A 53,114-nucleotide genomic window follows, 5' to 3' on the forward strand; every position below is an offset into this window, starting at 1 on the left:
ACCGAAAGTCATGCGATTAGAACTTTACCTTGACCGTGTACTACAAACATCACAATCATGAGTACTTTATCCTCGGAATATCTAGGTGTTGATAACATTTTTCTACTGTGTATCTAAAAAAAGAAATATACTTATCTTTAAACAGAAATATTTATATCAAGAGACGGATCCAGTCATTTTAAAAAGGGGGGATCCCAACCCAGAGTAAATGGGGTGTGTGTTCCAGCTAAATGCTCCAATTCAAATGCATTGATCGGCCAAAAAGGGGGGTTCCACACCCCCCCCCCCCCTGGATCCGCCAATGATATCCCTAAAGTACGTGAAGGTTATATGACTATATAAAGAATACAAAAGTTTTTTTAAATCACTTGTCAGATGTCTTCTGCATTTTACTGTAGACATTTTAACGATGTAAAATGTAACATGTAAAGAGCAATGATACTGTTATTGATCAGAAAAAAGTTATTTTAGATATTTTATTAAAAGTTCTTTGAAACTGTATTGAAAGCGGTATATCGACAAGGTCCAAATGTTTATATGAAAAAAATCTCAATTTCTTTTAAAAAGAATCATTTTATAAACCTGTCGAAATTTCTTTCAAAAAGAATCATTTTATAAACCTATCGACTTGATTATATCTTTATACGCGTTATCCCCTGGGTTCTATGTATAGCCCTACCATATAACCACGTAGTTGAATAGGGGAAAATAATAACAATAGACTCAAAGTTATGTCTTGGTCATGTGGACCACGTGCATGAATTCACTATTTCAAGACTATAAACAGTTTTGAATTTTGATCCAGTACAAACTGGTGTTCTTCCGAGTATTACCAGTTATACAAAAACAAATAATTGTTATAAATAGAAAAAAATCAATTTTGGCCATAGTGTAAATGCAAGTAGAGATGGATAAAAATCAAAAACAAAGATAAGGTTAGTATACAGTTCAATAAGATACGTATATAGTAATAAAAACAAATTGTTTGCATAATTCAGGATATTAGTTTTCTTTTTTAAAATGTGTCACATTTAACATGCCGTTGAACTTTTTAAGGTTGTTATACGATACGATGGAAGATCGACCTGTTAGTATTAGGTCTCTTGGTTGAACCAACGGTATACGAAATTATGAAAACACGTTGTGCAATTCCGACCATCCATAACTATACCAAGATAACTCTTGTCTTTTACCATGGTGTAAAATTAAAAAAAGTTCTTATGGTGATCTTTTATGAAACATTTTTAAAATCCTGATCTGCTGTGCTGAAAACCTTATCATCTGAATTATATAATAGTAAGCAAAAGCTGTATTCGTTTCTAGATTGAATTAAGAAATAAAGATATAAAATAAGGTGAACATGTGAAGTCACTTAATTACTTTATATTTATTTTATTTGATCAATGATTCAAATTGGATCAGACACATGTTTTGCCTAATTGGTTAATCCATATATAACGAATAAATACTAACATATTATATGTAAATCCATTTGATAAATAACTACAATAGGCACAGTTATCACAAAGGAGGTGTAAGAGTGAAGGCCGTGAAAGTTAAGAGGTTGGATGCAGGAAGTATTCTAAAGATGCACTATTTAAAGACTGTTGTTTATCTAAAGCTTAGAAAATGCAAAATCATAAGCTCTCATTTCCATATCATAAGATTTAACTTTACTACTAATCCCCATGAGCTTTTTAATCAATAACAAAATTGTAAACAATGCATATTGACCTATAATGGTTTTATTTTTTTAAATTGTTATTTGGATGGAGAGTTGTCTCATTGGCACTGATACCACATCATCCTAAATCTAATAACAACATTTATAGCATCATAACTGGACAGATTGCTGAAACTAGATTTATAACCACTGACAGCTAAAAATTAAATTCTAATGGACAATTTTGGGGATAGTTTGGTTTTGTATGTAAACAAAATGGTTTACGAATATTATTATCGCAAACTACTGTTGCCTTTGTTTGATTGTACATGTATAACCGTTAAAGTATAGACGCAGGCATTGGATAAGAACATAATTATACTCTTACTTTTCCTTAACTATAAGTTCTGTTTTGAAACCAGCATTTGTTATCCGTTTGATGTGTTTCATCTTTTGATTTTGCCATCTGATTAGGGACTCTCCGTTTTGAATTTTTCGCGGGGTTCAGCATTTTTGTGATTTTACATTGTGTTCATTTAAACGCTGAACAGATATCTTTGTCGGCATTTTGTATTTGTTGTATTCACAGTCCGACCGTCTTTCGTAGTAGATATTTTATCTCGACAATAGATTTTTACATGTCATGAGTAATACGATGGTATCCATAGTGAGTGATAACTGTAACATTAGTGCCATGCTAGACAAAAGAAATCTACCAATCTGCTATTATGTGAAGCAGGATCATAAAAGTTTGATCACCGTATTACTATGTGATTCGAGCGAATACATTTATAAGTGTTTATTTCATTTATATAAGGGACATACGTGTCATCTGTGGAACTGAAACTGATACCGACTTATTTTGTTATAAAAAAAATTCCGCGGCTTTTCAGGTTGATAGTTTTTACATTATCTTCTCGTCAAATCAAGCTTGTTATATGTCTATTGTAATATTGAATGGTTGTAATCGAGTTGAATTGGTTCAAGAAAACAAAAACACCGTTAATATATATATATATATATATATATATATATATATATATATATATATATATATATATATATATGGTCTTTTTTATTGCAGTTTTTTTTCCTTCGTTGCATTTTTATAAGAAATAATGTGCAAAACTCGAGGGAAATAGTGTTTTGTTTTAAGATGATATTAGAATATTTCCCAAAAAGACATATGATGCGAAAATGTCAAAATGTGATAGAGTTCTGCGGATGAACTCTGGGGCGCGTTACTGAATAGGGATTAAAAGAAACAAGTATCCGAGCTAAATAACACTGTGTTATTGATCATTTACTAAAAAGTTAAAAACTGATACTTTAATAGAATAACCCCATTATAATATTCATCTCACTGATACACAGAAATCATTAATTTATGTTAATGTTAAACAAAAATCAGTATTAAATGCAAACAAAAAATGTATACGAATATAAGAATTATCATTATACAAAACAGAATAAAGTGCATAATGGATATTACTGTTTTAACAAATAAATAGATTTCCAACATATAATATTTCAAATTTCTTGATTTTAGGAATAGTCAATTATGGTAGGCATGCGATATGATCATGCATTTTGTGATAGGTATAGTGGTATAAGTAAGTAAATTATTAATTATACACGGTGATAGGTATAGTGGTATAAGTAAGTAAATTATTAATTATACACGGTGATAGGTATAGTGGTATAAGTAAGTGAACTATTAATTATACACGGTGATAGGTATAGTGGTATAAGTAAGTGAATTATTAATTATACACGGTGATAGGTATAGTGGTATAAATAAGTAAATTATTAATTATACACGTGTAAATATTTACAGATGGTTTGGATATGATTTATGATAATCTATGATAATACGTATACCAGAAAAACATATAGCAACCAAATGATAATCTATGATACATGTACCATAAAAACATATAACAACCAAATTATCCAATGGAAAATATCATATTATTCTTCTGACTTTTCATTAAGATTTGTCTTCTTCAGACTTGATACTATAATGCATTAAAAAAATCATTAAAAATACAAGGCTTACAATTTTGTGCTGTAGAAGGGAAGGAAGATCCTGCCCCAAACGTGGCACCCTTCTTGTTGCTCATGTTAGTACAAACCAGATAACAAATCTAATTCGGTAAATCACATTTTATGAAAAGGGTAAAGGATTGTAGTTACGATAATAGGAACATATCCGCTATCATTTGTAAAAAGAATATTCCATAACGGTCAACCAAATCGTGATTGCGTCCGTAGAATTTACGAAGGTATGAGTGCAACATCACCATTTGGAACTCTTGGTGTAAAAGACCTAATTTTTAAATATATGATAAGTTTTATTTGACTTTTGACCTAGTTTTGTGGAATGTGTTGATCGTATTAAAGGCTTATATGTATACGTATGTCACATTTTTTTACACAATCAATCATTCACAGCAGTATTACTAGATGAATACCAAAGACATTGAACCGCTATGATAAGGTCATGACCGTTTTAATGCAAAAGTAATACACCATAAAGAAAACAAATAATACAGAAATTATTTAAAAATTGATAAATGTCGTTGAATGATTTCTAGGTTTAAACGTTAAATTACGTCTCTAGAATTGTGCATATGATCATGATGACATCAGCGATCTATGTGTGCGTTTTAATTTCCCATACAAGGTTCTCTGGCTAGATTATACTTATTTCTGCGTAAACAAACTTTATATACATTGATATTTATGACATATGCTGTGCTACATTTTATGACGGTTGGTTGTTGTTCATGTTGCTTGAAGATCTTACAATTATATGATCAATGCAATTAAAAAAAATCAATACAATAATATAAACCTTAAAGGTCTAATAAAATGAATAGTCAACTTCTCGTTCATAATTAATATAAGAATACAAGCTTCGGTTGTCAACACGTCAAAGTTGAAAAACCTAATAAATAGAGGTGAGTTAACGAAAAATATGCCATCTTTTACGAAATGGAAAACAATCTTTCATTTAAATGTATTAACTCGCTGCATGTGTTTGAACCTATCCTAAGTCAGGAACCTGATGTCCTTTGTTGATGTGGTTCATACGTGTTTCTCGTTTCTCGCTTCTCTTTTATACAGATTAGACCGTTGGGTTTCCTGTTTGAACGGTTTCACATTTTGATGCTCTTTATAGCTTGCTGTTTTGTATGAGCCAAGGCTCCATGTGAAAGACCATACTTTGACCTATAATGGTTTTCTATTACAAATTGTTACCTAGATTGAGAGTTGTCTCATTGACACTCATACCACATCTTCTTATATGTATGTACGGTTGATTGCTTGAAAGATTTTTCTATTGTACAATAATTGAAATTCAAAGAAAATCAATATAATAACATAGGCGTTATAGATCTGATAAACGTGTAATTATCAACTTCTCGTTCATAATTTATACAAAAATAAATGCTTCGATTGTAAACACATCAAACTAAAAACAAAACCTACAAAAATAAACTGAGTTGAGTTCAACGAAAAAATAGGTCATCTTTTATGGAATTGAAAAAGAAATCCCAAAAGATTGCCTTGAGTAAATTCGAGTACATTATAAAAAACCTTTCATTTAAATTAATAAAATGCGATAAACATTTACCAGAGAACGTGAATTTAAGCTATGGATCACAATATTGAACAAATACTTTTGTTTACATCTAATTGAAAAAATAACAATTAAAGATTTTGATTAACAATCAAATAAGGGGAGAGGTACACAGGAGGAGTTAAAAGGCCTGTTTGGATTGTATTTTACTTAGACAATAAACGATCACTTATATTTATTAAATACTCAGTGAAACAGATGATATGTCTATATACGATCTTGGAGAATACATTTATTTAAAGCTAATTAGTATTTATTTTTCTCAACTAAATTTACTTTTTTTTACTTTCAACTAGAAATGAGATGACAATGAGGGTTGGTTGATGACAAAAAATTACGACTAAAGGTTTGATGATTTCGGCTTCCAAATTGTAAACTGTCCATTTCTATAAAGCGACATTCCAACAGCGTCCATATAATTATAAAGTATACATCCTCTACTTGACGATATTCTAGAGCTTCCACTGCCTATCATGATTACCTTGATAGTGTTGTGCTGCTCATATGGTGCCAATAAGATCAATAGTTCTAAGTGCTGAACTCTAAATTTACAGACACCATTACGAATTGGTTGACTGTTATGGAATATATGTTGCACAGATAACGACAGATATGTTCTTATTGTCCTTAACATGCTCCTGTCCTCTTTTCCCCGAATGTGATCTACCCAATTATCATCAGGTTTGTACTTATTAACATGCTCCTGTCCTCTTTTCCCCGAATGTGATCTACCGAATTATAATTAGGTTTGGACTTATTTACATGCTCCTGTCCTCTTTCCCCCGAATGTGATCTACCGAATTATCATCAGGTTTGGACTTATTTACATGCTCCTGTCCTCTTTTCCCCGAATGTGATCTACCGAATTATCATCTGGTTTGTACTTATTTACATGCTCCTGTCCTCTTTTCCCCGAATGTGATCTACCGAATTATCATCTGGTTTGTACTTATTAACATGCTCCTGTCCTCTTTTCCCCGAATGTGATCTACCGAATTATCATCTGGTTTGTACTTATTTACATGCTCCTGTCCTCTTTTCCCCGAATGTGATCTACCGAATTATCATCTGGTTTGTACTTATTAACATGCTCCTGTCCTCTTTCCCCCGAATGTGATCTACCGAATTATCATCAGGTTTGTACTTACATGAGCAACACGACGGGTGTCTAATGTGAAGCAGGATCTGCTTATTATAACGTAGCCCATGAGACCGACCCCGGTTTTTGATGTGGTATGTATGTTCAGTTTTTAGTTTTCTATGTTGAATTTTATATTTTGCTGCTTGTCTTTTTGTCATTTCGGTTTTTTAGTTCTATTGCGTTGTAAGTTATTTTCGATTTATGAGTCTGAATTCCCTTTGTTATCTTTCGCATATTTTTTAGAAGTATTTTAGCTTTTAATTTAAGTTAAAAGAAATTCGAAGACCGAGTAGTCTTAATTCTTTTTAATTTTTTTAAATTTGTTATTTGCTTTGAACTACCCTTCAGCATCTGCAAGTACTATAAGAACTGTGTCTTTGTGTTTTTGTAATGATTTTGTGCTTTGAACCGATCTGAGACCTTTTCAATTGTTTTTTATACTTTGTTCTGATGTTCTACTGTTACACTGCAGTCCCAGGTTAGGGGAGGGGGGTTGTCGCAAGAAAACATGCTCAACACCCCACATTCTCTTTTAGCCTGCCCCAAATCAAAGATTGTTGTCTGTAGTTGTAAACGAATTTGTATTTCTTTTATTGGTTTGTAAATGAATCAAGCCATTAATGTCCCTGTTTGAAAAAATTAACGTTTTTCAGTTTGGGGGCTTTTAAAGCTGACTATGCGGTATGGATTTTTCTCATTATTGAAAGCCGTGTGGTCACCTATAGTTGTTAATCTTTGCGTTGTTTGGTCTCATTCATCATTGGCAATCAAACGACATCTTCTTATTTTGATAAGCAAACTAATTATAAGTAAGAAAATCATTGTTGGCCTTGACATAAGTTAAGTGAATGTACATGTGAAGCTATAAATGACAATTGAAGGTTATTTGCAAACTACATTATATAATCAAAGTACTGAAGTAATGAACATACATATATATAGTAGTGATACAAATCAATATACTATGGTTTATATTATATTAATATTTGTATATTACAGGTACATGTATATAAAATTTTCAACCATTTGTATATCATTCTATTCTACTAGTTATTAATATTAAAGTGCAAGTGCATGGTGGCATACTTCTATAATAATTCCATTTTTCTGATAGATTGGATTTGAGTAGGCATTCATATTTTCCCGAAAAACGTGAGAGAAAGAACCAATAACAATGCATGTAACTGTATACAATCTGCACCTCCTTTATATGAGATTGTTATCGTTCTTGAAATATTTTTCCACATGCGTTAACACAATTTTTCTGTACGTCTGCATAGATATTGATAATTGTTACTTACATACATATAGAACATTTCAATATTATTAAATTATGTTCTAAACAAAAATATTTGATGAGTATTCGTTGAAGAAATGAATTTATAGCAACTCGATGATGGCGGCGTATTTATCATGTTTATAGATCCGTTAAAAACCCAAAACTAATTTGCATAATGGAAATTTAGGCGAAAGCAATACACCGGAATGCCCTCAACGGTCATCTGCTGTAAAAATCATACATTAAAATAAATTTGATTCTTTTTTTTAAAGCGAATTGGATAGATAACTGATGAACTTCAAGATAACTTATAATTTGCCACTTTTATTTGATCATTAAATCTTATTGTCATCTCAATAGTGTTAATATACTTTTCAATTTCAAGAGACCATAAAATGATATAACAAGAACTACTTTACATAAGCCCTACATTTGCTGGATATGTATTATTTTGTTGCGTATAGTCTTACGGTAATGTAGAATACGTAATAAAATATACGAGCATGTAGCTCATTGTAAAGTCATACTTGAAGTTGTAATTACATTCTGTTTGTGTAATTCATTTATCTATATAAAAATTTTGGCGGAATTTTGTATATATAAATGTTAAGATATTTAAAATAAAGGTAGATAAGGCTTGATAATTATATGGAATAATCAGTCCTTGTCAAATATCTAGGGTTGATATTGAAAATTATTATCTGTTTCCCTTTCTGCTATATCGTCTTACTTAAAGTAATCGTTCTACATATAGACTTATCTGCTTCCCTTTCTGCTATATCGTCTTACTTAAAGTAATCGTTCTACTTATAGACTTATCTGTTTCCCTTTCTGCTATATCGTCTTAATTAAGTAATCGTTCTGCATATAGACTTGACATATTTGGTAAACTTTAAATGTATACCTTAAAAAAGAATAATGAAATAGCCTTGACATACTTAGTGCGCATGTACTTGTAAAACTATACACGACATTTAGAGGCTATTAACGAATAACAACTATGTGAAACTAAGACATGAAATAGATAAGATTACTTTTGTTACCGTGTTGAAGAACCTCAAGAATTTTGTTCCTTCATAGTAAAATGTTGGTGTGAAAGGAAGATAATGAAGTATTTTTAAAAATCTTTCGAGTACTATAACATTTTGTTATTTACTGACAACAGCAGTGGCCTTGTTCTTAGTGGTCCAATCAGACGTCAAGGAACTCTCTATTAGCAGATCGAGATGAAACTGGTTTACGTAGAATTAAGTGTTTTAATTGTGTATATGTTCAAAATACAACAGTAAACTAATAAACAAATTCCCCCTCTGTCGTATCAATTTACCATAATTTTTGTTTATACAGATATATAACGAAAGGTTAAAAAAAGTGTTTCTGTATTAAATAATTCCTCAAGATATGATGTCATGGAATAGAAATACCCTGAGTGAATTAGATATTCTAGGGTAAAATTGAAATGAATCTTTCGATTTGGTCGCTTCACAATTTATCGAATGATGTATTATTCAAGTTACAAACTGAGAATTCTTTTATATGACTTGCAAAAATAAATTTAATAGTCATAAAACTTTTTAAATATGAATATATATTACAACATTTGGAAAATGGAAAATCGATAATTATATAAAGAATGATCAAAAAAGGCTAAAACACATTTTAAATGCACTTATGAGATTCCGTTTTCTGTCCAACGGTGTGTAGAAATACCATAGCGACATAACCTCATTTTTATATAGATGCGCAAATGCGATTTTTCTCAGTCTTCTGATATTTAATAAGCATAAAATAAAGTATTTGCGGTCTACTTACTGACTGGTTTGTGGGAGCATTGCCGACAGTCCATAACGGAATTTGGGTCAACGTTTGCTAATATGTATGCTAATGTCAAAATGTATACCTCATTAATTTTTAAACTGTAAGTCAATACGACAATGTACTATACGATCGATATATAAATCACTCACCATGTCTTTAACACAAGTCATTTAAATGTAGTCTGCCATATTTGGAAGGTAACAAGCTGCCATATTTGGTATGTATAAAATGTATACCTTATAAGAGATATATAATTTTGATTTGAAAAAGAACGAGACAATCGATGATTATTTTAAATTGTTTTCATTTCCTATCAATAAAATGATAATTGGCTTTAACTTACCTGTAAAATATAACAGTTTCAGCGTATTATATTTCAAATGTGTTATTATGTAAGTTGCACATAAGCAAACTGTCAATTTATAACATGTAAATAGAAAAGATCTCTTTGTGTGAGCACCAGAAAACAAAGCACCGAAATAAGAGTACTCGTAGTTACTGAAAACTAGTTCAAATCCACGATTTAGTATCATAAGTGTTCATAACTGTACATATCAAGCAATATATGTTCAGTTATGTTTTATTTTGTCCAAAAAAAAAAAAAACAACAAAAAACGAATGCTTGTTCCCTTGTCACCATTTTACGGTGTAGTTTTGGCGTTAATATTGATTCACTTATAGGGTCTTTGCATCGGAATTTAACACATTTATTTAAAAAATAGTTGTTGGCATGACACGGGTTATGTTCTTCTCATAGATGTGATGATGGTATGATACTAAACCCCTAACATAAAGGATTGAACCTGATAATCATATGATGAAGACATAATATTTCATCCAGTTTAATTGAAGTCTAGAGCTGACATGTCAGTTAACTGCTAGTAGTCTGTTGATATTTATGTATTATTGTCCTTTTGTTTATTTTCTTTGGTTACATCTTCTGACATCAGACTCGGACTTCGCCTGAACTGAATTTTATTGTGCATATTGTTATGCGTTTACTTTTCTACATTGTCTAGAGGTATAGGGGAGGGTTGAGATCTCATAAACATGTTTAACCCCGCCTCATTTTTGCGCCTGTCAAAAGTCAGGAGCCTCTGGCCTTTGTAAGTCTTGTTTTATTCTTAATTTTAGTTTCTTGTGTATAATTTGGAATTTAGAATGGCGTTCATTATCACTGAACTAGTATATATATTTGTTTGGGGACCAGCTGAAGGACGCCTCCGGGTGCGAAATTTCTCACTGCATTAAAGACCTGTTGGTGACCTTCTGCTGTTGTCTGTTCTATGGTCATGTTGTTGTCTCTTTGACACATTCCCCATTTTCATTCTCCAATTTACACATTCATGTATTTGGTTTTGATGTTATATTGTTATATTTTTTTCTTTAAAAATGTCCTGTACCAAGTCAGGAAAATGGCCATTGTTATATCATAGTTCGTTTCTGTGTGTGTAACATTTTTACGTTGTGTTTCCGTTGTGTCGTTTGTTTTCTCCTATTTTTCAGTGTGAATTCACATTACTATAAGACGTGTCACGGTACTTTTCTATCCCAAATTCATGTATTTGGTTTTGATGTTATATTAGTTATTCTCATCGGATGTTGTCTAATGCTTAGTCCGTTGCTGTGTGTGTTACATTTTAATGTTGTGTCGTTGTTCTCCTCTAATATTTAATGCATTTCCCTCAGTTTTAGTTTGTTACCCCGATTTTGGTTTTTGTCCATAGATTTATGAGTTTTGAACAGCGGTATACTACTGTTGCCTTTATTTTCACATATGTGCAACTACTTGGAAACAACCATAAACCGTCACAGCCAAGTGTAATCAATCAGGAACAACCTTTAACCGTCACACCTAAGTACAAGTACTCTAGAACAAACATAATCCCGCTGCAAATGTTTGCACCTGTCCTAAGTCAGGAATTTGATGTACAGTAGTTGTCGTTTGTTTATGTAATATATACGTGTTTCTCGTTTCTCGTTTTGTTTATATAGATTAGACCGTTGGTTTTCCCGTTTGAATGGTTTTATACTAGTAATTTTGGGGCCCTTTATAGCTTGTTGTTCGGTGTGAGCCAAGGCTCCGTGTTGAAGGTCGTACTTTAACCTATAATGGTTTACTTTTTAAATTGTTATTTGGATGGAGAATTGTCTCATTGGCACTCACACCACATCTTCCTTTATCTATAAACCGACACACATAAGTGCAACTATTTGGGAACAACCATAAACCGGCACACCGACGTGAAAATACTCGGAAATAACCACAAACCGGCACACAAGTACAAATATGCCCCAAAACACAAGAATGTCTTGTAGAAAATAGAATCTAATTCAGAACTGACATGATCGTTCTTATATCAATTTTATTGTATTCTTGTTTACGTAAATTTAGAATAGAATTTTAGCAGTAACATGTGTAACGTATAAGTAAAATTGGACCTTTTTATTTCTTGTTAGTTGTTCAAAACACTGAAATTCAAATTGGATTGAGTGTATTAGATGTTTCGAAACAATTACCCGCCCCCTTTATTCTACACAACCACCCGCACAGCAAAGTGTATTCTTTTTTTACTCTGTTAATTCACGGTAATGTTGATTTTAGTTAATTCATGCGCTGTTAATTCATGCGCTGTTAACAAACACTTGAAACAAGGAATGTGTTTTTTTAATTTGATAGATGCTTTTTGTGATTTTTGTATATGTTTGTTGATCTTGAGATTGTAACACAGTGATGACTGCTGTAACCATATTTTTGACTATTTTAACGATTATGTCTGTTTTGTTCACGCATCGTCGAAAAAAAACGGAATTTAATCCGACTGTCATAAAAGTGAGAGGTCTATCGCTATAAAAACAGGTTCAATCCACCAGTTTCTACATTTCAAATTGCCTGTACCAGTCAGAAAAATAACAGTTGTTGGTCATTCGTTTTTGAAATATTTTGTCATTTGATTTTGCCATGTGATGAAGGACTTTCCGACTGAATTTTCCGCGGAGTTCAGTAATTTTGTGATTTTATTTTTAAGCACGCCTCATTCTTGGGCCGTGTTCTTATCATTTCTGTTGTGGTAATATACCATTGCAATATACAATCTCGTTCATTGCAAATAACCGTTGTGAATTATTTACTAATCCGTATATCTGTTTTCGGTGAAGAATGTTCATTCCTTTAAGTCGTTGACTTTCTTTATAAATAAACATTAACGGTTCGGTAACTACAATAAACAACTGATTCCACCCAATTTGAATTTGCCGAAAAGTACATGTTTCTAGAGAGATTAAAATTCATAACCGAAAAGACCGAAAAGCCAGGTAAATAGGTCGTCACTTTTCATCAAATCTTTAGACTGGTGTCTCGATTTTCATATTTTTATATATAATATATATTCAGAAAATCTTTTGATAAATTATAAAATTATTTTTGTTGATTATAATTGTATGAAGGTCGTATATGGGACTCCAGTTGTGTACCATCGTACTTAACGTTTTCATCACATTGTTTGACTATGTCACTTTGTTTGGTTGTAGAGGAAAACAATACAAAATGAAATGTTTTATAAACATTTAAAGGAACCTAAAATAAATCTTTTATACTTTATTTTTGTATTTTTGGAAGAATGATTAAATTAGCCAAAGTTGAATATTTGATAAATTTTGGAATAAAAAAGGTAAAAGAACAGAGTGAAAGATTAGGTACTTTGAGCTTGCTTTGAGTACTTTCAAACATTCTTTTATCGATATTGTGAAAGCATGTTCTTTATTTGCTCCTTTTCTATGATATTTGTTTTATTGAATCGAGTGGGTTTTTTTTTTGTTTTGTTTCTTTTACTTCTTTGTTGCGCCTTAGAACCATGAAAGAAAGGATATTGAGTATCATTTGATGATAACAACACAATTCACTACTTGTAAGAAACAATATGTAATTGTCGTTCTTCATCTTAAAGTCACTGTATGTGTATATCCTATCTGTTGAACAAGATAAGACATTAAAGTGGTGTGTTCTTATAAGAAACTAACACGAAAAGAAAGCCGATGCGTTCGTGTCAAAAAGACATATATGATACGTACGCAGATACATTATAAAGTAAACAAAAATATTTTCTGAAATATTTATTGTCATATTTGTTAACTAATATCAGCAAAGCGACGGGTGCCACATGTTGAGCAGGATCTGCGTGCCATCCAGGGCACCTGTGATCAGTACATGTGTTTGGTGACACATTAGTTAGTTTTACATGTTGTGTTTTGTGTACTGTTGTTTGTCTGTAGGCTTTTTTGTTCTTTTTAATCCATTACATTGTCAATTTTATGTATGATTTTACATCGTCAGCTAACTTTTGATCCTGATTATCGCAACAATTCCATTTTATAAAACAACTGTTCACTGCGATGATCATAGGCGGCTTTAAGGGTAGCAGGGTGTCCTGGTGGGTTTTTCCCGGAATTAAAACAATGTCTGGGTAGGGCGACTTGTGATCCTGTTGACTTTTACCTTGTAAACTAGCATGTTAAATTGAGGTCAGAGTGTCAGTCGTCATATCGCGTTAACATGTTTCTCGTCCGAAATAGGCACTTGATTAATCATTTGTTTGAAACGCAGATGGCAGTTAGGTCCGCTGCTGTATGCCCTGAGGTAATCGGTGCCCTCAGGTAATCGTGGCAATAGTGCCCATATGCGTAGTAATAACATGATCTAAAAATAGAATAAACTAAAAATACATCATTGTACTTTCTATTTCGACTGACAGTATATGTGCGAAAAATAGGAGAAAACAGGAACACATACAATTTTTTACAATAAGTTACGACAAATAATTCACGAAAAAAATCCAAATATTTGGTTTATTTGTGATCATTGCAACGTGAACAGATATTTATTTAGTGAAACGTAAATGACTTAAAATAATTAAATAGAAAACACTTTTTGAATGGCGATTTAAACTTTTATAATAATAGTTGTCAAAAACTGGTTTCATAGAGATTTATGTAAATAAATGTTTATACAATTATTTAAACTAACTATTAAAGAATAAAAGTTATCCACACATGCCTAAGGCAGCAAACATTTGATTTTCGGGGGGGGGGGGGGCTATGGATTTTTTTCCTTCGGCGAAAGACAATATTTTTTTGAGACAGGTCGAAAACATTTCTTTTCTTTCATTTCAATTTTAGCATTACATATAGTGGCAGAACAATTAGAAACAAACTTTAAAAAAACAACCATAGCCCCCCCCCCCCTGAAAATGAAATGATTGCTGCCTAAGTTTCGTGAATGTCCTGTTGAAACTTTGACTATCATTGTGTTTGGTAATATATGACACTTACATATGGACAGATTACGCATATATTGATTTTGGTTACTTCTTTTAAAGTAACATAAGTGAAAATGATAACATTTAATAGATAGGTTATTAAAATCAGTCCATCTTGTTCGACTGCATGAGGGGCAATGGCGGATCCATTCATTTTTTTTAAAAATGGGGGAGTCCCCAATCCAGGACACAAGGAGGGGGTTCCAACTATATGTTCCCATTCAAATGCATTGATCTCCAAAAAAAGGGTTCCTATCCCCAGAACACCCCTGGACCCACCACTGAGCTGTTACAAAAAATATCGCTATAAACTGTCACGGCATTATTTGAATTTAAGTGTACTGCATGCATCTTGCACTGTAAGATTAGCATTAACACTAATGCAAAATTGTTAAATAATTACCACTTTCGTTGGTTTTTTCTTATCTTTATTTGAAATGTATTTTATTTAAAGCTTCTTTGTGTACCATTCTTTGTTTATTCGAAAGGGGTAGTAGATATATATATATATATACTAGTATACAATTAAAATAGAAGAACCTAGATAACGATATGTATGCGTTCAATAATGATACATATAAAAAAGAAGCTGTGGTATAAATCCCAATGAGACAACATGTCCACAAAAGGACACAGAAATTAACAACTGTAGGTCACCGTACGGCCTTCAACAATGAGCAAAGTCCATATCGCATTGTCATCTATAAAAGGTTCAGAAATAACAATGAAATCCAATTCAAACGAGAAAACTAACGGCCTTAATTATATAAAACAAATGAACAAAAACAAATATGTAGCACATACTAGTAAACAAACGACAACCACTAAATTACAGGCTCCTGACTTGGGGCAGGCACATACGGTTTTTTTTTCTTATAAAAGTTGTACAAACAATCGATATGTGAATAGTATTCCATCAATTATATCAAAGTATAAATAATCATAAATCTTTATCATTTAAGCAAAGCATACATTTATATATCCGTATTTTACTCGATTGGCTTTAAAATAGTTAATAATATATAACACTAACATATGGACAGATTACGCATATATTGATTTTGGTTACTTCTTTTAAAGTAACATAAGTAGAAAATGATAACATTTAATAGATAGGTTATTGAAAATTAGTCCATCTTGTCCGACTGCATGAGGGGCAGTGGCGGATCCATCCATTTCAAAAAGGGGGGTTCCCAATCCAGGACACAAGGAGGGGTTCCAACTATATGTTTCCATTCAAATGCATTGATCTCCAAAAAAAGGGTTCCTATACCCAGAACACCCCTGGACCCGCCACTGTCCATTGTTCAACTACTAAATTGTCTGTTTTACTTACTAGTACACTTGGTACAATAAAAAACCTGATAATAAATTGTTCAAATAAGGCCTTTGAAAATAGTGGAATTAATTACTTTTGGAGTGTCAAAAACTCGTTGGTAGTACTTGATAAATTGCATGCATATATTGGTGATTTTAAATCTGTTCAAAGTTTTGATTTTTCTACCCTATATACCACTTTGCCTCATATTCTTATTAAGAAAGAATTCACATCCCTAATTAACTGGGCATTTAAAAAGTCGGAATGCGAGTACATATGTTCAAACTCTTTGCGATCATTTTTTAGTAGCAATAAACAAAAGAACTATGTCAATTGGACATGCTTTGATACTATTTATGCGCTTGAATTTTTATTTGATAACATTTTTGTTCGCTTTAGAGATTCCGTATATCGTCAAGTTATTGGAATTCCAATGGGGACTAACTGTGAACCAATTATTGCGGACCTGTTTTTGTATTGTTATGAGTTACAATTTATGACTTAAATTAGCTAAGCCCCATCAAAACAATATTTGATACAAAAATTTAACAATCCTTTTAGATATTTGGATGATGTATTGGCTCTCAATAATAACGACTTCCGTATGTATACTAAAGAAATTTATCCTGTAGAACTTACTTTAATTAAAGCTAATGATAACAATGACCACTGCCCTTTCCTCGATCTTGATATCTATATCATAAACGAGAAGATTAATACAAAAATTGTTGATAAGAGAGATGTTTTTTTCATTTCCTATTGTTAATTATCCATTTGTAGATGGTGACGTTCCCTTGTCATCATCTTATGGTGTTTTTATATCTCAACTTGTACGATTCTCTCGTGTATGTAACAACGTATTAGATTTTAGCGAGAGAAATTTATGTACTACTCAAAACTTATTACACCAGGGTTTTCGATATCACAAACTGGTCAAAACATTAACTAAATTTTATCATCGGTATAAGGAAATAATTCGTAAATATAACTCAACATGCAGACATTTATACGTTCAGGTATTTCACATCCAATTTTTTATGGAAGTATTCTATATAAAGAACAAAAATGTCAGTATTCTCCTCAGAAACTAACAAAACCTTTAAATAGACTTATTAAAAAGGGATATAGTTACGAAACTGTTGTCAGGTCATTAAAGATTGCATATTTTGGCTTTAATATTGATTCACTGATAGAATCTTCGAATCGGAACTAAACACATCTATTTCTAAAAAACAGTTGTTGGCATGACACGGGTTATGTTCTTCTCATATATTTTATGATAGTATGATACTAAACCCCTAACGGGAGGGATTGTGCCTGATATTCATATGATGAACACATAATCTTTCAATCAGTTTAATTGAGGTCTGGAGCTGGCATGTAAGTTAACTGCTAGTAGTCTGTTGTTATTTATGTACTTTTGTCATTTTATTTATTTTATTTTGTTACATCTTTTGACATCGGACTCGGACTTCTCTTGAACTGAATTATAATGTGCGTATTGTTATGCTTTTACTTTTCTACACTGGCTAGATGTATAGGGGGAGGGTTGAGATCTCATAAACATGTTTAACACCGCCGCAATTTTGCGCATGTCCCAAGTCAGGAGCCTCTGGCCTTTGTTAGGCTTGTATGATTTTAAATTTTAGTTTCTTGTGTATAATTCGGAGTTTAGTATGACGTCCATTATCACTGAACTATTATGTATATTTTTAGGGGCCAGCTGAAGGACACCCACAACTGCGGGAATTCTCGCTACATTGGAGACCCTTTGGTTGCCTTCGGCTGTTGTCTGCTCTATGGTCGGGTGGTTGTCGCTTTGACATATTCACCATTTCCTTTCTCAATTTTAATAACTATGTTTCTGATCTAATTTTGTATTCTATAAACGGCATCTATATATTTACACTACAAATCTACAACTCTCAGTCTATGGCTACACGTGCTGATCTTATCTATATTCATGCATATTATTCATTAGCTGTGTATGAGTATCAAAATCGTATCATACGCGATGATGACCAGCCAGTACACACTGTAAGGATTTTATTCACCAGTATTTAAAAAGAGAAACATTGCAGTACGAACAGTAATCTATTTTTTTTTTCATTTGACATTACTTTGAAAGTAACGTAGTTACAAGCACGGGTTATATAGTATATAACTGCTTTTTTAAAATGTTAATTGTCTTAATCAATCTTATTTGAGAGATGTTGGATATTTTCAAGGAAAAACCTCACTTCTCCAGTTGACTTTTGTACATGTTCTGATAACCTTAGGTCATCTCTAAATTACTGTGTATTTCCTGTATCTCAGATCATATCTATGATTGCTCACATGGTGAGGTTACCTCAGGTCGCCTCTGTATGATTGAACATTGTGAGTTACCTAATATTACCTCTGTATTGCTGTACATGGTGAGGTTACTCTGTATTACTGCACATACTCGTATTACCACACTTTGTATAAACTTTACAAAACACTATTTTTTTAGTTTTCCTCAGGGCACTTCTGCATTTCTATACATGGCCAAGTGCACATGTTAACTAATGTCATTTCTTAACTACTGTATATAAATATGTAACCTCAGAATACCTCTGTATGTTAGAATATGGTGAGGTTACCTAAGGTCACAACTTCATGGTCATTGTACCAGCTGCATGTTACCACAGATAAACTTTGCAAAACGCTAATTTTCTACAAACCTCAGGTTACCACAATTGTATGTTCATAACTCCCTTCGTCAGCTTGGTCAGTACAGATTACATCTATGTTCTTTTTTTTCACGGACAGGCTACCTCAGGTCATCTGTAAATTACTGTACATGACCAGGTTACCTCAGGTCATCTGTAAATTACTGTACATGACAAGGTTACCTCAGGTCATATGTAAATTACTATACATGACCAGGTTACCTCAGGGAACCATTGTACTACTGTGCATGGTAAGGTTACCTCAGGGAACCATGGTACTACTGTGCATGATCGGGTTACTTCAAGGAACCATTGTTCTACTGTGCATGGTCTGGTTACCTCAGGGATCCATTGTACTACTGTGCATGGTCATGTTACCGAGGGAACCATTGCACTACTGTGCATGGTCAGGTTACCTCAGGGAACCACTGGACTACTGTGTATGGTCAGGTTACCTCAGGGAACCATTGTACTACTGTGCATTGTCATGTTACCTCAGGGAACCTTTGTACTACTGTGCATGGTCAGGTTTCCCCAGGGAACCATTGTACTATTGACATGGTCAGGTTACCTCAGGGAACCATTGTACTTCTATGTATGGCCATGTTACCTTAGGAAATCATTGTACTACTGTGCATGGTCATGTTACTACAAGGAACCACTGTACTACTGTGCATGGTCATGTTACCTCAGGGAACCACTGTACAACTGGGCATGGTCAGATAACCTCAGGAAAGCATTGTACTACTGTGCAGGGAACCTTTGTACTATTGTGCATGGTCAAGTCTCCTCAGGGAATCATTGTTATACTGTGCATGGTCATGGTCCCTCAGGGAATTATTGTACTGCTGTGTATTTTAAGGTTACCTCAGGGAACCATTGAACTACTGTGCATGATCAGGTTACCTCAGGGAACCATTGTACTGCTGTGCATGGTCAGGTTACCTCAGGGAACCATTGCACAACTGTGCATGGTCAGGTTTCTTCAGGGAACCATCGTACTACTGTGCATGGTAGGTAACCTCAGGGAATCATTGTACTACCCTGCATGGTCAGGTTACTTCAGGGAACAATTGTACTACTGTACATGGTAAGTAATTAGGGAATCATTGCACTACTGTGCATGGTCGGGTTACTTCAGAGAACCATTGCACTACTGTGCATGATCAGGTTACTTCAGGGAACCATTGAACTACTGTACATGGTCATGTTACCTCAGGGAACCATTTTACTACTGTGCATGGTCAGTTTATCTCAGGGAACCATTGTACTACTGTGCATGGTCAGGTTACCGATGGAACCATTGTGCTTCTGTGCATGGTCAGGTTACCTCAGGGAACCATTGTGCTTCTGTGCATTGTCAGGTTTCCTCAGGGAACCATTGTACTACTGTACATGGTCATGTTACCTCAGGGAACCACAGTACTTCTGTGCATGGTCAGGTTACCTCAGGGAACCATTGTACAACTGTGCATTGTCATGTTACCTCAGGTGACCATTGTACTACTGTGCATGGTCAGGTTTCCCAAGGGAATCATTGTACTTCTGTACATGGTCAGGTTACTGCAGGGAACCATTGTACTTCTGTGCATTGCCAGGTTACCTCAGGGAACCAATGTACTACTGTGCATGGTAAGTTTATCTCAGGGAACCATTGTACTACTGTGCATGGTCAGGCTACCTCAGGGAACCATTGTACTACTGTGCATTGTCAGGTTTCCTCAGGGAACCATTGCACTACTGTACATGGTCATGTTACCTCAGGGAACCACTGTACTACTGTGCATGGCCAGGTTACCTCAGGGAACCATTGTAATACTGTGCATTGTCATGTTACCTCAGGGAACCATTGTACTACTGTGCATGGTCAGGTTTCCCCAGGGAACCATTGTACTACTGTACATGGTCAGATTACTTCAGGGAACCATTGTACTTCTGTGCATGGTCAAGTTTCCTCAGGGAACCATTGTACTTCTGTGCATGGTCAGCTTACCTCAGGAAACAATTGCACTTCTGTGCCTGGTCAGATTACTTCAGGAACCATTGTACTACTGTGCATGGTAGGTTTCCTCAGGGAACCATTGTACTAATGTGCATGGTCAGGTTACCTTAGGGAACCACTGTACAACTGTGCATGGTCAGGTTACCTCAGGGAAACATTGTACTCGTGTGCATGGTCAGGTTACCTCAGTGAACCACTGTACAACTGTGCATGGTCAGGTTATTCATAAAGATAGACAAGAATGAGATTTACAGATAATTTAGTAGACTGAATTTTTTTCTGAACTCATTTTTTTCTGTTTGTTTATAGGTTTATGGTGAATGGAAACATAAATATAGACTTTTAAAAAAATCTTGCATCTTTTGGGGATATCATTCCAGGAAAGTGGAAGGATATCATGTTTACTTGAAGTGGTGAGGTCTAGTAAAAATAGCAAACAGAAAGTAGAAAAAAATGAGTTGACTTCAGGATTGCGTAACGTTTTATTCTTCGTGGCAAGACCTCCTTTTTTCAATTAAATCACCATTTCGCTTTGGTACATCCATGATATGAACATGATTTTTTTTCTAAGATCAGCTGAATTGCATGTAAGCCTATGGAGCAGTCAATAACAAGACTGCAACATTATGTTAATTTGATTTGAATTGATTATATTTGTTGTTATTTTTTGGGTTACCTGAGGTAATCCTGTTCTGAAAGAATACTTCGTAGATACTTTGCTGGTATATGCATTTATGCTGTAATTACACAATTTCTTAATTTAAAATGTAGGACTTCATAGATTTGTATTGTTTATGCGATTATATGTAAATGTTAAACGAGTTCACCTGAGTTAAATGGGTTGTATTTGGTGTTATAGTTGGGGTTACCTGAGGTAACCCTGTCATGAATGAATACTTCGTAGATACTTTGCTAGTCTTTACATTAATTGTAATAAACCAACTTATTCATTTTGAATGTAGGACGTCATTGAAGTTATATTGTTTATGGGATATATATGTAAAGGTGATCTCAAATAACTTCAGTTAAGTGGGTTATATTTGCAATTATATTTGGGGTTACCTCAGGTACCCCTGTTATGAAAGAATGCTTATTGGTAGTTTGTTAGTGTAAACATTTATGTTGTAATGAAACAATTTCTTTATTTTACATGTAGGACTTCACAGATGTAAATTGTTTACGCAATATTTAGAAAATGCGATCTGTCTTAACTCGATTTAAATGGATTATACTTGTAGCTATTTTATGGGTTACCCTGTCATGACAGAATACTTAGTAGATACTTTATTAGTATATGTATTTATGGTCTAATAAACCAACTTCTTCATTTTCAATGTAGGAATTCATTGAAGTTATATTGTTTATGTGATGTAAATGTAAAGGTGATCTGAATTAACTTGAGTTAAATTGGTTGTAATTGCTGTTATTGCTTGGGTTACCTCAGGTAACCCTGTTATGAAAAAAATATTAGTAGATACTATGTTAGTGTATACATTTGTATTTTAATCACACAATTTCTTAATTTATAAATGTAGGGCTTCATAGATTTGTATTTTTTATTTGATGTTATTGTTATGGTTACCCGAGGTTATCCTGTCATGTAAGAATACTTTGTAGATAGTTTTCCAGAATATACATTTAAGTTGTAATAAACGATTTACTTTTTTATAAATTTGAACTTCATAGATGTGTATTGTTTATATGAAATTTAGGAAAGGCGACTTAAGTTAACTTGATATGAATGGATAATACTTGTTACTATTTTATGGGTTACCTGAGGTAACCCTGTCATGACAGAATACTTAGTAGATACTTTATTAGTATATGTATTTATGGTCTAATAAACCAACTTCTTCATTTTCAATGTAGGAATTCATTAAAGTTATATTCTTTATGTGATGTATATGTAAAAGTGATATGATTTAACTTGAGTTAAATAGGTTGTTTTTGTTGTTATTGTATTGGTTACCTCAGGTAACCCTGCTGTGAAAGAATTCTTAGTAGATACTTTGCTAGTGTATACATTTGTATTGTAATTCCACAATTTTTTAATTTGAAATGTAGGACTTCATAGATTTGTATTGTTTATGTGATGCATATATATTTAAAGGTGACCTCAGTTAACTTAAGTTAGATGGGTTATCTTTGTTGTTATTGTTATGGTTACCTTAGGTAACCCTGTAATGAATGAATCCTTCGTAGACACTTTGCTAGTGTTTACATTAATTGTAATAAACAAACTTCTTTATTTTAAATGTAGGACTTCATGAAAGTTATATTGTTTATGTGATGCACATGTAAAGGTGACCTCAGTTAACTTCAGTTAGGTGGGTTATATTTGTAATTATGTCTGGGGTTACCTCAGGTACCCATGTTATGAAGAATGCTTTTGAGATAGTTTGCTAGTGTAAACATTTATGTTGTAATCGGACAATTTCTTTATTTTAAATGTAGGACTTCATAGATGTGTATTGTTTATGTGATATTTCTGAAAGGCGACTTAAGTTAACTTGATGTGAATGGATAATACTTGTTTCTATTTCATGGGTTATCTAAGGTAACCCTGTCATGACAGAATAATTAGTAGATACTTTGCTAGTATATCGATTTATGGTGTAATAAATCATCTTCTTTATTTTTAATTTAGGAATTCATTAAAGTTATATTGTTTATGTCATGTATATGTAAAGGTGATCTAAATTAACTTGAGTTAAATAGTTTGTTTTTGTTGTTTTTGTATTGGTTACCTCAGGTAACCCTGCTATGAAAGAATTCTTAGTATATACTTTGTAAGTGTATACATTTATATTCTAATTACACAATTTCTTAATTTAAAAATGTAGGACTTCATAGATTTGTATTGTTTATGTGATACATATATTTTTTTAAAGGTGATACCTGAGTTAACTTGAGTTATATGGGTTGTATTTGTTGTTATTATTGGGTTACCTGAGGTAACCCTGTAATGAATGAATTCTCTGTAGATACTTTGCTATTGTTTACATTAATTGTAATAAACAAACTTCTTTACTTCAAATGTTGGACTTCATGAAACTTGTATTGTCATGTGATGCACATGTTAAGGTGACCTCAATTAACCTCAGTTAGGTGGGTTATATTTGTAATTATGTCTGGGGTTACCTCAGGTACCCATGTTATGAAGAATGCTTTTGAGATAGTTTGCTAGTGTAAACATGTATGTTGTAATCGGACAATTTCTTTATTTTAAATGTAGAACTTCATAGATGTGTATTGTTTATGTGATATTTCTGAAAGGCGACTTAAGTTAACTTGATATGAATGAATAATATGTTTCTATTTCATGGGTTACCTGAGGTAACCCTGTCATGACCGAATATTTAGTAGATACTTTGCTACTATATCCATTTATGGTGTAAAAAAACCAACTTCTTCTTTTTAAATGTAGGAATTCATTAAAGTTATATTGTTTATGTGATGTATATGTAAAGGTGATTTGAATTAACTTGAGTTAAATAGGTTGTATTGTTGTTATTGTATTGGTTACCTGAGGTAACCCTGCTATGAAAGAATTCTTAGTATATACTTTGTAAGTGTATACATTTATATTTTAATTACAAAATTTCTTAATTCAAAAATGTAGGACTTCATAGATTTGTATGGTTTATGTGATGCATATATATTTAAAGGTGATACCTGAGTTTACTTGAGTTATATGGGTTGTATTTGTTGTTATTGTTATGGTTACCTGAGGTAACCCTGTAATGAATGAATTCTTCGTAGATACTTTGCTATTGTTTACATTAATTGTAATAAACAAACTTCTTTATTTCAAATGTAGGACTTCATGAAAGTTGTATTGTTTATGTGATGTATATATATAAAGGTGACCTCAGTTAACTTGAGTTAGATGGGTTATCTTTGCTATTATTGTTATGGTTACCTGAGGTAACCCTGTAATGAATGAATCCTTCGTAGACACTTTGCTAGTGTTTACATTAATTGTTATAAACAAACTTTTTTATTTTAAATGTAGGACTTCATGAAAGTTGTATTGTTTATGTGATGCACATGTGAAGGTGACCTCAGTTAACTTCAGTTATGTGGGATATACTTGTAATTATGTCTGGGGTTACCTCAGGTACCCATGTTATAAAGAATGCTTTTTAGATAGTTTGCTAGTGTAAACATTTATGTTGTAATCAAATAATTTTTTTATTTTAAATGAAGGACTTCATAGATGGGTATTGTTTATGTGATATATTGGAAAGGCGACTTAAGTTAACTTGATATGAATGGATAATACTTGTTTCTATTTTATGAGTTACCTGAGGTAACCGTGCATGACAGAATATTTAGTAGATACTTTGCTAGTATATGCATTTATGGTGTAATAAACCAACCTCTTAATTTTTAATGTAGGAATTCTTTGAAGTTATATTGTAAGATGTATATGTAAAGGTGATCTGAATTAACTTGAGTTAAATAGGTTGTATTTGCTGTTATTGTTTTGGTTACCTCAGGTAACCCAGCTATGAAAGAATTCTTAGTTGATACTTTGCTAGTGTATACATTCATATTGTTATTCCACAATTTTTTAATTTGAAATGTAGGACTTCATAGATTTGTATTGTTTATGTGATGTATATATATTTAAAGGTAACCTGAGTGAACTTGAGTTAGATGGGTTATCTTTGTTGTGATTGTTTTGGTTATCTGAGGTAACCCTGTCACGTAAAAATACGTCGTAGATAGTTTTCCAGAGTATACATTTAACTTCTAATAAACCATTTACTTTATCATTTTGGACTTCATAGATAAGTATTGTTTATATGATATTCAGGAAAGGAGACTTTAGTTAACTTAATTTGAGTGGATTATATTTGTTGTTATTTTTGAAATAACATGAGGTATCTCTGTTATGAAAGAATACTTCGTAGATAATTTGTTGGTATATGCATTTATGCTGTAATGACACAATTTCTAAATCTAAAATGTAGGACTTCATAGATTTTTATTGTGTATGCGAGGTCTATATAAATATAACCTGAGTTAACTTGAGTTGAATGGGTTGTATTTATTGTAATTATTGGGGTTACCTCATGTAACCCTGTCGTCAATGAATACTTCGTAATACTTTGGTAGTGTTTACATTTTTGTAATAAACAAACTTCTTTATTTCAAATGTAGGACTTCGTGAAAGTTGTATTGTTTATTTGATTTACATGTAAAGGTGATCTCAGTTTACTTCAGTTAAGTTAAGTGGGTTATAATTGAAATTATATCTGGGGTTACCTCAGGTACCCATGTTATAAAGAATCTTATTAGATGGTTTGCTGGCGAAAACATTTATATTGTAATCAAACAATTTCTTTATTTTACATGCACGCCTCATAGATGTGTATTGTTTATGTGATATATCGGAAAAGCGACTTTAGTTAACTTGATATCAATGGATAATACTTGTTGCTATTTTATGGGTTACCTGAGGTAACCCTGTCATAACAAAATACTTAGTAGATACTTTGCTAGTATATGCATTTATGCTGTAATAAACCACTTTCTTCTTTTGTTATGTAGGAATTCATTGAAATTATATTGTTTATGTGATGTATATGTAAAGGTGATCTGAATTAACTTGAGTTAAATAGGTTGTATTTGCTGTTATTGTTTGGGTTACCGCAGGTTACCCTGTTATGAAAGAATTTTTAGTACATACTTTGCTAGTGTATACATTTATATTTTAATTACACAATTTCTTAATTTTATAATAGAATGTAGGACTTCATAGATTTGTATTGTTTATGTGATGTATATATAAAGTTACCTCAGTTGACTTGAGTTTAATCGTTGTATTTGTTGTTATAATTGGGGTTACCTCAGGTAACCCTGTCATGAATGAATACTTCAGATCATTAATTGAACTTTTATAAAAAGAAAAAAAAAGTTTATAATTTTACCAGCCATCCCCACCCTACACGTACATACGAAATGAATGATCGGTGAAAACAAATAATAAAATCATTTGGGAAGTTTGTTGACATCTTTGGTATTTGGTCACATTAAAATTTGGTATTAAGATCTATCTAAATAAGAACTATATTTTCGTGCGTATTTAATCAATGACGCATTACCACGATTACCTCAGGGCACCGATTACCTCAGGGCATACAGCAGCGGACCTAACTGCCACCTGCGTTTGAAACTAGCATCGTATTAGATAACCCAAGCGTTTATTGCGTCTGAATAATAATTAAATAATTGCAATGTAATCCTCAAAGCAAGAACACCTTTTTTAGAACACACAACTTAGTATTAACCAAGACCAGATTAACTATTAAAGCTAAACAGACTAGGTATGAACGATGGTATTGAAATTCAATGTGTAAAAAACAGGAGTTCAATTTCTTTTATTATCATTGTATGATTATTTTTGAATATTCAAAAAATAAGATTTATTTTATATTTTGTAGTCATCGGTAATGGTTTACCTGTGGTGAAAATGAATTCAGGATTTGACGCACATCATTCTTTTGATGTCAAACTAAACGGACACATTCCAAATGGTAACTCAACCAAAGGACAAAATGGAAGCATACATCGATCTGAAAAATTGTTAAACGGAAATGGATATACTTCGAATGGCAATGGTCTTTTAAATTATAATTACAATGTCAGGGAAAAACATACCCCACTTCCGGAAGATGATGTTCGCATGGAGCGAAGTCTTGGACTAATAAGCGGAACCGCTATTATAGCAGGCACAATGATCGGTTTGTTTACCTGTTTTCTGTTTTGAATGTACATTTTGAATTTGAATTACTAGTAAAAGAAATGAGAAATATTTGTAGATGACATAGAAACCCATTAAAAAACAAAAGATGTATACCAGAGGTGTCCCGTTCTCATCGAAATTCGACTCATTACTTCATTTGATTAAAGAGCAATACCAACGGTTATGCATTTCGATACTATATCTTAACACTTTACCTGATATCACAAACAGTTTTAAAGGAGCTCGTATTTCATAAGTTTAAGTTTTCAGCGGTCTGTTGATTACACATAATAATGTCCTTTGATGGCTGGATACTTAGGGACGTATTGGTTAACGTAGGGAGTTGACGCCAATGAGATAAAACAACAACCCGTAACAAATATTACAACAACAAAAAAGACACACATCAACTAGAGGTCAAGATCTCTAACAATAGATAATATATAAAGCGTTGTATTGTCCCAACTCGAGAAAATATTTGAATAAATTATTATTTCAAATATATACCACAGTACAAAGTCTCCATCTTGCTAAAAATATTGGGCGTAATATTGATAAAACCACTGACGAGTTTTCCTGACTTGGAAAAGACAACAGATACTTGGACCAGTGGTGGTATCCGCAATAAAACAAAATATCGAACATTAAGGTAAATTCAGAGGAGAGAAATTCACGCAACTGTCATTTATTTGACTTGATACTGTCTTTTTCACAGAAAAATTGTGGGTTAAATATGATTTTATAGCTAGCTTCACTAGAAAGAAAAACATTTAGTATTTTTCCCTATTATCTAAAAGACTTTTAAAGTTAATGTTTTGTTCATTGTTGACACTGCAGACAGAGTCACAAAGTAGAACAATTTATTGTGTTTCGCACCGTTTCCTATTCGCGTCCATTTAAGAAAAAGAGAGTAGAAAATATAATTTTTAATAAAATGTAGATTTTGCTAATCATTTGAAAAACAATTTGTACTTGAAGTTTTAAGTTTTGCATTGTGTTTAAAATCTGGTTTTGTTTTTTGAACAATAAAGGGAACATTATTATGATAAATCCATTCAGAGCAAATTATACTTATGTAATTATAGGTTCCGGAATATTTGTTTCCCCTAAAGGTGTATTGGAAGGAGCCGGATCTGTAGGAATGAGTTTAGTCATATGGCTTAGTTGTGGTATAATATCCATGTTAGGTATGTATCTAGAACAAATATCATATACCCCAGTCATTCTCTTATAGTCAATATGTTCTGGTTCTATTCATAAAATGTTTTGCTCTATTCTCAAAATAATTACCAAACAATCCATTTCACTTCATTTTGTAACATTGGACAAGAGAATATTTTAATACAATAGGAATGAAGATTTTGCTGTTTTTTTCATTACTCTCAGTAGTTTAACGGTATTGATTGAAATTAAAATGAATGTGGATTTGAAGGCCGTACTTTAACCTATAATGGTTTACTTTTTAAATTGTTATTTGTATGGAGAGTTGTCTCATTGGCACTCACACCACATCTTCCTATATCTATTGATAATGATTTATTGATTTATTTTCAGGAGCCCTGACATATGCTGAGTTAGGGACAACAATCGCCCGTTCTGGCGGAGAGCATGCATATCTCATGGAAGCATTCAATCCAAACGATAAACACAAATGTTTTGGAAGAATACCAGCGTTTTTATTTGACTGGATCAGCGTATTTATCATTAGACCGTCCATGTTTGCTATTATGTGCTTCACTCTCGGGACTTATGTTACTCAGCCTTTCTATCACGACTGTCTTCCTCCTATATACTTAACAAAAATATTCACAGTTTTAGCAATGGGTAAGATAATTTAATCATTATGTAGGGGAAATATCACAGATTTTGAATTTTACAAATGTAAAAGCATTTCCTTTTTTTAAGAGTCTGCCTGGATATGACCATTGTATGAAGCACGTGGTTCATTTCTAAGCTGCAGTTATAAGTAACTACTGTACACGTCTTTTTTGGTTTCTGGTATACTAAAATATAAAAAGGCTATTAATTGCAATACTTTACAAAATTATTGGTATAAATGAACAGTCACTACGACAAAATTGTAAACAAAAAACTCAACACTTTTATCTAGTTTTTCAATTCAATTTATATTATGATTGCTTCAGCTGTTTGTGTTCAGAAACAGTTTAGAATAGTAAGAAACAATAATATACTGTAATCAAAGATTTTACTTGAAACATACGTATTTTCAGTCTTGCTGTGTGTTATCAACTGTATGAGTATCAAATTTGCTGAAAGAATTCAAGTTGTCATGATGGTTGTTAAACTGTTGGCAGCTGCCATTATAGTAGGGGGTGGATTCTATAGTCTGTCACAGGGAAATACAGAAACAATTGCCAGTGGGTTCGAGGGAACGGGGACAGAAACGTCTATTATAGTTCTGTCATTTTATAACGGATTGTGGGCATATGACGGATGGTAAGTCTCAGTTTTTTTTTATTGATTGTTGTTTAACACCACTTCCAATACGATTGTGCTCTTTCGTGACGGTTAATTTGTTTTGGTGGAGGAAGCCGTAGTGTCCATTAGAACCACCGACCTTTGGTTTGAAAACTGACAATCCTGTTCAATAACAATTGCACCCTAGCTCACCTGCCATGTGAAGAGATCAAACTCACAACCGCAGAGTTCCCAGTGTTGCTAGTAATACAGTAGATCGACTGCTTAGACCACTCGCCTTTTATTTACCAACACTCATAGCTTAAAATCTAAGAAATTTGGTTTTAATTATATAGACTGAGTATCAAATTTTACTAAAATTGCAGGTTGATTTCTATGGAAATGTAGACCCTTTGACAAAATTTGGTAATAGTGCATTTGAACGAACTAATTATGCACTGTTCATGGAGGCTTTTCTTTGCTAGATTGTATTGATTATATTTATCATTATCTAAGTTTTAAATGTTATAAAAGAGGGTCAAAAGATACCAGAGGAACAGTCAAACTCATAAATCGAAAATAAACTGACAACGTCATGGCTAAAAATGAAAAAGACAAACAATAGTACACAAAAAATAACATAGAAAACTAAAGACTGAACAACACGAACCCCATCAAAAACTGAGGGTGATCTCGGTTTCCGTCTAAAATGAAAGTGGCCGCATTCGTGTTTATTCATATAATTGAAATGTAAGTAGTATTTGATGATGAAACAAAACATATATAAAGGTTGAGGATGAACACGGATGCGACCACTTTCATTTTGGAAAAGTGACCTTTTTATTTTGGCCATATTTGATAGATTTTTCATATTTAAGTTGAAATACCGAAATAATAATATCAATACAATCTTCGAAAATCGCGATGATTTTCTTTTTATGTAAAGTTAATCCATATCAATTTACTGTGTAGTAAAATATGTTGACATGGTATCCTTCGTATTTAACGAGTTGTTCAAGATATTTAATTATGAGGCTTGAGCTATAGACGATATCCCATGATCATATCGTGAGCAACAAATTAAAAGTCTTGTGCACCAGTTCGAAAACCGTGCACATTAAATAGAAAAATTATTAGGATTCATGACACAGAAGGCTAAACACAATCATGCCAAACGAACGCCTGACTGACAGACTGAACTACAATGAAACATCGTGCTTATTTCAGATTATCAATTTTTCACGAGTTTATAAACTTTAAAATGTTCGAAAGGAGTTTTTCCTTGATATCACTTTCATTATTTGATATGCTTAATATGCAAGTTTTAACGTGTCCTCTTTCATTTGATGTAGGAATAACTTAAATTTTGTGACTGAGGAACTTCAGAATCCAAGAAAGTAAGTTGTTCTTTAGAATACTTGAAATCTACAAAATTGTTTACGTTCTTAAATCTCAATAGTAATAGCAATTTAAAGAGAGGTTATAATTGAGTGATACATACATGTTACGAAAAAGTAGGATAGCTCATGTTAAAAACAACGTTAAACAATTCCAATAAACTCTACGGAAATGTGATTTATTTATATTCTAGTAAACAAATTAGCATGAGTTAACGAGACAAAATAGCATTTATTGAAGAAAGCCACAATTTGAAAAGCTTACTGAAGATTTAAGCCATTATAAACTTGACATTATATCATTACAGAAATATTCCACGAGCTATATGTATAGCCATACCTCTAGTCACAGTGGTGTATATAGTAGTAAATATTGGCTACTTTGCTGTACTCACCCAGGCAGAAATACTAGAGTCGGGAGCAGTAGCGGTGGTATGTTGTACTAAAATGAATATTTTTTATTAGTTGAAGACATAAATGATTTAAATCGAAAAAAGAAGCTATAACAAGAAAAATTTTACAAAAATGACATCATCAGAACTCAAAGTGTCAAAATCAATCATTTATTCAAAAAATTACATTGCATGCACAGTACATTTTAGTGATTTAAATTTATGTCAAGTTCTAAATAGTTGCTCGTAAAGACTAGAATCGCAATAAGCGAATTGTTAAAGCAAAAATCTAGAACGCAAAATTAATAAGTAATTGAGTATTTTTTTTTTAGTATAAAAAAAGTATGGGAAACATAAAACTTTAATAACAGGAACAGATCCCTTTTTACTGTACCAGATGCGCATTTCCATAATTGATGTCTCTTCAGTGATGCTTGAGGCAATACTATTTAAAATCATAAACCTATTCAATTCTGAAGAGCCGATGAATCCGACATACATTGCCGTGAAAAATCTTAAACATGTGTTTTGAATTCAAAACTTATTTGATCTTACTTACAGGAATGGGGTAAAAGGATGTTGGGTGTTATGCAATGGATTATTCCTGTTTTTGTTGTTTGTTCGTGTTTTGGTTCCGCAAACGGATCATTATTTTCAAGTGGACGGTAAGCTAAAATTTTATTTTACCTTAATAATAGGTGTTTGGTAAATTCAATTTTACTAACGTTAATTTGTCTTGAATCATATTATGCATGTTCCAGGTGTTTTTTAAAGGCCGTACGGTTGGTTTTGATTGAAATGGTGGATACTTGTCTCATTGTCTATAATACCACATCTCCTTACTTTTGATAAAAAGATGTGTTATGTTCATAGATATAAACAAAAAATGTGGTATGAGTACCAATGAGACAACCCTCCATCCAAGTCACAATTTGTTAAAGTTTTTGGTCTTCAACACGGAACCTTGGCTCACACCGAACAGCAAGCTATAAGGGCCCCAAACATGACTAGTGTAAAACCACTTAAACGTGAAAACCAACGGTCTAATTTATATATATATAAAAACCGCGAAACGAGAGACACTTATATTCCACACCAACAAACAGCTGGTTTAAGCTTTTTTTTTTATAGGAACCAACCTTCACCCTTACCTGAAACAAAATAGAAAGGCACACTATAAAATATCAATTGAAATGATTTAACTCAATCAAAATATTTATTATCACAAAACAAGTGAATACACACTGAGCGAATAAATTGATCTATGGTACAATGTAAATACAATATCAATAAAATAAGGGGTGAGATGTTAAACAATTTCAGAAATACCACCATCACCTTGAACAAAATGCCGCCAAATAGAATATTGTACACAGGTAAATGAAAATAATGTTATTGTTAGGTATACATTAATGGAGAACAATATATTTTTAACATATTCATTACAGAACAGAAGTGAAAATTTATAGTCATACCAAACACTTATTAAAGCTTGTATACATTAGAAATAGAGAGACGAGATGCAAGTACACACTAAATTACAAAAAGCATTACAATTTGTATCAACAGGTCAAATCAACACGAAAGAACGATTTGAAAGTAATCTTGTCTACTGACCTGAAATTTGCAGGTCAAAACTAAATATATCGACAAGTTTTTTCACCAAATGGAAAATATATTGGAGACAACAAACCTAAAGTTCTAGAAAATTAGATATGACACAAAAAAAAACCAATTTTTTGATTGCCCTACACCAATGGTACAGAATGTTTTATTATACGAACTGTACTGTGAATCACGCAATATTGACCTCACAACATATATTGTCAAACAGAAATTTATTCGATAGCAATAAACACACAAGAAATGTTTTTGAAGACTTGGTATTCAAACTTCATAACTTTTTGTTTTCAGATTATGTTATGTTGCCGCATATGATGGTCATTTACCGTCTGTGCTATCATTCTTACACTTACAGAGACACACTCCGATCCCGTCCATGATATTTACAGTAAGTTTGATTCTTACACTTACAGAGACACACTCCGATCCCGTCCATGATATTTACAGTAAGTTTGATTCTTACACTTACAGAGACACACTCCGATCCCGTCCATGATATTTACAGTAAGTTTGAATGTACATTGATGCATATCGAATTTAAGTTACAGTAATTGTTATTTTAGGTAAATATGTTAAAAGGGGAGTTTTACTTCGAGATCAACATTATTTAAAGTCTTATAAAACTTCAAATTACACAAAGAAATGTTCAAATTTAAAAGAAATTTCCTTTTTCTGAATTGTTGGCTTCCAGCCAACAGACCAACAATTTTCCGACATGTTTTCCATATTCAATTACATCGGCGTTACCTCGGCGTGAACTTTTTCGTATAAATCCGGCGAACGCAATTAACACACCGGTTGGGCGATTCTGCAATTTTTTTTACTAGATAAGACTTTGAGTTTTTTTTTTTTATTAAAATGTACAAAATAAATATTAATTGTGTATATAATGATTTGATCACAAAGGAGCAATATAATGGCACCTTTACATATATTGATAGTGCCATAATACGTTTGTAAATATTACACTTTCTGTTTAATAAAAGTAACTTGGCAATAAGATAAAAATGACTTGTATGAGCATTTCGTTCTATAGACTTAGTTTTCAAATTTCTAAATTGATTTTGACAATTACATCGCTTTTCATTAGAAACATGATTTTAGTTTTGGAATAAGTAGTCAACTTTTTCACGTTAACTGCTATTTTAGCGGTATTTTTTACATTGTCGAATAAGCGGGAAGATAAGCTAGCCATAAAACAAAGTTCAAACCCGACACATTTTTTTTAGATATCCTGTACCTTTTCAGGTATAAATTGTTGCAGTTGCCGATTTTATGTAAGTTGTCGTTTGTTTTTGTTGCAGTTCAGTGTTTCTGTTCTTCCGTTGATTTCCTCTTATAGTTGATGTGTTTCCCTCTGTTTTGTTTTGTGTTCCGGATTTGTTTTCGATTAATCGATTTATGACTATTGAACAGCAGTATACTACTGTTGCATTTATTTAACATCTTATTTTGGTTTAATTGTTCTTAAAAAAAGGATAATTTTTCTAAAGATTTGTGTAAACTATATGAAATTTCATTGCCACAAATAGATGTAAGTCATCGTGCGCAGTTTAAAAAAATGCGTATAACTTGGCTTGTTTTTCTCCCTTCAGAAAAGGAAAGCGCCTTTTTAAACGGCTCAGCAATCGTCAGCTTTTTTTTCTGACGTTACTTATCAATAAAGCTGATTTAACAGATTATAACATTTTGTATTTTGTATGTTTCAGCTTATAATCTCAGCACTTTTAGTTGTTCCATTTGACCTAAGTTCGTTGATTGGTTTCTTCAGTTTTACTGCTTGGATATTCTATGGTTTAACTGCTTCTACGGTACTTGTACTACGCTACAGATTTAAGCATAAAGCTGAACACGACAACTATCAGGTACTTAACAAATAAAAAACTCCACTCATTTTGGGGTCCACTTCTATCAAAGCCAAAAGTTTCCTATTTATATTTCCCGTATTTTCTGTCCCATTTGATTCATGCCAAAGTCTATTTGTTTCAAATTGCCAAAACTTTGATAATTAAAAAACCTATTATCGTGGTGGTGTGGGAGGAGACAGAGACACCAGTTTTGGTGCAAAATACACATACCAGTTGTTGCAGTGTGTAGATAATAACAAATAATGACATTCTATATGAATATCTAATATTCATTCGATATTCAGCTTTGGTTGCACATTGGGGTTAAGAGAGTCTGACCATTGCATGTTTCACTCCAATTTAAAAGGTAACCATTTTAAATTTTAAACACTTGAAGAAATAGTGATAAATAAAAAAAGGAGCCTAAGCTGAAATATATCAATAATGGAATATCGAGCTACACAACGCTTTTTTTTCTTACATATCCACACAATTTTGGGTTCTTTTCACATGTATGATTTTTATCGGAAATACACAATTAAAGAAAAGTAGAACTTTCATAGCAGTAAAATATATTCCTTGTTGAATTTCAAAGGGTATTTCACACAAATACCAATTAGTTGGAATTATTAAGTGGACGTTTTACAAAAGGCTATCAAAGGTACCAGGCTTATAATTTCATACGCGTTTCGTCTACATAAGACTCATCAGTGACGCTGAGATAAAAAAAAAAAGTTATAAAGCCAAACAAGTACAAAGTTGAGGAGCACTAAAGACCCAAACAAAGTTGTGTCAAATACAGCTAAGATGATATATGCCTGGGAAAACCCATGCTTAATGTATTTGTTAATTTGTTATACAAGTTTGTTCATGTTTGACCTGATGTTTTTTATGTTGATCTTTCAGGTTCCTCTTGCGGTGCCAATTCTTGTTATGATTCTCTCTGTATATTTAGTTCTCGTTCCTTTGATATACTTACCAAAGCCAGAATATATCCATGTTCTGATATTTATGGCTGTTGGACTATTGTTGTACTTTCTGTTGGTTTACAAAGAAATAAAGATTCCATGTGTGGGTAAGTTATGTTAAAATAATTTAATTATGGATGTAACACGTCTTTTGATTTTTTTTTTAACATTTTTTATGTTATTTCTTCATAGACAGAAAACAATATTACAGTCATTCCTTAAATAATAATTTACCATATATAATTTTCAATAAATATATATCAGTTATGCATCCTGTTTACAAAACTTTGAATTTTTCAAAAAACTAAGGATTTTCTTATCACAGGAATAAATTACCGTAGCTGTATTTGGCAAACCTTTATGGTATTTTTGGTCATCAATGCTCTTCAACTTTGTACTTGTTTGGCTTGTTAACTGTTTTGATGCTTAATGCTTAATGTTACAATTGAAGTAAATATTTGAATAAATGATACAACAACTTAAAAAATAATAGGTTGAACAAATTTGCATCACACAATTTTTACAGTAGAGTTAAAAGTATAAACTTATTCAGAATAAACATAGCATTTAGCATAAAGGAAGATGATATAAAGTGTTTAGTCTTACATCAATATATCGGACAACTAATGCAATGAATAATTTTGGAGTGTTTTATTTGCAGGTTCAGCAACTAAATTTATGCAGAAACTTTTTCTAATTGTCCCTCCTTCCGGGAAGACAGAATAGGAATACAGATTACTCAGCAATAAAAACCAATGCAAATCTGTTATGAAATGTGATCTACAGCAAGTCCATATTTTGAATTGTATTGTTTCTTATAAAATGTGTACGTTGCATCTTGCATAAACATAACACATTATCTTTTCATGTATGTACTATCATATACCATAATGAACATTGCGTTTACTTTTTTCTCAACGGCATTATCTATTAACAGTTGTACTTAGGTTATTATGTGATTTAAACCAAATAGTATATAAAATATTGTGTTTTGCTTTGTCACAATAACTTTGCATGGTCCTTAAAACAATTATATAACACCGATTATTCACGTGACAAGTTGTGCAAATCTATTACGTATGAATTCCCCCGAAGAAGCTCCACTTCTAACTACCAAGAAAACTAAATGATACATTTTGAACTGCAACAGTAAGAAATAGCTCCTATAAAATGGTTTCAATTTATATCAACAAATTGCTTTACCATATTAGATTTATTTTGAACTAATACATTAAATATTTACATTAGCTTAGTAACATGGGGTAGACAATATTAAATCAATTAATGACATATAGCAAAAACCTCATTTGATTTAAACGTAAAACCTATAAACATCTTTATCTTATTTGTCTGTGTCTTGGGCATGCTTACCCCTTGACATATGTATACAATTTATCTTCCTTTTTCATATGTGTATGTTCCCACCCATTAGGTAATTAAGTTCTAAATTGGAAGTTGACCTTAACTTTTTACATTGAAAAGAAAGAGTCGGTAACCCTATTTTCCCAGAAAATAAAAAACGATATTATCACAGTCTTTATCTTACAGAAAGAGTCTACCTTTGTTGTACATACGACACATTTTAATCGACACAAAATAGTCACAATCTGACATAAGTGTTTTGACATGATGTTACATTGTTTTACCTTGAATTGTTTGTTTACAGTGGCGGATCCAGAAATTATCAAAAAGGGGGCCCACTGACTGTCTAAGAGGGTGGCTACTCCAGTCATGCCTGATTGACTCCCTAAATAAACAACAAAATATTCCAACAAAAAGGGATGGACAACCCTCTAAATATACTACAATTGTGGCCCATTGAGTCGATGGGTTGAACGTTTTAAATGATCACCTCATCAGCGGGCCATACTTGTATAATATTTTAATAATTGATAGATATATAATTGCTCTCCATCGATATTGTAATTTTCAGAAGAATGCATCGAAGTTATCCGCATTTTGAAGGCTTATTTGCACTATTAAGCATGACATTTTATGTTTTCTTATTGAATCTTATGTTTTTGTTTTTGTTTTTGTTTTTGTTATATCATTATTATTGTTAAAGTGTTCTTGTCATTTAACATAACCATTTGCGAATTATATTTATATTTTTATGATAATAAAGTTATTTGATTTTGTTACACGATGAATGTTTCATTGTTATCATTCGTATGTACGAAAGCCGAGAAAGATCATTCAAAATTCAAAATTCAAAATTCAAAACTAAAAAATCCTACATTAATCTAACATGATTCCCTACGCTTACGAAAGCCAAAAAAAGATCGCACTTTACACTTTAATATACTACTGAAAGCTATTTTAGAAAGTTTGTTAAGAACATGAACCCATTGAAACAAGGCAAAGGGTCCGTTACACCTTCATAGGGATACATCCAACTTTACCATTTGAAACCCTTGGTAACACAGCGTCCTTGCAAGTAGCAACCCTCTATCAAGAAAATAGGAAAGGAAACCCGAGCCCTATACTACTACAGCTGGAAAGTCACTTCACTGAAATGAAACGTTCACAATGGAAAAATTGAAATCATTGCTTTTTCGTAAAGTTAAAATATGCATGAAATATTTACCACTGGATGTTAAGCAAACAACAACAAATCTCTTATAATAACCTAGTTTTCCAAGAATTCGTGTTAAGTTTTTGACGATTTTTCTTTATGTTATTTGGGAGTTACGATCTATGAGTGACGAAAGATGATACTTTTGGCATTTACTTTATATGTAATTCCAATTATCACGAAAGCGTATTAGGGTCATCCTTTTTTATTTATTTTTTTCAAATTGTCGACTTTAATCTTGGAATTATCAACTTTAATCTTGCAATTTCCAACTTTAATCTTAGAATTATCAATTTTAATCTGGGTGGAAGGGTTAACTTCGATTTTTTTGGGTAGGGGTGTGCTATGTTTGTCTAAAACAATGTACCCATTTTTATATAATATTAACTAATATATAGTACATATATTTATATATTAAAATTGTGACCCGCCATGACATTTCCAGGCTTATGGAGGTAGAACGTCATTGTTAGAAAAATTATAAACATGATAAACATCGAGATTCAATGAAATACGTATGGCTTCTTTTTTGATGACGCCGAACTATACAATGGCATGTCAGTTAACTGCTAGTAGTCTGTTGTTATTTGTGTATTATTGTCATTTTGTTTATTTTCTTTGGTTACATCTTTTGACATCAGACTCGGACTTCTCTTGAACTTAATTTTAAATGTGCGTATTTTTATGCGTTTACTTTTCTACATTGGCTAGAGGTATAGGGGGAGGGTTGAGATCTCATAAACAAATATATTTAACCCCGCCGCATTTTTGCGCCTGTCCCAAGACAGAAGCCTCTGGCCTTTGTTAGTCTTGTATTATTTTAATTTAGTTTCTTGTGTACAAATTGGAAATTAGCATGGCGTTTATTATCAATGAAGTCAGTAGTATATATGTGTTTAGGGGCCAGCTGAGGGACGCCTCCAGGTGCGGGAATTTCTCGTTACATTGAAGACCTGTTGGTGACCTTCTGCTGTTGTTTTTTTTTCTATGGTCGGGTTGTTGTCTCTTTGACGAATTCCCCATTTCCATTCTCAATTTTATATTATATATAAGTTTTGAAGAAGTTTTACTTTATCGTTTGAAGTGAAAAATATTTGAATCTACATTTTAAATTGATACACAAACAATATCAAAATTCTCTGCTCTATAGATTTTATTTCATAAATGGAGTCTGAAATATATCCATCACAAATGCACCGTATCAAAACACTTAGTTATAAACTGTTTCGCGTCGCATACTATGTATAGAGACATGCATAATAAATCTCAAATAAGAGAAGGAATTCTTAAAGCTTACTTTGACAAATTTTAAACTAACCTCATTTCAAATAGTTTAAATCACATGTTCTAAAATAGAGCTACAAAAAACAAAAACAAAATGCTCTGCTCTATAGATTTTCTTTTATAAATGGAGTCTGAAATATATCCATAATAAATGCACCGTATCAAATGCATTTATGAGAACACCAAGACTAATAAACTGTTACGCGTCCCATACTTTGTTTAGAGACATGCATGATAAATCTAAATTAAAAGACAAATTGAAAAAAAAAGGAATTTTTAAAGCTTAGTTTGACAAATTTTAACTAACTTCGTTTCAACAAGTTTAAATAACATGTTCTAAAATAGAGATAAGAATTGTTTGTATTGTAGTAAATTTAATTCTTTGAAATTTCATTCAAATACGCTATTGAACATTACTAAGAGCCAATAAATACAATAATTTTGTATTTTATAAATTAGTGCCTTCAATAAATAAAAGTCGTCATAGAACAGTCTCATTTTCATACCGGTATTCGAAATGACTCGTTTCATTGCTATTACAAAAAATATGTCATAATAACAGTGTAAGTATAGGAGCCAGGGGCAAAAAGGGGACAAAATTATGCCCCCTCCCATTTTAAGACAAAAATTGAAACTAAAAAATGAAAATTAAAGACAACAATCACTAAATTTAAGATTATTACACTACATAGAAAAAAGTATTTTTTTTCTTGTCTCTTTCAGAAGTTTGCCTCCCCCCTTTTCTACACACAAACTTTTTCAAACTTTAATATCCATTCTTATAAATGGCATATTTCTATACGAAGGTATACACAGACAGACGTGCCGCCGGAATAATCTCAGCTACAGCGGATGGGGCATTCCTTTTAACGCTTGTCCGTCTGTACGTCCGGACGTATTTTTGGGAAAATTTACAACTTGGAAGTTTCCGCAATTTAACATTATGTTGCCTCAAACAAATACTATGAAACTTAGTCACAATGCTAATTACCACAAAACTGAGATCAAGTTAAATTTTGGCTGGCATCACTTTCACCGTTCAAGCCCATTTATAAATGGAAAAAATGTTAAATTTGTTGTCTACGCGTCTAACTTTATTTGCTTCAACCAAATGTTATGAAAGTTACATACAATGCTTATTACCACTTCAACAATGAGCACACCCCATACCACATAGCAAATCATATAAAACCCCGATGTCATTATATGAAAAAGAGGACTGCTTCAAATGCCATCAGCACCACTGAACCACTGAACCAAAATGTACATATGATCCATATGCGGATAATAAGCATGTTCCAGAGAGGTATACAGCCGATAAAGCTGGTACTCCAGGAATATATTCGCATAGGAGTATTTTCACCTAATTTGACACAAAGCTTCTTCTTTTTATCTTTATTATACACAAAGTTTCTGTAGCCTGTTGTACTCGTCGTTTAATTGCAATTTTAGGAGGGAAATGATAACTTTATTTGGAAATGTTATTTTTTAGTGCAAATATTTTTTATTGTTACTACCAGAAAGTTTTCTGGTGAATTTTTAACTTATAGTGTCTTTGCTAAAACAGAACCAACATGAAAGATCAAGTTTTCAGTGTTTACTTAGAAGGTAATATTTTGACACTAGATTTCCCAATACCAGTAATGAAAAAATCCGAAAGCCCTTGGTAAAATTGATATCAAGGAACATTGCAAAACATTTTCACCAGTTTCAAAGGCGGTGTCGGGTTAAAGAAATAACAGAAATAAATTAATAAATAATCATTTAAAAAAAACAGTTGAAATTTTATATTACAATCAAATATAGTATGTCAAAACTATGTAAGCATCCTCTACAATGAAAGAAAAATTTGTCTTTTCGGACACAATACGAAATGCTTAATTTCTTACAGCATAAAACTCTCAATGTGTTCCCTGTGTGGATAAAAAAAAACAACGCTTCGATCTCCATTCTTCGCCTGCCTATTCTCTAATTTTACACCTGACAATGATTCTCATTCACTACACCGAAAAGTGGACGACGAGTCTTTTGTGTTGTATAAATGAGGATGGTGCACATTCTGTATGTGCCTGTCCGAAGTCAGGAGCCTGTAATTCTGTGGTTGTCTTTTTTGGCTGTGTATCAAATTTGTTTTTTCGTCTGAATTATTTTACATTTGTCATTTCGGGGCCTTTTATAGCTGGCTATGTGATATGGGTTTTACTCATTGATGTAGGCCGTACGTTGACATATAGTTGTTAATGTCTTAGTCATTTTAGTCTCTTGTGGAGAGTAGTGTCATTGGCTTTCGTACGTAAGAATATTTAATCCATCACATCATTAAGGCCTCTCTTGTTATTCGGAATTCTCCCGATTAAAAAAAAAAGAAGTCTAAAGGATTTTCCCCTTGCACAAAATCTCCTCACCATTTCTGAACACCTAAGATAACTCCCGATTGTTGGTGGGGTTCGTGTTGCTCAGTCTTTTGTTTTCTAATTAGTGGTTTGTATACAGTTGTATTTTTGTTAAATTCTGGTTTTTTTTGGAAAGGCGTTGCATCTTATTTTAGACTTGTACAAAGTTTGCATATCGCTTTGGTATATTTTGCCAACATAATTTAAAACATCTTTTTAAATATTCGAAAACCATTGTCTTTTTGTGAGGAACATTTTTATCAAATTGAAAACATGAGTTCCCTTAAAAAGGGATATTCGAGCGAGCAATCAAAATTTTGTGTTTATATATCACCTAGATCTAGTTTGTAATTTTTTCTCCAAAATTTCAATATAATAAATTAAGCCAATGATGGTAACGTTAGAAAAGATGCCTTAAGTGAAGGAAGGGGAATAACTGAAATTGAATATTAAAGTTAAAATTACATTCAACAATTTAATTTGCATATCTTATACAGTTTCCCATTATAAAGCCTACTAGTAAATAAATCTGTCTTTTAGGTTCATTCCATGTCACCATTTAATATTATAGATAGTTTATCAGCTTCTATGATTAGCTTCTCAGTTGCATGTCGTTTCTATATAATTTATTTTTTAAACAACAAAATTCAATCAATTTACCTACAAAAATATATCTACACATATTTTGCTTATATTCTTCATAAGAGGGACAAAAGATACCAGAGGGACAGCCAAACTCATAGATTGACAATAAACTGACAAAGCCACGGCTAAAAATAAAAAGACAAACAGACAAACTGACAAATAATATAATAGAAGACACAACATAGGAAACTAAAGACTAAGCAACATGAACCCCACCAAAATCTGGGGTTGATCTCAGGTGCTCCGGGAGGGTAAGTAGATCCTGCTCCACATGATGCACCCATCGCGTTCTTATGTTAAAACAAATCCGGTAAATATTCTAATTCGGTAGGTCACATTCGTGAAAGGGGAAGGGTATTGTAGTTACGACATAAGGAACAAATCCGATATCATCTGTGAAACGGTTATTCCATAACGGTCAGCCAACTCGTGATGGCGTCCGTAAAATTTACGAAGGGATGATGTCAACTTCACCATTTCGAACTCTTAGTTTGATAGCTTCCTTGTGAGGCAGACTCAACTGTATCTGTAGTATCCTTTATCTCTAGTTCGATGGGAGAGATTCGTTCAACATAGTCACCAAATTTTGTATTATTTAGTGAGAGAATATCATCTAAATAGCGGAACGTGCAGTTAAAGGATTTTGCTAACTTCTTATCTTTCTTCCTAGGAAGTTCCTGTATGAAGTCAGCCTCATAATAATAAAGAAACAAGTCGGCAAGAATATGGGCACAATTGGTTTCCATTTGAATTCCGACAGTCTTTTGAAAACACGTCCTCCAAACGTAACAAATTTGTCAACCAAGAAATTAAGCATCTTGATACTGACAGTTTCAAAGAATTCTTTGTTTGAATCAGAGTGATTTTTTACAAAGTAGGATTTATCCCTCCCCAAGACAAGATACTTGTTTCAACGTTGGTCATTCTTTTTAATGAAACAAAATAATACCAAATCTTTCAATTTGTCTTTAAGTTTGGAATTGGGGATACTTGTGTAACGTGTAGAAAAGTCAAATGGTTTAATACCATTGCAAGATGAGATAGTCTTAGATTGTATGTACTCCATAAAATCTTTGGATTTTTTTTAGTATCCACATCTGATTCACGCCAATTCTAGAATAGGCAGTTTCACAATAACTTTGGAGCCCGGCTTTAATTGCTGATAAAATAGATGTTAATAATTTAGAAAGAGGTTTTGGGGAGCACTTAGAAGACCGTTGTTTGTAATATTTCAGTCGATTTGTGAAACAATTGTTCAGATTGTGGTAAAAGCATTTGCAGAGTGTTAGTTGAGGTCATAACTAACATTTATAACTATGGACCCAATTCAGAAAATTAAAATGGCGGCTCTGGGCGGCCATTTTGAAATCATCTCCAAAACATTAATAAAAATTATTAAAAAAATATGAAAAATATAATACCTTATCAATTTTGATTACCTTTCATATATTTTAATGACAAAGACCGTCAACTAAGGACAATTGAAGTATTAGTGGCCATCTTGAATAGTAGCCATTTTGAAAACGTAATTTTTCAATATAGCATTTTTCGCTATTCTAAATTGTTATTTGAATTTCTACTAAGTTTTTTTTATGCATTTACAACTAGTTTTGCTAATCATTTAATTATGACTGTTGCTACATGTATTCATATAGGATATGTTCACCAAGTGCTTAAATAAGGCATGCATATGTTGGCAAAATAATTGCATGTAAAGAAATACATAAATTCTTTTACTTGCAGTTTGGCATGTTAGGCTAAGTTGCTTTTTACCACACAAAAAAAAAATGCGTTATGACCACTCTATGTCGAAAATGAAAAATAGGTAGGTATTGAAATCACTGGAGCTGAAATATCCTTCAAACAAATAGACTGGAAAGAATTCCGAAACGCCAAGAGAGGACACGTGAGGATTTACAATGCAAAGCAAATACAAAAAGAGCAGATGTAAACATTTGAGATGGTAATCAGTCATTTTGTGTAAGCATACAACTGTTCCAAGTTGATGAAGGCCATGTAATGGTAGAAACACTCCAGAACCACAAGGCAAATGGTACTAATCCTGTTAAAGCAAATATTCAGATGGTCCGAGACCACAATTATTTCGTAGTGCATTTCTTTTAGAACATAAATGAAAATTAAAAAAATCCCACCTGCGCTTTCTCAAAGAAACTTTTACAGTGTGTTGTACTACTTTTGGGACAAATTATATCAAAATTATAGAAAACTTCATCGGCTCTAACTCAAAATATGGACAATTTTATGTTTAGGGCGTCTTGAAATCTTTTGAGAGCTTCCGAAGTGCTAATTTTCAACCTTTTTCACCTGGACCAAATCACTACTTTCCTTTAAAATTCTGGACCCAATTTTTTTTTACAGTGTAATTTCACCCCCCTACTTGCAAGTTGAGGCATTAAACATGGAGAAATAAAGGGGTATAAAAATTAATGACAAGTAACCCACTGTCAACACTAGGGATTATATTCGTGAACAACGAAAATCAAGGGACGACAATTGTGGTCTCGGACCAGATCAAAATATATTTTGTCAGGAAAAACTGAAAAAGTCTAAGATGAGTCCCTGATTGAAAATACCAGTAAAACAACCAGACACAGTTGTGATGAATCAACAAGAACAATTATTGCAGGTATTTTTTTATTCTTTGTTGTGATGAAGTATCTGACTATCATCACGAAGCATCGATAATTATGATCGACAATAGAGTACGTGACTGTCACTTGAACTACTAACCATCGTTCTTTTAGCCAAACTCAGTGCTGGAGATTAATATTTCAGGAGCAGATGACATGCTCAATGTTAGTTAAAACTGCACGACAAGGCAATTGTAAAGAACTTAAAGAGACAGAAGGAAAGTCAGGAATCCGTTATCCATGAAATGGGACTTTCCAAAATGATAGAAAACAGTGATGGCTCACAGTCTGGAACATATATTGTTTTAATATTTGACATTGCTGATATCCGTAAATTGTACAGTAAACTTTCTTAGAAAATATGAGTTGTCATGGAAGGAATGATTAAGACAACACTTCTGAAAAATGCAATACTAGCTGCCATAGATGATATGCAAGCACAAATGAAAGGTTGCGTCTTTCTCCTGATTTTCAATAAAATTGTTGGGGAAGTTCAAAAACAGGCCATGTCTTATAGTCGTGATGGTGAAGGCCTCATCATAGTCAAAGTAACTAGAATAATTTGCTTGCTACTTTAGAAAGGTTAACAGGGACATTCAATGTAGGCTTTCAAAATGAATCAGTTCAACAAATATTGAGACATGTTACTCTCTATTTGAGGGCCGATAAGTTGAAGTTGTATCCTTTCAACGACGAGTTGCACAAGTGAACTATTATATTTGTGAAATGATAAGTGTTGTCTGCCAATCTTCGATGATACTGGACTGTCTCGATGTTGGGCCATCCTGCATCATTCTTTAATAGTTATCCCTCGAGGACGCGGTGTGTCTCCGGCCATCGGGATGATCTTACACTGACACACCAAGTCCGAATGGGATAATTATTTTACATCCCAGCTGTTTTAGATTAGACGAAAAACCATTAACAATTCATAAAATCTAGTTTAAAACGCTAATAAACCATTATAATATACTTTATATATTACTATATGATGTATACCATTTAGGTTCTTGTTTGTCAACTCAAACGTATTTATATTCAAAATATTTATAAATTAAAAACCAAACACTATTTGGGATATCAGCTCGCCTGGACAGTACAGTTAAGCATGTTTATTCATTTTATTTACAATATATGAATATTTGTCCGTAGCCGTTGCTTCAACATATCATTTTCCAATTATACACAATCTACAAAAGAAACATCTTTGTTAACAATCTTTTCAAGCATGTATAATCTTAAAAAACATCCACATCAATCATAAGCATGAATACATCAATTGACAATATTGACAAAATAAAAGTTGTCAAATGACCAGACTTAACTGTCCGAAATGCAAGCGTCGAATGACACATAATTACACACAGATTTACCGTTACAATTCTTCCCGCTTATATTAGCTCGTGAAATATTTATTACTCTAGAGTATACCTGAAACAGGTATATCTAGTCATGTGACAAATGTCACAACAAATACACGTGTTCTTAATAACATTGATAAATACATTTATGACCCCCGAACACGATGAGTAGATATCAAACAATGTCAACTCGCCCCACTGGCCAATCGGCCCAGACTATATCGCCACATTATAAAAAATCGGCTTATTCTTGTTTACTTTTGAAAAAGTTTAAAATCAAATTGAACAATCAGTCTGACAACTCCCTTAATAACGAAAGGGGTTTAAACCCCACTGAATATAGGTCTGCCAACTCGTTCCACTTATAAAAATATCTTGCTTCCTTTAAGTATGTTAAATTACTGATAGTTCGTATCCAGTCGGCCTGGTGTAGTGGTATGTGTCGTGGCTTGATATGCTAAAGGTTTTGAGTTCGAATCCCAGAATAGAACTTGATTTTTTCTACGTGAATTTTGATAATTAATTATAAATTTTATAGTGGATTTGACATTCCCGTCAAAATATTACAGAACAAAGGAAAGCATGCATAACAAAGAAACTCTTGCTTGTATTCTTGCAGATACTATAGTAGCTACATTCCAATTTTGTGAGATGCGTTTTATTAGTTCTTCCTTCCATGAAAACTCCAAGTTGTCCAAGGCGTTAACTGTACAATTTTGCGTGACCTGCAAGCTTGGATATTGGTACAATATCTCTTCCAGACCGTCTGCCGTCAATGTTTTTTTTATGTTTTTGGAAAGCACAACTCCAAGGATAAAATATTCCTGTTTTTTTTCTGTATCTTTCACCTGCCTATTTGCTATGTTGTCAAGTTTTATCACTCATTAAGCAAAATACTTGTGTTTTAACTTCTCCAGCACTAACCTTGGGTAAGAGAACATTGTCTTTTAGTACAGGTACACAGGCATGCCCTATATAAAAATGTTGATGCATCATGGAGATCTTCAGATACGATACATCAACACAGAAAAAAAATACACTGCAGTCATAGTTTTGTTGATCCAGTACCACTTTACAGTGTCTGGTTGCTTATTGTTTTCTTTCAAGTGGCAACTTATCCTCAACATCAGATGTATTTTTTCACTTTTACTGATGAAAAATCTTGAGATATGAAAATTTGTTTGACAGGAATTGTGTCATTTTGCCTTGTGATTCTGGAGTGCTTCTGCAGTTCAATAGCCTTCATGCAACTGTTTCTAATTTAGCGAAAGGAAAACCAATGCAAGCCCCAACATCTTTGTATGCTTGCATCAAAGGAGTGATTGCCAGCTCAAATGTCTATGTCTGTTCTATGTGTATCTGCTTGGCCTTGCAAACCCTCACATGTCCTCTCTTGCCGTTTCACACATTCCTTCTAGTCTATTCGTCAATGAGGTTCTTCTGCATATCTGGAAGTGTTTTCGAAATCTACAATTTTGATCCTTTCCAACAACAACTTTCGGTCATAAATTAAATCATATATACGTAATTTCTGTTTTAAAAAGTTACTTAGGCAAACGAGTAAGTAACAGAAATTCTGATACAGATATCTTTATTTCGTAAACATGTGCATGCCTTATCTGACCACTATGTGAATATCCAAAATGATATATTGGAAATTCGTGTTTTCAAAATGGTCATCATTCAAGATGGCTACCAAATCTGATGTCCTCAGATGACATTCCTTGTCATCTGTGATGAATATACCATATGACTATATAGGAACCTTCCTGCAGCAAGCTCTTAACTAATTAGTCAAAGTGAACACGGTTACCAAGGAAATGCAAATGTGTAAAGGCAGTATTAAGCTGTACTTATCTGTGTAAATGTGGAGAACAATGTGATAGAATATGATAGACAGATACAGCTATTGTGTGGTTTTACAATACATGTACAACTCATTTGGTGTGAGATATTTTAACGTCAATTGAGTTGATTTTCTTATAACATTACTTGTATGATATGAAACTCATTATGTCTGCAATCAAGGTTTTTCAAAGTTGTTTCAAATGAACAATACCAACAAAACGAATTATCATGTAATCAGCCATATTTGTTTGCTTTATTTGTACTTGTAAACTAAATTTTCCTTTTGTAAACTAAATTCTCCTGCCATTCTATGCTGAACAAGCAGTAGTATGAATATTACTTTTAGCGTAAAAAATCATTTTATGATCCTTTTGGTGGTCCGCGTTGTAACTATGTCGATTACTTTAGAACATTAGAGACAATGATTCAGATTTTAACAACTAAAGTTTCAAGTGTTGGATGTGAACTTCTAGATAAAAACAATAATGTTCATTGTCAAAAAATATAAAGTAGATTGTACCTGCTACAAAACAGAAGAAAACACTCGGAAAATGGGGGTGGGGTCGGGATTTTCGCTTTTTGTCCTGCTTATATAGCTCATACAGATACATTTGTATATTTTCAACAATGTACATATAATGTAGATATATTTTTTTTTATCGAATAATGACTTTAGAGCTCTACCTATTTGCTTTAAAAATTTAAAGATTTTTCAAGATGGCCGCCATTCAATATGGGTAACATTTTCAAAACTTTCGTTCAACAAGGCAATTGGAATCAGTACTGTTATTCTATTTACCAGGTTTCATATCAATATCTTCTCTAATATAATTTTCATGATTTTTTTTTAATTTATAGAGATCAAACGTCCGCCATTTTAAAAACGGCCGCTTCTTCCGCCAATTTCGACTTTCAGAGTGGGTCCATAGCTTAAAATGTTTTCTATGACATATACTACTACATGCCAAATTTCATGCTTTTACCGCAATCTGAGCAATTTTGTCAAAAATCAGCACAAATCGACTGGACTATAAGGAGAAATGATCCTTACACCAATAATATAACCTCGAACAAATATGTTTACATAACAGTGCTTAATAAAATTAAAAAAAACCCACCTGTTAACTAACTAACTTATTCACGGTTTGTGACATTAACGAATCCGACTTATCACGGAAGTTTTATTTCCTCTGTGCAACAAGATGGATACCACTTCAAGAACACCTGTTTTTATCCCAGCAATTCGTTTGGCTTCATCTTTGGTTTTTCGAACAATTTCTATTGCGTTTCAGTATAATTGCTAATGTTTTTTTTCTGTTGGTCAAGGTTATGTCTGTCTTTAATTTTTTGACTTTTGGTTTTAATTACCCCCTTCGAATCTTTTTCATTGGCACTCATACCACATCTTCTTATATACAATTAATCCACCATTTTCGACAAAATAATTGCCTGTACCAAGTCAGGAATATAAAAGCTGTTGTCCATTCGTTTGATGTGTTTGAGCATTTCGTTTTTTCATTTGATTAGTGACTTTCCATTTTGATCAACGTAAAACATAAAACAATAAAATCTAACCTATACTTCACGTATTAGCAATTAGCAATCCTTAACTAATAAGGTGAATCAGCTGATCATTATAATGTAAACAACAACAAGAAATTGAAATTGGCATAAAGTTTTCGTTAATAAAATTATATATTGCCTACATACTTAAATTCAAGATAATGTACAATGAAAATAAGAATGAGATACATCCCGTTTCTCATATTCAACATTGTACTGAAAAAGTATCCCCAAAACTTTTACATTAATCCCAATTAACCCTTCTGGCCGATTTGTTGTTGTACTCGTATGAAGCAGAATTTATTCAGAACCTTCTAAAAGACAAAAAGAAAAAGCACCTTGCAAAATTCTTTAATTTTACTTTCCGATATATTGATGATGTTCTATCATTGAATAACCCATATTGCAGCCAAAACTCATATATCCCAGGGAACTTGAAATTAAGAATACTACTGATACCAGAAGGACTGCTTCATACCTTGATCTTTTCCTCAATATTGACACAGATGGACGACTTCACACGAACGTTTATGATGAACGGGACGATTTCAACTTCCCAATTATCAATTTCCCATTTCTCAGCAGTAACATACCCTCTGCCCCTCCGTATGGTGCTTACATATCTCAATTGATACGTTATTCTCGTGCTTGGTCACTATACGGACTACATATACAGGAGTGTGCTCCTTACGCAGAAACTGCTCCAACAAAGTTATGAGGAGGACAGATGAAAAATGACACTCCGTAAATTTTACGGACACCACTACGAATTGGTTGATCCATACGATGTGTCTTTGTTCAAAATAACAAAGGACATTTTTACCACGTGTTAAATTGTGGTTTGTCATTACGTCGTCTGATCTTTTAATTACCAGACGTGACTTATTCCCGATCGTGACTGTTTTCTTGAGTGTGAATTCGCATTGCTAGAAGACGTGTCACAGTACTTTTCTATCCCAAATTCATGTATTTAGTTTTGATGTTATATTTGTTATTCTCATCGGATTTTGTCAAATGTCTTAACGTCTTTTCTGTTATATTCGTGTGTTTTGGTAAATATAACAAATCGACCTCTTCATTTATTAAATTTTAGTTTGGTTCAACGAAATTTATACGATATATTTGGTTTACAGTTTGATTCAGAAGAAACTTCGGCATAGCTAGATAATACAATTAATTATCTCATTACTATCACCATTTGATATTATTGTAATTTTCATTGTTATTAATAAATGTAATATCAGTATTACAAATCTAATCTTAAATCAATCCTAATTCTATCTTATTTTTGGGAAATAATTTTACAAATTCAAATGTGACGTCACTTTGTGTGGTTTTTTTTAGAATTTCAAATGTAACTTCCCTTTGTGCGTTGAGGCTTTGGCTAACTCCTCTGTGTATTTTTATGTGCTGGATTATGTTGTTTTATGTAATGTATCCGTTTTTATTCTGTAGTTAGTCACAACTTCAGTTTTAGCATGTATATCTATTATATAGTCTTTTTTTTATAATATTTACTGTTTGCAAAAGTATGAATTATTCTAAATAATAAGGATGTTCTTATCCCAGGCAGAAAACCGTAGCCGTATTGGAACTATTGGTCCTCAGTGCTCTTCAACTTTGTGCTTGTTTTGGTTTCCGAACTTTTTTCATCCGTGCGTCACTGGTTCGTCTTGTGTGGACGAAACGCACGTCTGGCGTATTAAATTTTAAACCTGGTACCTTTTGTTAGCTATTATTCGTGTCTTTCTCTGTCCTATATGTTCTTCCATTTATTTTTATTGTAGTCTTGTCATGTAATGTTGTCATTTTAATGTTATATTTAAAATTGCCATAAAAGCGTGAGGTTTGGCATGCCACAAAACCAGGTTCAACCCACCATTTTTTTTCTTAAAATGTCCTGTACCAAGTCAGGAAAATTGCAATTGTTATATTATAGTTCGTTTCTGTGTGTGTTACATTTTAATGTTGTGTTTATGTTGTGTCGATGTTCTCCTCTTATATTAGATGCGTTTCCCTCAGTTTTAGTTTGTAACCCGGATTTGTTTTTTTCTCTATCGATTAATGAGTTTCGAACAGAGTTATACTACTGTTGCCTTTACTTATGTGTCTTTTTGTTTCTTCTCGAGATTCTTAGTAGACTTATTAAGAAGGAATATAGTTACGATACTGTTGTCAGGTCATCACAGATTGCATATTTTGGCTTTAATATTGATTCACTTATAGGGTTTTTGCATCGGAACTACGCACATTTATCTAAAAACAGTTGCTGGCATGACATATTTTATGATAGTATGATACTAAACCCCCAACGGGAGGGATTGTGCCTGATATTCATATGATGAAGACATAATCTCTCAATCAGTTTAATTGAGGTTTGGAGCTGGCATGTCAGTTAACTACTAGTAGTCTGTTGTTATTTATGTATTATTGTCATTTTATTTATTTTCTTTTGTTACATCTTCTGACATCGGACTCGGACTTCTCTTGAACTTAATTTTGATGTGCGTATTGTTATGC

The 53,114-nt window shown here is 32.6% G+C and overlaps 1 protein-coding gene across 7 annotated transcripts; it reads left to right on the forward strand.

The window, feature by feature from the left end:
- The first annotated feature begins 819 nt into the window (after nt 1–819).
- Nucleotides 820–38,420, forward strand: LOC143080801 (b(0,+)-type amino acid transporter 1-like). Of its 7 annotated transcripts, XM_076256842.1 has the most exons (13): nt 821–935; nt 3,213–3,276; nt 27,328–27,627; nt 28,715–28,816; nt 29,184–29,453; nt 29,861–30,086; nt 31,400–31,444; nt 31,753–31,876; nt 32,398–32,501; nt 33,751–33,847; nt 35,169–35,324; nt 36,213–36,381; nt 36,936–38,420. In XM_076256842.1, the coding sequence occupies exons 2-13, from the start codon at nt 3,225–3,227 to the stop codon at nt 36,998–37,000; spliced, it is 1,710 nt and encodes a 569-aa protein (XP_076112957.1). In that variant the 5' UTR covers nt 821–935; nt 3,213–3,224; the 3' UTR covers nt 37,001–38,420. The 7 variants fall into 7 exon arrangements, with proteins under 7 accessions (XP_076112962.1, XP_076112957.1, XP_076112960.1 ...); XM_076256847.1 differs by lacking the exons at nt 36,213–36,381; nt 36,936–38,420 and adding an exon at nt 33,160–33,212 and having other exon boundaries at nt 820–935; nt 35,169–35,266; XM_076256845.1 differs by lacking the exon at nt 3,213–3,276 and having other exon boundaries at nt 852–935.
- Nucleotides 38,421–53,114: the final 14,694 nt, after the last annotated feature.

Source organism: Mytilus galloprovincialis, chromosome 6 (genome assembly GCF_965363235.1).
Source record: "Mytilus galloprovincialis chromosome 6, xbMytGall1.hap1.1, whole genome shotgun sequence".
In the NCBI taxonomy this organism is placed as follows: domain Eukaryota; kingdom Metazoa; phylum Mollusca; class Bivalvia; order Mytilida; family Mytilidae; genus Mytilus; species Mytilus galloprovincialis.

Excerpts from the sequence above, each read along its gene's own strand:
- LOC143080801 (XM_076256842.1), top strand. The coding sequence starts at position 3,225 with ATGGTAGGCATGCGATATGATCATGCATTTTGTGATAGGTATAGTGGT. Across the intron at positions 31,445-31,752 it reads GAACTTCAGAATCCAAGAAA|AAATATTCCACGAGCTATAT; the intron begins GTAAGTTGTTCT and ends ATATCATTACAG. Across the intron at positions 35,325-36,212 it reads CTGAACACGACAACTATCAG|GTTCCTCTTGCGGTGCCAAT; the intron begins GTACTTAACAAA and ends TTGATCTTTCAG.